At 43.3% G+C, this 71,721-nt stretch overlaps 2 protein-coding genes, 1 non-coding gene and 3 pseudogenes across 3 annotated transcripts; 3 read left to right on the forward strand and 3 right to left on the reverse strand.

Moving 5' to 3' along the window:
• The first annotated feature begins 8,487 nt into the window (after positions 1-8,487).
• On the forward strand, positions 8,488-9,420 carry OR2Z1 (olfactory receptor family 2 subfamily Z member 1). Its single transcript, XM_005890736.2, has one exon. It carries the CDS (start codon positions 8,488-8,490, stop codon positions 9,418-9,420), a length of 933 nt encoding a protein of 310 aa, XP_005890798.2.
• An 11,577-nt stretch (positions 9,421-20,997) lies between these two features.
• Positions 20,998-22,056, forward strand: LOC102278963 (heterogeneous nuclear ribonucleoproteins A2/B1 pseudogene; annotated as a pseudogene).
• Positions 22,057-35,424: 13,368 nt separating this feature from the next.
• Positions 35,425-37,765, reverse strand: LOC138988591 (RNA-binding protein with serine-rich domain 1-like; annotated as a pseudogene).
• A 2,805-nt stretch (positions 37,766-40,570) lies between these two features.
• On the reverse strand, positions 40,571-40,642 carry TRNAC-GCA (transfer RNA cysteine (anticodon GCA)). Its single transcript has one exon. It is a non-coding gene; the product is annotated as a tRNA-Cys (tRNA).
• A 3,921-nt stretch (positions 40,643-44,563) lies between these two features.
• On the forward strand, positions 44,564-45,589 carry LOC138988631 (heterogeneous nuclear ribonucleoproteins A2/B1 pseudogene; annotated as a pseudogene).
• Positions 45,590-64,222: 18,633 nt separating this feature from the next.
• On the reverse strand, positions 64,223-69,963 carry LOC138988632 (adhesion G protein-coupled receptor E4-like). Its single transcript, XM_070374834.1, has 4 exons — positions 69,878-69,963; positions 68,421-68,601; positions 66,549-66,644; positions 64,223-65,042 (listed from the first exon to the last, which is right to left on the reverse strand). The coding sequence occupies exons 2-4, from the start codon at positions 68,598-68,600 to the stop codon at positions 64,995-64,997; spliced, it is 324 nt and encodes a 107-aa protein (XP_070230935.1). The 5' UTR covers position 68,601; positions 69,878-69,963; the 3' UTR covers positions 64,223-64,994.
• Between the last annotated feature and the right edge of the window lie 1,758 nt (positions 69,964-71,721).

A 71,721-nucleotide genomic window follows, 5' to 3' on the forward strand; every position in this document is an offset into this window, starting at 1 on the left:
AACTCTTCCAGTTGGTGGTAGCTTATTAGTTCCGTGTTCCTTACCAGGACCTCCTGTCGTAAAACAACTCATGCAAATGGTTACTATGGTGCCTGGCCGAGGGCGATTTCAGTCAGTGTGCATCCCCTAACAGTAACTCACTCTGTCTTGGCCACTCCTGTGAATTCTTGTGGTGAGCATCCGTGATCCGGGTGGCCTGGCTCTCTGATCTCTGTCCTTACCCTAAGCTCTGGCCATGGGCACACAATAAACTCTCAACACTAGAACCATCTATGTCTAAACCATTGTATCTCCTGAGTCTTAAAGGCCCCTCAAGAATGGAGTTTAGAGGAAGGAATTTCCTGACCCAGGAAAACTGTCTCCTGACTGTTCCCCTACCATCATTGTCTCATTATTTAATGCAGAGGAAATATCCTGGACTTCAGAATTTCTTTTTTCCTTTTGAGCATGGGGCCCATTGGCAGTAATGCATTGCCACACCCCTTCCTCCTAATTAGATGCTCAAAGAAGGGCTTGGATATCTGTCACATGCAAAGATCCACATCAGTGATGCCCATCCTGCCTTTGGTTGAGATGAGTGAATGTTTTTCCATTATCCTCCAGGGACAATCCAAATAGCCAGGCTTCTTGGCTTCTGCTGCAACTCATTCTCCCTCTGGCAGAAAGACCCAGAGGGACTGATGATGCAACAGTGCTCTCTGGAGCCTCAGCTCCTAGATGATGACATCTAAGTCTGCAGAGACAGAGGAAACCCTGGTGAAACCCATGGCATGGGAATCCAGGGAGGTTTTATCAGGGACAATCCTGGAAGAAAGGTGTTGACATGCAAATGGGGTGTTGAGAAAGGTTCTTCAGTCTACACACAGACCTTGGTAAGTGGGGCAGAGGACTTGGAACTCAGCCAGCCTTCTGGGGGTCTTGGGGATGCAGGCTTGATTTAGGAGTTAGGCATTAGTGGTGGGATGGAGCCAAAGAACTGACGAAATTTTCCATGGATATACTGGCTTGAGTCAATACAGGTACTTGAATGGAAAGATGGGTTCTTGTCTATTTCTTTGATATTCGCTAACTGGCAGGCAGCTATCTTATTATATTGAATACTTATTAATTCCCTGTCTGTCTTTGTTGTTATGAACCCAAGAAGGTCAGTCCTCCAGACAGCAGAAAGTCATCTCTATTGATGTGCAGTCCATGTTGAATGTCAACCCATGCTGACCTTCTAGAAAAGCTCTTGGAAGCTGCCAAGCACTGGTACCTGACCATGGTCTCAGAGCCAATGCCAGAATGACTTGTATGGCATGGGTTGGGGGCACCTTTAGCTCACTTTCTGAGGACTGGCCATCCACAAGGGTGCTTCCTCTGAGGAATTCTGAGTTCTGAGCTCCTGGGCAGAAGAGTGGAGCCTTTTCTCTAAGAAAGAGGCAACATGCAGAGTCGAGAGTGCTCAGAATTTGGACTCCTTAAGACAGATTCCAAATCCTAGCCTGCTTTCTTAACAGCTGTGTGACATTAGTTAAGTCACTCACCGTTTCTCAACTCATTTGTCAGTAACATTAGTTCTAACACAATAGTGTTTCCCTCACAGAATGTGTTCATTCACCTACTGTTTATTGAACAGGATCTGCTGTGGATCGTTGAGCAGGGGTAATTGAATGTGAGGATTAAATCAACAATGTCAGTGACAGGGTTCTGATTATTAAGAGGATGAAGAGTCCAGATCTTACCTGGTCATGGTGGAGAGATGTGAGAATTTTAAGGGCAACCAGAAAGTGAATAACGCCAGCCCCTTTCCCCAGGTCACTCAGCATCAGCAGAGGGCCCCCCAGATCAAAATTTTGGTATCATGCAGGAAAATGGGGAAAGGAAGAGTAATATACAGTTTGGAAACTTGCCAAAGGAGATCCTCTTGGACCCAAATGAGAAGCAATGTTGTGAGTCACAGTAGGATAATCCAGCTCAGATTTGAGTGAATCCTGGCTAGCTGTGCCCAGCTCTTGGAGGAGGTTGGAAATGTTTTTTTTTCCAAGAGATTTTGTAGGAGAACGAGTTTATCAAAAGCTTAGGACACAAGGGAATCACAATCAGAGTCTCTAGCCACCAAAGAACTTCAGGCTAGAGATTCCAAAAACCCAGAGGTTTAGAACCCATCTCTTTAAAGATGCATCAACAGTGGGACCACCTGGGAATCCTGGAAGGAAACGTAAGTTTGTAGGCACACAGGACTGAGTGTGTGTGAGTGTGTATAACAAATTCGAAATGTATAACTACAGTGCTTGGGAGGAGTGTGTAGAATGCAAAGGGAAAAATGGGAACTTTGGAATTGGATCCCTATGCTATGCTATGCTATGCTACGCTGTCACTTCAGTCATGTCCGACTCTGTGCGACCCCATAGACAGCAGCCCACCAGGCTCCCCCGTCCCTGGGATTCTCCAGGCAAGAACACTGGAGTGGGTTGCCATTTCCTTCTCCAATGCATGAAAGTGAAAAAAAAAAAGTGAAGTCGCTCAGTCATGTCCGACTCTTAGCGACCCCATGGACTGCAGCCTACCAGGCTCTTCCGTCCATGAGATTTTCCAGGCAAGAGTACTGGAGTGGGGTGCCATCGCCTTCTCCGAATCGGATCCCTATTTTGTTCAAATCTTGATTCTGTTACTTGTTGCTGGACAAGTCACCAGACTTCTCTGAATATCTGCTTCTCATCCAAAAAATACAGAAAAACAGCAAGACCTATAGTCAGTGTTTCTTTTTTTATTGTTATAAAATATATATTGTTGTTGTTCAGTTGCTCAATTGTGTCGGATTCTTTGAGGCCCTATGGACTGCAGCACACCAGGCTTCCTTCCCTGTCTTTCACAATCTTCTGGAGTTAGCTCCAATTCATACCCATTGAGTCTGTGATGCTATCTAACCATCTCATCCTCTGTTGTCCCCTCCTCCTGATGCCTTTAATCTTTCCCAGCATCAGGATTTTTCCAATACATAATTTTAATACATAAAAATTACCATTTAGACTACTGTCAGTTTAGTTCAGTTCAGTCGCTCAGTCGTGTCTGACTCTTTGCGACCCCCATGAATCGCAGCACGCCAGGCCTCCCTGTCCATCACCAACTCCTGGAGTTCATTCAGTCTCACATCCATTGAGTCAGTGATGCCATCCAGCCATCTCATCTTCTGTCGTCACCTTCTCCTGCCCCCAATCCCTCCCAGCATCAGAGTCTTTTCCAATGAGTCAACTCTTCGCATGAGGTGGCCAAAGTACTAGAGTTTCAACTTTAGCATCATTCCTTCCAAAGAAATCCCAGGGCTGATGTCCTTCAGAATGGACTGATTGGATCTCCTTGTAGTCCAAGGGACTCTCAAGAGTCTTCTCCAACACCACAGTTCAAAAGCATCAATTCTTCGGCACTCAGCTTTCTTCACAGTCCAACTCCCACATCCATACATGACCACTGGAAAAACCATAGCCTTGACTATACGGACATTTGTTGGCAAAGTAATGTCTCTGCTTTTCAATATGCTATCTAGGTTGGTCATAACTTTTCTTCCAAGGAGTAAGCGTCTTTTAATTTCATGGCTGCAATCACCATCTGCAGTGATTTTGGAGCTCAAAAAAATAAAGTCTGACACTGTTTCCACTGTTTCCCCATCTATTTCCCATGAAGTGATGGGACCAGATGCCATGATCTTCGTTTTCTGAATGTTGAGCTTTAAGCCAACTTTTTCACTCTCCACTTTCACTTTCATCAAGAGGCTTTTTAGTTCCTTTTCACTTTCTGCCATAAGGGTGGTGTCATCTGCATACCTGAGGTTATTGATATTTCTCCTGGCAATCTTGATTCCAGCTTGTGCTTCCTCCAGCCCAGCGTTTCTCATGATGTACTCTGCATAGAATTTAAATAAGCAGGGTGACAATATACAGCCTTGATGTACTCCTTTTCCTCTTTGGAACCAGTCTGTTGTTCCATGTCCAGTTCTAACTGTTGCTTCCTGGTCTGCATACAGGTTTCTCAAGAGGCAGGTCAGGTGGTGGTGAGGAGATACCCCTCACCTTAATCTGATTTCAGTGTTGACCATCTGGTGATGTCCATGTGTAGATTCTTCTCTTGTGTTGTTGGAAGAGGGTGTTTGCTATGACCAGTGTGTTCTCTTGGCAAAACTCTATTAGTCTTTGCTCTGCTTCATTCTGTATTCCAAGGCCAAATTTGCCTGTTACTCCAGGTGTTTCTTGACTTCCTACTTTTGCATTCCAGTCCCCTATAATGAAAAAGACATCTTTTTTGGGTGTTAGTTCTATAAGATCTTTTAGGTCTTCATAGAACCATTCAACTTCAGCTTCTTCAGCATTACTGGTTGGGTCATAGACTTGGATTACTGTGATATTGAATGGTTTGCCTTGGAAATGAACAGAGATCATTCTGTCGTTTTTGAGATCACATCCAAGTACTGCATTTCAGACTCTTTTGTTAACTATGATGGCTACTCTATTTCTTCTAAGTGATTCCTGCTCAAATTAGTAGATATAATGGCCATCTGAGTTAAATTCACCCATTCCAGTCCATCTTAGTTAGCTGATTCCTAGAATGTCAATGTTCACTCTTGCCATCTACTGTTTGACCATTTTCAATTTACCTTGATTCATGGACCTAACATTCCAGGTTCCTATGCAATATTGCTCTTTACAGCATCAAATCTTGCTTCTATCACCAGTCCCATCCACAATTGGGTGTTGTTTTTGCTTTGGCTCCATCCCTTCATTCTTTCTGGAGTTATTTCTCCACGGATCTCTAGTAACATATTGGTCACATACCAACCTGGGGAGTTCATCTTTCAGTGTCCTATCTTTTTGCCTTTTCATACTGTTCATGAGGTTCTCAAGGCAAGAATACTGAAGTGGTTTGCCATTCCCTTTTCCAGTGGACCACATTCTGTCAGACCTCTCAGCCATGACCTGACCATCTTGGGTGGCCCCACATGGCATGGCATAGTTTCATCGAGTTAGACAAGGCTGTGGTCCATGTGATCAGATTGGCTAGTTGTCTGTGATTGTGGTTTCAGTCTGTCTGCCCTCGGATGCCCTCTCAGTGCCTACCATCTTACCTGGGTTTCTCTTACCTTGGACATGGGGTATCTCTTCATGGCTGCTCCAGAAAAGCGCAAGAAAATTAGAGATACCAAGGGAACATTTCATGCAAAGATGGGCTCAATAAAGGACATAAATGTATGGACCTAACAGAAGTAGAAGATATTAAGAAGAGGTGGCAAGAATACACAGAAGAACTGTACAAAAAAGATCTTAATGACCCAGATAATCAACATGGTGTGATCACTCACCTAGAGCCAGACATCCTGGAATGTGAAGTCAAGTGGGCCTTACGAGGCATCACTATGAACAAAGCTAGTGGAGGTGATGGAATTCCTGTTGAGCTATTTCAAATCCTAAAAGATAATGCAATGAAAGTGCCGCATTCAATATGCCAGCAAACTTGGAAAACTCAGCAGTGGCCACAGGACTGGAAAAGATCAGTTTTCATTCCAATCCCAAAGAAAGGCAATGGCAAAGAATGCTCAAACTACTGCACAATTGCACTCATCTCACATGCTTGTAAAGTAATGCTCAAAATTCTCCAAGCCAGGCTTCAGCAATACGTGAACTGTGAACTTCAAGACGTTCAATCTGGTTTTAGAAAAGGCAGAGGAACCAGAGATCAAATTGCCAATATCTGCTGGGTCAATTGAAAAAGCAAGAGAGTTCCAGAAAAACATCTATTTCTGCTTTATTTACTATGCCAAAGCCTTTGACTGTGTGGATCACAATAAACTGTGGAAAATTCTGAAAGAGATGGGAATACCAGACCACCTGACCTGCTTCTTGAGAAACCTATATGCAGGTCAGGAAGCTACAGTTAGGACTGGATATGGAACAACAGACTGGTTCCAAAGAGGAAAAGGAGTACATCAAGGCTGTATATTGTCAGCCTGCTTATTTAACTTCTATGCAGAGTACATCATGAGGAACGCTGGGCTGGAGGAAGCACAAGCTGGAATCAAGATTGCCGGGAGAAATATCACTAACCTCAGATATGCAGATGGCACCACCCTTATGGCAGAAAATGAAGAACTAAAGAGCCTCTTGATGAAAGTGAAAGAGGAGAGTGGAAAAGTTGGCTTAAAGCTCAACATTCAGAAAACTAAGATCATGGCATCCAGTCCCATTACTTTTGGCAAATATATGGGGAAACAGTGGAAACAGTGTCAGACTTTATTTTTCTGGGCTCCAAAATCACTGCAGATAGTGATTGCAGCCATGAAATTAAAAGGTGCTTACTCCTTGGAAGGAAGGTTATGACCAACCTAGACAGCATATTGAAAAGCAGAGACATTTTTTGTTGACAAAGGTCCGTCTAGTCAAGGCTATGGTTTTTCCAGTGGCCATGTATGGATGTGAGATTTGGACTATGAAGAAAGCTGAGTGCCGAAGAATTGATGCTTTTGAACTGTGGTGTTGGAGAAGACTCTTGAGAGTCCCTTGGACTGCAAGGAGATCCAACCAGTCCATCCTAAAGGAGATCAGTCCTGGGTGTTCATTGGAAGGACTGATGCTGAAGCTGAAGCTCCAATACTTTGGCCACCTAATGTGAAGGGCTGACTAATTTGAAAAGACCCTGATGCTGGGAAAGATTGAGGGCAGGAGAAGGGAACGACAGAGGATTAGATGGTTGGATGGCATCACCGACTCAATGGACATGGGTTTGGGGGGATTCCAGGAGTCAGTGATGGACAGGGAGGCCTGGCATGCTGCGGTTCATGGGATCTCAAAGAGTTGGACATGACTGAGTGACTGGACTGAACTGAACTGAAGCCATGTCTGACTCTTTGTGATCCCATGGACTGCAGCACTCCAGGCTCCCCTGTCCTTCACTGTCTCCCAGAGTTTGATCAGATTCACGTCCATTGAGTTGGTAATGCTATCTAACCATCTCATCTCATCCTCTGCCACCCTCTTCTCCTTTTGCCTTTGATCTTTCCCAGCATCAGACTCTTTTCCAATGAGTCGACTCTTCAAATCAGCTGGCCAAAGTATTGGCATATTGAAGTGTTAATTGTGAAATAGCCAGATACCCACTATACAGTCAGTGCTCAGTTGGTGTCAGCTCCTCTCAAGATGAGCATAGTGAGTGAACAGAGCAAGACTAGGTTCATTTTGACTCTTAAATAGCCCTTGACATTTTACCAGCTGGGACTGGTAAAATTGGTGACTAAGGTAATTGATTGGTTCCACATTGGCAGAAAATTGTTAAGGATTGTTAAGGATTAGTTTTTAAGTTTTTCTTTATGAAGCCGTGGAAATAGTGAGATATTCCCAGGATTTATTTAATATAGTTTTAGACTGGACTGCCAGGGAAGTCCCCAGACCATCAATTTGATCCCAGTGCTTGCTCATCAGATTTCTCTTTAATCCAGATTCTCATCCAGGCTACTGGACCAGATCTTTCTCTGTTTTCTTGCTTGGTTTGTTGATTCAACTCCATCTATTTACCAGTCCTTTTGGAATATTACTTCTGCTTTGGCCCCAGCACCACTCGGATGAGGGGTATTGAGACATTCTACTGGGGTTGTGTTCTTTGACTTGGGCCATGAAATTGGGACTGCAAGAGTCAGTGGGAACACAACTTTGTAAAGCAACTATGTGTGTGTGTGTGTGAGTCACTTAGTCATGTCTAACTCTTTTTGATCCCACGGACTGTAGCCCACCAGGCTCCTCAGTCCATGAATGCTCCAGGCTAGAATACTGGAGAGGGTTGCCATTCCTTCTCTAGGGAATCTTCCCAACCCAGGAGTTGAACCCAAGTCTTCTACATGTCTCCTTCGAGGCAGGCAGATTGTTTTACTGCTGAAAGCAACTATACTCCAATAAAAATTAATGTTTAAAAAAAGTGAAAGTGAAGTCCCTCAGTTGTGTCCGATTCTTCACGACCCCATGGACTTGCAGCCTACCAGGCTCCTCCATCCATGGGATTTTCCAGGCAAGAGTGCAGGAGTGGATTACCATTTCCTTCTCCAGGGGGTCTTCCTGACAGAGGAATCGAAACCGGGTCTCCTGCATTGCAGGCAGACGCTTTACCATCTGAGCCACCAGGGAAGCCCATTTAAAAAAGGGGAAAAACTAAATTGCTATTATTAAAAAAAAAAAGAGTAAGTAGGTAGCTCTTGATCAACGTGTGGCCAAGTATCTCATTCAGAGGTTCCAGTTATGGTTTTCCCATCCTATGCCTGTGACAGACATTACTAATCAATCATGCCTTTTTCTACCTATTAATCTTAGCTGTGACCTCATAGTTCTCAAGATGGCACTCCAGGCAGCCTTTACCAATCAATAGCCATTGGCACGTGGGATGAGACGTACATACCAGCCCCAACTTGGGCTTCTTGCCATGGATCTCCAGTTCTTCTTGCAGCAAAAGTATGTTGTGTAAAATACGACAGATATGAATCAGTCAGTGGCTTCTGACTTCATTCTGGTGGGGCTCTTCAGCCGCTCAGGGTCACCTCAGCTACTGTTCTTCCTGGTGGCTGTCATGTTTATCATGGGGCTTCTGGGCAACACCACTCTGCTCTTCCTGATCTGCGTGGACTCCCGGCTCCACACACCGATGTATTTTCTGCTCAGTCAGCTCTCCCTGTTTGATGTTGGCTTCCCCCTGGTCACCATCCCCAAGATGGCCTCAGACTTTCTGCAAGGAGAAGGTTCCATCTCCTTTGGGGGTTGTGCAGCTCAGATATTCTTCCTCACGCTGATGGGTGTGGCTGAGGGCATCCTGTTGGCCCTCATGTCCTATGACCGTTATGTGGCTGTGTGCCACCCGCTGCAGTATTCTCTGCTCATGAGGCGCCAGATGTGCCTGCTCATGGTGATCTCCTCCTGGCTGGCGGGTGTGCTCAATGCCTGCATCCAGACCTCCATCACTCTGCACTTCCCCTACTGTGCCTCGCACACCGTGGACCACTTCTTTTGTGAGGTTCCTGCGCTGCTGAAGCTCTCCTGTGCGGACACCTCCACCTATGAACTGGCGCTGTCCACCTCGGGAGTGCTGATCCTGGTGCTTCCCCTTTCCCTCATTGCCACTTCCTATGGCCACGTGTTGGGGGCTGTTCTACGTATGCGCTCAGAGGAGGCCCACCACAAGGCCTTCACCACCTGCTCTTCACACATCACAGCAGTGGGACTCTTCTATGGAGCAGCTGTGTTCATGTACATGGTCCCGGGTGCCTACCACAGCCCACACCAGGACAACATGGTCTCCCTGTTCTACAGCCTTATCACCCCCACACTCAACCCCCTCATATACAGCCTGAGGAACCGGGAAGTGTGGATGGCTTTGGTCAAAGTTCTCCGCAGACCTGGGCTCAGGGCAAAGTGATAATCACAGAGGGAGCTGCGGGTGTGATCTTAGTGGTCCTCCATTCCACCCATCTCACCCAAGTACCAATTTATGGTGCAGCTGCTAAGGCCTTAGATCCAAGGCTAAGTGTCTGCCCAGCTTCTTCCCATCCCTTGAGGAGTTGGGTTCATGTTTTCTCGCATGGACTTGTGGAAAGCAATAGTAGCAGTCCTGTATTAAAAAGAAATATACTTTTAGTGTATTCTTGCCCTATTTTTAGCACTATTTACATGAATAGAAGGGGGACTTCCATTCATGGCTCAGACGGTAAAGAAATTGCCTGCAATGCAGGAGACTCAGGTTCCATCCCTGGGTCGGGAAGACACCCTGGAGAAGAGAATGGTTACACACTCCAGTATTCTTACCTGCAGACTTCCATGAGAAGCCTGGCAGGCTACAGTTCATGGGGTCACAAAGAGTCTGACATGACTGAGTGACTAACACACATGCATGAATGGAAGACCCTACTTTGTAAACTTGAAATTTCCTTGTTATTGAATTGATAATTATACTAGTAATAATTAACGTTTTTGACCAATTGATCTACTGAGTAAATGTTATTTTGTCCTCATGACAGCTTTTGAGATGTAGTGACTATGATGTGTTATGTGTAAGAAAAAAGACTCAAAAAGGGAAAATAAATCATCAGTGGTCAAACTTCCAGGAAGTGGCACAGCTGGGGCTTGAGCCCATGATGTTCTGATGCCAAACTATTGTGCTATTTGACTGCTAAGCAGTGATCTGTTACCTGCCATAGGTGTGTGTGTATATGTATAAAGATGGAAAAACCATGCATATCTCCTTAAAAAATGAAATATGGAGTGTTTCATTTGGAACCCTAAAAAGAAACTCCATCTTTGCTCTTAAGCCCAGCCTTGAAAACAGTTGTAAACAAGAGCAACTGAAACAAAAAAAGCCAAAGTGTAAATATTGAACATAAATCATTAGTCTGCTTCATGTTCATTAGACATCCAAACTTTATTTTGCCCTTGGTTAGATAACTAAAATAAGTGCTTGATTTTTAAAAAATAGATTTAAAACTATATATTTCCTAAAGAAATAATATTTGCTTTTCTCTTTATTTCTTCCTGCTTTCCTTGATATTCTTTTGTTCTTTTAAAAAGATTCTTCATTTTTAAAATTAAGTTAAATACTTTGCATGAGTTAAAAAATGTTTTCGGTGAAATATTTCTTCTCAATGATCTGCCTCTTGAGAAACCTATATGCAGGTCAGGAAGCAACAGTTAAAACTGGACATGGAACAACAGACTGGTTCCAAATAGGAAAAGGAGTACGTCAAGGCTGTATATTGTCACCCTGCTTATTTAACTTCTATGCAGAGTACATCATGAGAAACGCTGGGCTGGAAGAAGCACAAGCTGGAATCCAGATTGCCGGGAGAAATATCACTAACCTCAGATATGCAGATGACACCACTCTTATGGCAGAAAGTGAAGAGGAACTAAAAAGTCTCTTGATGAAAGTGAAAGAGGAGAGTGGAAAAGTTGGCTTAAAGCTCAACATTCAGAAAATGAAGATCATGGCATCTGGTCCCATCACTTCATAGGAAATAGATGGGGAAACAGTGGAAACAGTGTCAGACTTTATTTTTTGGGCTCCAAAATCACTGTAGATGGTGATTGCAGCCATGAAATTAAAAGTTGCTTACTCCTTGGGAGGAAAGTTATGACCAACCTAGATAGCATATTGAAAAGCAGAGACATTACTTTGCCAACAAATGTCCGTATAGTCAAGGCTATGGTTTTTCCAGTGGTCATGTATGGATGTGAGAGCTGGACTGTGAAGAAAGTTGAGCACTGAAGAATTGATGCTTTTGAACTGTGGTGTTGGAGAAGACTCTTGAGAGTCCCTTGGACTGCAAGGAGATCCAACCAGTCCATTCTAAAGGAGATCAGTCCTGGGTGTTCATTGGAAGGACTGATGCTGAAGCTGAAACTCCAATACTTTGGCCACCTCGTGCGAAGAGTTGACTCATTGGAAAAGACCCTGATGCTGGGAGGGATTGGGGGCAGGAGGAGAAGGGGACAACAGAGGATGAGATGGCTGGATGGCACTACCAACTCAATGGACATGGGTTTGAGTGGACTCCGGGAGTTTGTGATGGACAGGGAGGCCTGGTGTGCTGCGGTTCATGGGGTCGCAAAGAGTTGGACACGACTGAGTGACTGAACTGCACTGAATGTATTATGTATTTTCCAGTGATTTCAATATAATAATTCTATGTATTTGGGGGGCCATTTTTTTCAGAGTGTTTAAGAAGCATTAAAAGACTTGTTGGTGAAAACTGGTTTCTTGTTTTAATATACTTTATTTATTTGTTTGATGTGGACCATCTTTAAAGTCTTTATTGAATTTGTTACAAGACTACTTCTGTTTTATGTTTTGCTTTTTTAGGCCATGAGGAATGTGGGATCTTAGCTTCCCAACCAGGGATCGAATCTGAGCCCCTGCATTGGAAAGCAAAGTCTTAACCACTGGACTGCCAGGGAAGTCCATTAATGTATTTTTTAAAATTACTTTCAATTACAGGATAATTGCTTTACAATATTGTACTGGTTTCTGCCCTACATCTACATGAATCAATCATAGGTATAAACATGTCCTTTCCCTCTGGAAGATCCCTCCCATCTCCTACCCCATCCCACCCCTCTAGGTAGTCACAGAGCACTGGGTTGAACTCCCTACAGCACACAGAAAATTCCCACTGGCCATCTGTTTTACGTATGGTAATGCACATGTTTCCATGCTCCTCTCTCAATTTTCCCCATCCTCTCCTTCTCCCACTGTGTTCACAAGCCTGTTCTCCATGTCTGCGTCTCCATTGCTGCCCTGCAAATGGATTCATCAATACCATCTTTCTAGATTCCCTATATATGCATACTGTTAAAATTGAACTATAGATCATGTATAATAGTATGTTAGTTTTAGGTGTACAATATGGTGATCCAACAATCAAATACACTGCAAAATGATCGCAGTGAGAAGTTCAGTAAGTTCTCTCACTCTCCAAAATTATTAGTGTTAATGACTGTATCTCTTGTGCTGTATATTATATCCCCATGACCTATTTATTTGATAAATAGGAGTTTGTATTTCTTAATCCCCTTCACCTAGTTTGCCCAACCCCCAACCCCCCTCCCTCTGGCAACCGCCAGTTTGCTCTGTATCTGTTTTGTTTGTTTTTAGATTCCACGTATCAGTCAGATTATATGGTATTTGTCTTTCTCTGTCTGACTTATTTCACTTAGCATAATACTGTCCTGATTCATCTGTATTGTTGCAAATGGCAAGATTTAATTTTTTTGTTGCTGAGTAATATTCCATTTTATGTACATACCACATCCTCTTTATCCATTCATCTATTTAAAAATATTTTTAGATTTTTAATTGAAGTATAATTGCTTTAAAATGTTGTGTTGGTTTCTGCCATACAACAGCCATAAGCATACATATATCCCCTCCCTCTTGAGCCTCCATCCCATCCCTCCTCCATTTGTCCATTGATAAGACATTTAGAATGTAAGTTCAAAACACTAAGTAATTCCTGAGCCCAATTGTCTTGTAGACTTTAACATAAAATGAAGAAAGATTATGGTAAATAAATATTGAGATTTACCATGAAAAGGGAAGACCATGATAGATACTGCAAAGACATGCGGGTGAAAGTCAAGTCTGTCTTTCTCAAGGACCACCACACTCTCCTTTTCTTTGGCACCAATGTAGCCTGTCTCATTGTGTTTTCAGGGCTCTTTCTTGGTTCCTCTCTCTTCCTCCCTGGCAATCCTATTGGCCCTCAAGGCCAGAGTCAGTCTCTCCTCTTACTTCTTACCATATGCATCTGACTCTTGCTATCTTCAGAGGTTACTTGTTTCTTGCAGACAGGCTGTGAGAGATCCCAGCTGGTTCCTGGACTCCTCTATAGCTGATATGGACACCACCGGGGCTGTCAGGGCTGGTGTGCACACACCGACCCATCCTTAGGTTGGTCCAGACTTTCACCTGAACTACTTGGTGGAATTGTTGTTAAGGCATTTGTAAAATCCAAAGGACTTTCACCTTCGTGGCTGCAAGTAGGAGTCCTCGCGTTCTCTTGTTCTCCAAGGTCTCCTCCCTTTGGCTGTCACCTGAACTCACTGTCAGCCTGGAAAGGTATTCTAGTCACTGATCTCTGGAATATGCAGCTGATCAGTCTTCTTTTCCTTTTTTTAAAAAAAATAATTTTATTTACTTACTTTTGGCTGTACTGGGTCTTTATTGCTGCTCAGGCTTTTCTCCAGTTGCGAAGAGCCAGGGCTACTCTCTAGTTTCAGTGCCTGGGTTTCTCACTGTGTTGGTTTCTCTTGTGGAGCACAGGATCTAGAGCACAGGCTCAGTAGCTGTGGTGCATGGGCTTAGTTGCTCTGAGGTATGTGAGATCTTCCTGGACCAGGGATTGAACCTACTTATGCATTGGCAGATGGATTTGTCACCCCTGGACCACCAGGGAAGCTCTGGTCAGTCTTCCCGAGTGTCTAGGGCTTCAGCCAGTTTTCTGCTTGGCCTGTGTCATGGTCTCGTTTCTTCCTCTGTGAAGTTGGTGTGGAGCCCTATACCACAGTCACAGGTGTGGAACTTTGTACCAAGGTCACAGGACAAGAATCTCTGGAATTAACCAAGCTCCATAGCAAATGTTGTCATGAACATCCTGATCTAAACCAGCTAGTTCTCTGACCTTCAGATTGCAGGTTTCCCAGATAGTGCTAGAGGTAAAGAATCTGCCTGCCAATGCAGGAGACATAAGAGACTCGGATTCCATCCCCGAGTCAAGAATATCCTCTGGAGAAGGAAATGACAACCCACTCCAGTATTCTTACCCAGAGAATCCCATGGACAGAGGAGCCTGGGGGGCCACAGTCCGTGAGATCACGGAGTCTGACACTACTGAGCTTTTGAGCACACCATTACCCACCTGCAGCATCCTAAAGCGAAAACGTTAGTCACTCAGTCATGTCTCTTTGTGACCCTCTGGACTGTAGCCCACCAGGCTCCTCTGTTCATGGGATTCTCCAGGCAAGAATACTGGAGTGGGTTGCCATGCCCTTCTCCAGGGATCTTCCCAACTCAGGGATGGAACCCACGTTTCCTGTGTCTCCTGCACTGGCAAGTGGATTCTTTACCAGCTGAGACATAATACAGCATACACTTAGGTAAAGATATCACATTTTGAATGATATACTGCAATAAACTAGGAATTACAGCTTAGATTTCAAATCTTTTTTCCACATAATCCAATTTCGAGATTCTAATCACAATGATCTGTTTAAAATGCAAAACTGATCATTTACTTGAACTTTTCGGTCCTTTTCATTTTTGTCTTTGGCAGATATTTATCCTGTTGTCCTGCCCTAATAACACTGCCTTCTTTATTCCCCAATGTGTCTCAATTTGGAGAAAAAAAATTTGGTCACCTTTTTTGCAAAGCACCTACTATGTGCAAAGTGCTGGTATAGAACTTGTGGTCCAGAATTAAACAGTGCTGCTCCTATTTCCTTAGTGAAAGGAAATGGTAAGTAGAGCAAAGAGTTCATAACATCATATAGAAATAAATGCTGTGATCAACAGTAAGACAGAGAGAGACGGAGGGAGGGAGATAGTTTAAGTATGAGCATTTATTCACATTTAAGTGTTTTTTCATGTGTTCATGTACATAAACTCTTGGTGGGGAGTGGATTGTCTCCTTCCGGGGTTTGAGGGAGGCTCCTATGCATTGTAAATTCCTTCCAGGTGCACTTTTTTTGGACTTTATCTTGTTTTTTAAATTGATTTGGCTGTACTGGGTCTTAGTTGTGGCACAGGGGTTCTTGGTTGCAGCAAGTGGGATCTAGTTCCCTGACCAGAGATAGAACCCAGGCCCCCTGCATTGGGAACATGGACTCTTAGCCACCGGACTACCAATAGGATATAAAGTATATTGAAGAGGAGACTTATTTAGAAATTCACTCACCTAGTTATGAAAGTGAGAAACCTTGCAGTCTGGTTTCTGAGTCTGATACTGAGCAGGGGTCTATGGGACTCCAGGGCACAAAGCCTTTCCATGTCCCCCATTTCTTCGACTACAGGAAATAGCCTTCATTTAGCCCCCATGACCTTCCCTGAGCCCCAGTGGGCAGATTCAAGCAGTTGTTAATTAGGGAAGGGTGGGAATGCAAGACCAGGGAGAAATGGTCAAGAGCGACCTTAGAGCAAGGTCTTGTGTTGTTGTTCAGTCACTAAGTCGTGTCCAACTCTTTGCCAGCCCATGGGCTGTAGCACGCCAGTCTCCTCTGTCCTCCACTATCTCCCAGAGTTTGCTCCAACTCATACCCACTGAGTCAGTGATGCTATTTAACCATCTCATCCTCTGCTGCCCCCTTCTTTTACCTTCAATCTTTCCCAGCATCAGGGTCTTTTCCAGTGAGTCAGTTCTTTGCATAAGGTAGCCAAAGTATTGGAGCTTCAGCTTCAGCATCAGTCCTTCCACTGAATATTCATGGTTAATTTCTTTGAGGATTGACTGGTTTGATTTTCTTGCCGTCCAAGGGACTCTCAAGAGTCTTCTCGAGCACCACAGACTCCTACTTACCTCACCACTAACCCAGCAGAATGCAAGCCTGTCACTCACTGCCTTGATCCTTATCACCTACCCCTGACCAAGAGCCCAGACTATAAGACCGCTCCCTATTCCCCATTGAGGGGGTGCAGTTCTTGAGGCGCTAGCCTACTCTGGTCCCTCTTTGCCTGGCAAAGGAATAAAGCCACTCTTTTTTTCTCCTTCATAACTGTCTTCATCTTTCCACTTGGCATCAGTGCACAGAAAGGCAAGATTTTGGCAGCATTACCTGCAAGCTGGAGAAGCAGAAAGCCAGTAGTAAAATTCAGTTCAAGTCTGAAGGCCTGAGCTCTGAGTCCAAGGGAAGGAAAAGGTGGACATCCCAGTTCAAGAAAAGAGAATGGATTCACCCTTCCTTCGCTTTTTTGATCCATTTGGCCCTCAGCAGAGTGGATGACACCCCGCCTCCACCTGCCCACTATCCTCCGCCACACTGGGGAGGGTGGGGTCTCTTAACTTAGTCTATGGAATCAAATGCTAATCTCTTCTAGAAATATCTTCAGGAACACACTCAGAATTAATACACAACCTGCTAACTGGGCATTCCCTAGCCCAGTCATGTTTCTCCCTATAATTAAACATCACATGTTGTATTATCCACTCAACACCAATAGAACAAGGTGACCTAGGTGATTTTTTTAAATTAATTTTATTTTATTTTTAAACTTTACAAATTGTATTAGTTTTGCCAAATATCAAAATGACCTAGGTGATTTTATGTTTTAATTTATTTTTATTTTTTAAACTCTTCTGGGCTTCCCTGGTGGCTCAGATGGGTAAAGAATCTGCCTGCAATATAGGAGACCTGAGTTTGATCCCGGAGTTGGTAAGATCTCCTGGAGAAGAAAATGGCAATCTACTCTAGCTTTCTTCTTGGGAAATCCTAATGGACAGAGGAATCTGGCAGGCTACAGTCCATGGGGTCGCAAAGGAGTTGGACACAACTTAGCAACGAAACCACAAAATACATTCTTGTGGAAGGACTGATACATGGCTGCAGCTTAATGTTCACTCATGATTACTTTCTGCACATTGTTGGGGGTATAACTGATTATATAATTTTAAATTAAAAAAATGTTATAGGTGTATAATTGCTTTACAGTTTTGAATTAGTTTCTGCTGTACAACAACATGAATCAACCTTAAGCATACATATATCCTTTGCTTCTTGAGCCTCCCTCCTGCTCCTCCCATCCCAGCTTGCTAGGTCATCATAGAGCACCGGGCTGAGCTCCCTGTGCTATACAGCAACTTCCCACTAGCTATCTATTTCACACATGGTAGTGTACATAGGTCTGTAATTTTAAATATTTTAAAACACACGTTAAAGAAAGTAAACAGAGAGGAAATTGGTTTCTATACTATTTCTATTTACCAAAGAAATTGAAATTATTTCAAAATGTAGTCCACATCAGAATGAAGAAAAAGTTAAATCACAGTCAGTGAAATAAAGATAGTTAAGAGACTATTTAAAGGGCTTCCTAGGTGGCTCTAGTGGGAAAGAACCTGCCTTTCAGGAAATGTAAGAGAGGTGGGTTTGATCCCTGGGTGGGGTAAATCCCCCGGAGGAGGGCATGGCAGTCCACTCCAGTGTTCTTGCCTGGAGAATCCCATGGACAGAGGAGCCTGGTGGGCTGCAGTCCACAGGGTCCCAAAAAGTCAGACATGACTGAAGCGACTTAGCAAATGCACAAAACACTGATTTCTTTGGAATGGCTATTGGCATAGACTTTATAGATTTTTAATAAAGATTTGGACTTTTACTGATAAACATTTAAACAGCCTCTACTTTATTGTGTTAAAACATAAGCTTATGGATATTTCAGTCCCTTGGACTGCAAGGAGATCCAGCCAGTCCATTCCAAGGGAGATCAGCCCTGGGTGTTCTTTGGAAGGAATGATGCTAAAGCTGAAACTCCAGTACTTTGGCCACCTCAGCAAAGAGCTGACTCATAGGAAAAGACTCTGATGCTGGGAGGGATTGGGGGCAGGAGGAAAAGGGGATGACAGAGGATGAGATGGCTGGATGGCATCACCGACTCGATGGACATGAGTCTGAGTGAACTCCAGGAGATTGTGATGGACAGGGAGGCCTGGCGTGCTGCGATTCATGGGGTTGCAAAGAATCAGACACTGAGCCATCAGATCAGACTGAGCTACTGATCTGACCTGATCTGATGGATATTTCTGTGTATAAAAATAATTTTTTTTTGTAGAATGTATCCTGACTGAGAGTAAATGTTAAAAATGTTGGTAGAAACTGCCAACAGCACTCCCAGACACAAATGTATTACATTTTTTTCATTTACAAGAGTATCTGACAGTGTCAATAGCCTCAAATTCTCAACTTTGTGGATAAAGTTTCATAAATCTCTTCAAAGCTTTTGATGAGAGGGAGGGGTGTGTCCTCTGGATTGGGTTGTCCCCTGATTGGGTTGTCCCCTGATTGGGTTGTCCACTCTCTTCCCCTATAAAAGGAGAATCAGAAGCAGAAGTTCCTGTACTTTCCACCAAGTCACAGGCTTTCTGCATCTCCAGAGTGGTCAGAGGACAGCACTTGGAAGACAGGGAATCCTGCATAGACCAGAGTTCCAAGCAGGCCTCTTCTGGTGAGTGTGGAATCTCTCTTGATTGCAAGAGAGTGTTCACGTATATACTTGTTTTTTTTGCAAAGTCTTTTTAAGTTGGCAGACAATAGCTCTTAAAGAGGTTACCTTGTTGAAAGTTATTTCCTTGGTGTTAGTGTTAGGAATACTGAAAATTTCGTATATTTTTGAGTCTGAAGATTTTTTAGGATAGTAGCCCAGATTTTTTTCTTGGCATGTGGGATCTTAGTTCCTAGACCAGGGATCAAACCCCATGCAGTGGAAGCTTAGAGTCTTAACCACTGGACCACCAGGGAAATCCCAGGTTGTACGTATATATTTTTTTTAAAAACAAAATCACTATGAAGTAGAAGTATTTGGCTGTGTTCTTTAAATAGTTCTCTCTGAGAAGTTGTTTTACACACTATGTGTTTAGTTTTCCTTCCTTTCTTTAAAAAAATTCAGTTCTTTGCTTCAAGAACTATTTGAACCTATTGCTTCAAATAGGTCATCAGTTTGGCCTTCCACAATTTCTTCATCAACAATTGTCATTAATTTTTTCTCCCTTCTTACCTCTCTTCCTCCATATCTCCTTCTTTCTCTGTCTCTCTGTTGGCTTTATTGATGCTCACAATACTTAATTATACCTGAAACTATAGTAGATATGGGCTTCTCAGGTAGCTCAGCTGGTAAAGAATCCACCTGTAATGCAGGAGACCACCGTTAGACTCCTGGGTCAGGAGGTTCCCCTGGCGAAGGGATAGGCTACCCACTCCAGTATTCTTGTGCTACCCTGGTGGCTCAGACTGTAAAGAGCCTTCATGCAATGTGGGAGATCTGGGTTCAATCGCTGGGTTGGGAAGACACCCTGGAGGAGAGTATGGCAACCCATTCCAGTATTCTTGCCTGGAGAATCCCCACAATAGTAGATATTCTTTAGTCTATAACCCTTTTTACTCATTAGGATTCAAATAAACTGGGGCAGTGACTTTAATTTAAACTCAAGGGTTTTAGTACAATGTGGCATATAATTGTTGTTCGGTGGCTAAATCATGTCTAACTCTTTGCCATCCCATGGACTGCAGCATGCCAGGCTCCCCTGTCCTTCACTATCTTCCAGAGTTTGTTCTAATTCGTGTCCACTGAGTTGGTGATGCCATCCAACCATCTCATGCTCTGTCATCCCCTTCCTCTCCTGCCTTCAATCTTTCCAAGCATCAGGGTCTTTTCAATTTTTCTTTAGATCAGGTGGCCAAAGGATTGGAGCTTCAGTTTCAGCATTAGTCCTCCCAATAGATGCTCTGTAAATGGGATGATCAAATAATTTTCCCTCCAAACTTGGGACTTCTAGATCAATGTTCAGGGATAGTGTTAATAATTATGGCAGGACAACAGAAATAAAATAAAAATTTTAGTTTCTCCCTTTAAAAATATTTTCTGAAGACAGAGATGATGGATTTAAATGAAAGGGTGTGCTGATTAGGTTTACATGTTAACCAGATTATTGTGATTAGAGGTTAAATGGATTACATAGAGAAAGGATTAGAAGCCCTAGTGCCAATTAGACAGTCTACCACAAAAGAGATTTTTATCACTGTATAACTGAAGTTGAGTGAATTTATTAGAAAAGTTTAGAAAGTACTTTTTTGAGTTTGAACAGTCTTTTTCAAAAAATATATCTGAGCCCAGTCTAAGGGCAAAGTGAATAAGTGAGTCTGTCAGTGTAAACTGCTAAAGTCCACATTACTCTTCCCTTCATTGGGCATCCAACTTAGTGAGAAAATCAAGATAAAGAGATGATGTGCCTGCGTGCTAAGTTTGTGAACCCATGGACTGCAGCCTGCCAGGTTCCTCTGCCCATGGGATTCTCCAGGCAAGAAAACTGGAATGGATTGCCATGCCCTTCTCCAGGGGATCTTCCCGACCCAGGGATCGATTACATCTAACCTGCATTGGCAGGCAGGTTCTTTACTAGCACCACCTGGGAAGTCTGGATAGTATACATACAATTCAAAATTGGAAACATTAATAGGGAAAGTGCAATATTAATCTTAATGACTGGATCAGGAAAGGTCACTGTGTTAAATGGTGTTTTGCAGGAACATTGAAAGGTGCTCAAGACTGATTCGAAGGCTCCAGAGGCAGCGGCTCTGGAGGTCTGAGCCACATCACCGACTCCCTGTGGAGGTTCCTAGACCTGCCGTTCCTGGAGCAGTAGAGGGCCTCACCCCGCAGTAGAGACCTGCTGGGTCTCTGTTCATCCCGCGAGATCTCGCGTTAACCTCGGCTACTGGAAATATGGCTGCAGCGAGTGAACGGGCAATGGAGAAAACTGTGAAATCTGTTCCTGTGAAGAGGGAAAAGAAAGAAGACGAACAAATCCGTAAACTCTTCATTGGTGGCTTGAGCTCTGAAACCACAGAAGAAAGTCTGAAGAATTACTACCAGCAGTGGGGAGAACTCACAGACTGTGTGGTCATAAGGGGCCTTGCCAGTCAAAAATCAAGAGGGTTTGGTTTTGTTACTTTCTCCTCCGTGGCTGAGGTGGATGCAGCCATGGCAGCCAGACCTCATTCCATTGATGGGAGAGTGGTTGACCCCAAACGTGCTGTTGCGAGAGAGAAATCTGAAAAACAGGGGTCGCTTGTCAATGTGAAGAAGCTGTTCGTTGGTGGAATTAAGGAAGATACCGAGGAGCATCATCTTAGAGAGTACTTTGAGAAATACGGAAAAATCGATGCCATTGAGATCATTACAGATAGGCAGTCAGGCAAGAAAAGAGGCTTTGGATTTGTGACTTTTGATGACTATGATCCCGTGGATAAGATAATGCTGCAGAAATACCATGCCATCAACGGTCATCGTGCAGAAGTTGGGAAGGCTTTGTCGAGACAGGAAATGAAGGAAATTCAAGGTCCTAGAAGTAGAAAAGGAGGCCCTTTTGGTTTTAGTGTTTCTTCTAATGGGGGTGGAAATTTTGGACGAGGGCCAGGAACTAAATTTAGAGGAGAAGCTGATGGGTATGGAAATGGTCCCGGATCTAGGGATGGCTGTCATGGGTATGGAGGAGGACCTGGAGGTGGGAATTTTGGAGGTTACCCTTGTTATGGAGGTGGGAATTTTGGAGGTTACCCTGGTTATGGAGGAGGAGGTGGAGAATATGCTGGTCGACGTCCTGGGTATGGCAACCAGTGGGAATTCTCTGGAGGTGGTTATGGCAATAATTTTGGAAATTACGACCAGCAACCTTCTAATTATGGTCCAATGAGGAATGGAATCTTTGGTGTTGGCAGGAACATAGTGGCCCCATACGGTGGAGGAAATTATGGCCCAGGCGGCAATGGAGGAAGTGGGGGTTATGGAGGCGGAAGTGGATATTGAGCTTCTTCCTGTTTGCCCTGGGCTTCACTGTCTGAATAGCAGAGGATGAGAGCCCAGACATAACAGAACAGTTTCAGGTTCTTGAAATAAGGACATTAAGAAAACTCTTATCTCAGCCATGAATAAATATTTAGTGATGTGTCAGAAGACCTCAGAGCAGATTCAAAGAGTCATTTTTGTGAATGGACTGGATTATTTAAGAACATTACCTTCCTGTGGAGGAAAAATTGTGAAAAAAACTGACTTTGAGACAGTTTCCTAGCTTCTTAACTGTTTATTTCTAGTGAGTGTAGAAGTATTCCTTCTTTGATAATGTTAAATGTGTAAGTTTCAGGTGACATGTGAAACCTTTAAAATGTTTTTTTCTCAAAGTTTTGAAACTATTAGCCAGAATCAGCACAATAGACAGAATGTTGTTCCTTTTATTGGAAAAATAAAAATATATTAAACTTGAAAAAAATAAAAATAAAACTGTCTGTAGAGTTAAGAAGCAGTTGTACTTTTATGATTTAATAAAATAATTCTAAAAGAAAAGCAGTTGTAATTTGTCCTTTTTCATTTATAACTTTTTCACTTTAAAATTTTTATCTTTAAGTAATTTTTTTCTACTTTATGAGGTATTATTGATATATACTATTTAATTTACTGTTTATTTTTAGCAGCTTCCCAGGTGGCATCAGTTCAGTTCAGTCAAGTAGTCATGTCCGACTCTTTGCGACCCCATGAATTGCAGCACACCAGGCCTCCTTGTCCATCACCAACTCCTGGAGTTCACTCAAACTCACGTCCATCGAGTCAGTGATGCCATCCAGCCATCTCATCCTCTGTGATCCCCTTCTCCTCCTGCCCTCAATCCCTCCCAGCATCAGAGTCTTTTCCAATGAGTCAACTCTTCGCATGAGGTGGCCAAAGTACTGGAGTTTCAGCTTCAGCATCAGTCCTTCCAAAGAACACCCAGGACTGATCTCCTTTAGAATGGACTGGTTGGAACTCCTTGCAGTCCAAGGGACTCTCAAGAGTCTTCTCCAACACCACAGTTCAAAAGCATCAGTTCTTTGACACTCAGGCTTCTTCACAGTCCAACTCTCACATCCATACATGACCACTGGAAAAACCATGGCCTTGACTAGATGGACCTTTTTTGGCAAAGTAATGTCTCTGCTTTTGAATATGCTATCTAGATTGGTCATAACTTTCCTTCCAAGGAGTAGGTGTCTTTTAATTTCATGGCTGCAATCACCATCTGCAGTGATTTTGGAGCCCCCAAAAATAAAGTCTGACACTGTTTCCCCATGTACTTCCCATGAAGTGATGGGACCAGATGCCATGATCTTCGTTTTCTGGATGTTGAGCTTTAAGTCAACTTTTTCACTCTCCACTTTCACTTTCATCAAGAGGCTTTTGAGTTCCTCTTCACTTTCTGCCATAAGGGTCGTGTCATCTGCATACCTGAGGTTATTGATGTTTCTCCTGGCAATCTTGACTCCAGCTTGTGCTTCTTCCAGCCCAGCGTTTCTCATGATGTACTCTGCATACAAGTTAAATAAACAGAGTGACAATATACAGCCTTGACGTACTTCTTTTCCTCTTTGGAACCAGTCTGTTTTTCCATGTCCAGTTCTAACTCTTGCTTCCTGACCTGCATAGAGGTTTCTCAAGAGGCAGATCAGGTGGTCTGGTATTCCCATCTCTTTCAGAAATTTCCACACTTGTGATCCACACAGTCAAAGGCTTTGGCATAGTCAATAAAGCAGAAATAGATGTTTTTCTGGAACTCTCTTGCTTTTTCCATGATCCAGAAGATGTTGGCAATTTGATCTCTGGTTCCTCTGCCTTTTCTAAAACCAGCTTGAACATCTGGAAGTTCATGGTTCACGTATTGCTGAAGCCTGGCTTGGAGAATTTTGGGCATTACTTTACTAGCATGTGAGATGAGTGCAATTGTGTGGTAGTGTGAGCATTCTTTGGCATTGCCTTTCTTTGGGACTGGAATGAAAACTGACTGGCATAGTGGTAAAGAATCCACCTGCCAATGCAGTAGACGTGGATTCAATTCCTGGGTGGGAAAGATCCTCTGCAGAGGGAAATGGCAACACACTCCAGGATTATCAACTGGGAAATCCTATGGACAGAAGAGCCTGGGGGCTTTAGTCCATGGGGTCCCAAGAGTTGGACATGACTTAATGACTAAACCACCAGACCACTATCACTCATTTATTTAGGTGGCACTGGGTCTTCATTGCAGTGCGTGGATGCCTCTCTTGTTGTAAAGCACCGACTCTAAGGTGCATGGGTTCTCTACTTGAGGCACACAGGCTCAGTAGTTGCAACAGGTAGGCTTCGTTGTCCTGCGGTATATGGGACAAAAATCAAGTGCTAACTATAGTCATCATGTACATTACATCCCTTGTTGTTCATTCACTGAGTCATGTCTGACTAGTTGCAACCCTATAAACTGCAGCATGCCAGGTTTCTCTATCACCATCTCCCTGAGTTTCCTCAAATAACACGCCCATTGAGTCAGTGATGCCATCCAACTGTCTCATTCTCTGTTTCCCCCTTCTCCTCTTGCCCTCAATTTCCCCAGCATCATGGTGTTTTCCAATGAGCCAGCTCTTCCCATCAGGTGGCCAAAGTGTTGGAGCTTCAGGTTCAGCATCAGTCCTTCCAATGAATATTCAGGGTTGATTTCCTTTAGGATTGACTGGTTTGATCTCCTTGCAGTCCAAGGGACTCTCAAGAGTATTCTCCAGCAACACAGTTTGAAAGCATCAATTATTTGGTGCTCAGCCTTCTTTATGGTCCAACTCTCACATCCATACATGACTACTGGAAAAAGCATAACTTTGACCAGATGGACCTTTGTTGGCAAAGTCATGTCTCTGCTTTTAAAAACAGTCAAGGCTTGACATTGCTATTCTTCCAAGGAGTAAGTGTCTTTTAATTTTGTGGCTGCAGTTACCATCAGAAGTGATTTCGGAGCCCCCCAAAATAAAGTCTCTCACTGTTTCCATTGTTTCCCTATCTATTTGCCATGAAGTGATGGGACTGGATGCCATGATCTTTGTTTTTTGAGTGTTGAGTGTTAAGCCAGCTTTTTCCCTCTCCTCTTTCACGTTCTTCAAGAGGCTCTTTAGTTCCTCTTCACTTTCTGACATTAAAGTGGTATCATCTGCATATCTGAGGTTGTTGATATTTCTCCTGGCAATCTTGATTCTAGCTTGTGCTTCAGCCAGCCAGGCATTTCTCATTATGTACTCTGCATTGAAGTTAAATAAGCAGGGTGACAATATACAGCCTTGATGGACTCCTTTCTCAATTTTGAACCAGACCATTGTTCTGTGTCTGGTTCTAACTGTTGCTTCTTTTCCTGCATACAGGTTTCTCAGGAGGAAGGTAAGGTGTTCTGTTATTCCCATTTCTTTAAGAATATTACAGTTTGTCATGATCTACACAAAACTTTTAGCATATTCAATGAAGCAGAAGCAGATTTTTTGGGGAATTCTCTTGCTTTTTTCTATGACCCAGGGTATGTTTGCAATCTGATCTCTGGTTCCTCTGCCTTTTCTAAATCCAATTTGACATCTGAAAGTTCTTGGTTCACATACTGCTGAAGGCTAGCTTGAAGGATTTTGAGCAAAATCTATTGGCATGTGAAATGAGTGTAATTATACAGTAATTTGAACATCTTTTGGCATTGCTTTTCTTTGGGATTGGAATGAAAACTGATGTTTTCCAGTCCTGTGGCCACTGCTGAGTTTTCCAAATTTGCTGGCATAATGAGTGGAGCACTTTAACAGCATCATATTTTAGGATTTGAAATAGCTCAGCTAGAATTCCATCACCTCCATTAGCTTTGTTCATAGCAATGCTTTCTAATCCTTTGTTTAATGCAATGCTCCATAGTCCAGGATGTCTGGCTCTAGGTGAGTGATCACACCATCGTGGTTAACTGGGTCATGAAGATCTTTTTTGTATAGTTGTTCTGTGTATTCTTGCCACATTTTCTTAATCTCTTCTGCTTCTGTTAGGTCCTTGCTGTTTTTGTCCTTTTTTGTGCCTATCTTTGTATGAAACGTTCCCTTGGTATCTCCAATTTTCTTAGAGATCTCTAGTCTTTCCCATTCTATTGTTTTCATCTATTTCTTTGCATTGGTCATTTAAGAAGGCTTTCTTACCACTCCTTGCTATTCTTTGGGACTCTGCATTCGGTTGAGTTTATCTTTCCCTTTCTCCTTTGCCTTTTGCTTTTCTTCTTTTCTCAGCTATTTGTAAGGCCTCTTCAGACAACCACTTTGCCTTGCTGCATTTCTTTTTCTTGGGGATGGTTTTGGTCACCACCTCCTGTACAATGTTAGGAACCTCCATCCATAGGTTTTTAGGCACTCTGTCTATCAGATCTAATCCCTTAAATCTATTTGTCACTTCCATTGTATAATCATAAGGGATTTTATTTTGGTCATAACTGAGTGACCTAGTAGTTTCCCCTACTTTCTTCAATTTGAGCCTGAATTTTGCAGTAAGGAGCTGATGATCTGAGCCATGGTCAGCTTCAGGTCTTGTTTTTGCTGACTGTATAGAGCCTCTTCATCTTTGGCTGCAAAAAATATAATCAATCTAATTCCGGCACTGACCATCTGGTGATGTCAATGTTTAGCATCATCTCTTGTGTTGTTGGAAGAGGGTGTTTGCTATGACCAGTGCATTCTCTTGGCAAAACTGTTAACATTTTCCCTGCTTCGTTTTATACTCCTCTAAGGCCAAACTTGCCTGTTACTCCAGTTATCTCTTGACTTCCTACTTTTACATTTCACTCCCCTATGGTGAAGAGGACATCTGTTTCGGTTTTTGTTCTAGGAGGTCTTGTAGGTCTTCATAGAATAGTTCAAATTCAGCTTCTTCAGCATTAGAGGTTGGGGCATAGACTTGGATTACTGTGATATTGAATGGTTTGTCTTGAAAACGAACAAAGATCATTCTGTTATTTTTGAGATTGCATCCAAGAACTGCATTTTGGACTCTTTTGTTGACTATGAGGGCTACTCCATTTCTTCTAAAGGATTTTTGCCCTTTAGTAATAGATAGGTCATCTATATTAAATTTGCCCATTCCCGACCATTTTAGTTCACTGATTCCTGAAATGTTGATATTCACTCTTGCCATCTCCTGTTTCAGTTCTGTTCAGTTCAGTTGCTTAGTCGTGTCTGACTCTTTGACACCCCATGAATTGCAGCAAGCCAGGCCTCCCTGTCGATCACCAACTCCCTGAGTTCACCCAAACTCATGTCCATCGAGTCAGTGATGCCATCAAGCCATCTCATCCTCTGTCGTCCCCTTCTCCTCCTGCCCCCAATCCTACCTAGCATCACAGTCTTTTCTAATGAGTCAACTCTTCTCATGAGGTGGCCAAAGTATGGAGTTTCAGCTTTAGCATCATTCCTTCCAAAGAACACCAAAGACTGATCTCCTTTAGAATGGACTGGTTGGATCTCCTTGCAGTCCAAGGGACTCTCAAGAGTCTTCTCCAACACCACAGTTCAAAAGCATCAGTTCTTTGGCGATCAGCTTTCTTCACAGTCCAACTCTCACATCCATACATGACCACTGGAAAAACCATAACCTTGACTATACGGACCTTTGTTGGCAAAGTAATGTCTCTGCTTTTGAATATGCTATCTAGGTTGGTCATAACTTTCCTTCCAAGGAATAAGCGTCTTTTAATTTCATGGCTGCAATCACCATCTGCAGTGATTTTGGACCCCCAAATAAAGTCTAACACTGTTTCCACTGTTTCCCCATCTATTTCCCATGAATGATGTGGGACCAGATGCCATGATCTTCGTTTTCTGAATGTTGAACTTTAAGTCAACTTTTTCACTCTCCTCTTTGCCGGGAGCCGGCATATTGCATATTGAGTGCATATTGCATATTGAGTACAGCACTTTCCACAGCATCATCTTTCAGGATCTGGAATAGCTCAACTGGAATTCTATCACTGCCGGGAGCCAGCGTGAGGAGCTCCACCCATGATAAAGGTCATGAGGAAGGAGGCTCGGCATACCCAAAGGCGGGATCGAGCCTCAGGAGTCCCCCTGGAAATTCTCAAGCATTTACACCCAAAACCAGAGTCTGCCTACTTTCTGCTTTGTGCTGTCACCTACACCTCTGACTTTACGGGGGGCTGTCCCCCACTACCTCTCTGAAAAAAGAGTTAGCTTACAGCTCCAGTTAATAATTCCTGGGTGTGACAGTGTTTCAACCTACAAACTCCTTTGGAAATCCCCTAGCCTGCCTGAATAGGTTTTTCCGGCCACATGTGATTGTTCAGAGCCTCCCAACTGTGAGAGGCAGGAGATGTTCTAAACTGTCTAAACACAGATTCTTTTGAGTAGTTAAAAGATTGATTAGAAATTGTATTGGTGAAGGGATTTTCACTTGTTGGGCCAATGTTTGCTGCTAAGTTTCCATATCCCTTACCTGCTGTGTCCCTGGCAGTGTATTGATTAATATAATTGGTGTAAGTAGTAGCTTTAATGTTTGTAACCTGGGACCCTTGAGTTAATTCTTTTTCTTGTTATAGCCCACCACACCTTTGCTCTGTAGGAATGCAACTTTATCTAATGCTTTTGGAGGGTGGCTCCTGACCAATCACCTTTAGAGAAAAATAAGTTTTCTGAAGAAAGGGTCTTAAAATGTTAACAGGCCTCCGGGCCAGAAGATGATGTAAATCACCTAAGATTTTGCACATGATAAGTTTGCAGGAAGAAAGCCTGGCTTGCTGCCTGACTCTACCCCTTCACCCATTATCCTCTATGCATAACTTAAGGTATAAAAACTACTTTGGAAAATAAAGTGCGGGCCTTGTTCAACGAAACTTGGTCTCACCATGTCGTTCTTTCTCTTACCTTCTGGCTGAATTATTCAGCCTCTTTTCTACACTGAATTTCCTCACTGAGCTATCTTATTTCAGCCTCTTTTCTCCACTGAATTTCCTCACTGAGCTATCCTCATTCTATTACTCTTTATATCCTTAACGTTTAATTAAGCAGTTGTTTCCTGATCTTCGCCTACGCCGTCTCTCCTTCGAATACCCTGGATCAGCCGGGGCTGGTCCCCGGCACCTCTTTCACTTTCTTCAAGAGGCTTTTTAGTTCCTCTTCACCTTCTGCCATAAAGGTGGTGTCATCTGCATATCTGAAGTTATTGATATTTCTCCCGGCAATCTTGATTCCAGCTTGTGTTTCTTCCAGTCCAGTGTTTCTCATGATGTACTCTGCATATAAGTTAAATAAGCAGGGTGACAATATATATCTCCTGTTTGACTACATCCAATTTACCTTGTTTCATGGTCCTAACATTCCAGGTTCCTATGCAGTATTGTTCTTTACAGCATCAGACTTCCCTTTCACCAACAGATACAATCACACCTGGGTGTCATTTTCACTTTGGCTCAGCCTCTTCATCCTTTCTGTAGCTATTTCTCCACTCTACCCCAGTAGAATATTGGGCCCCTACCGACCTGGGGGTTCACCTTTCAGTGTCATCTCTTTTTGCCTTTTCAAACTGTTCATGGGGTTCTCAAGGCAAGAATGCTGAAGTGGTCTGCCATTCCCTTCTACAGTGTACCACGTTTTTAGCACGGATGTGCCCTTCAGCTGCTCAGCATAGCTGGATGAAATGCTTTGTGCTTGGGCTTTCCCACTGCTGGTCCTCAGTGAGCATTTAAACCTTCACTGGCATCAGGAGTCAGTCAAGATGTGGCCAGAGTTTGAGGCAAAGGCCCTGTTGGAGTGGCTGAAAAGGGGGTCTGGGGAAGTCTGGAACTGATGTTGGAGGATGCCCAGGAGTGGAGGGCACCCCCCACCTCTGCTGCCGCTGGCTACCCTGGAGTCGATCCACTGCCTGGGAGCTGCTGTCCGCCAGTGGAGCTGATAAGCCACCCAGGAGCTGACTATATCCTGGCTTTCCCACTGCTGCTGGTTGCCCTAGTACTTTATTTATCTTCTTAACCAAAAGCTTGTAGCTTTTGGCAACCTTCATTCTATTTCTCTGCCCACAAATTCCCCACCTCTGGTGGTATCTTTTCCTTTGAGATTAAAAAGGAAACTTTAAGTTCATCATATAAATGAGATGCTATAGTATTTGTCTTTCTCTGACTTATTTCACTTAGCATAGTGCCCTCAAGAGATTATCCATGTTGTTGGAAATGGCACAATTTCCTTATTTTTTTTTAATGGTTGAACAGTCTATCATTATATGTGTATATATATGTGTATGTATATATGTATATGAGCATGTGTATAGATACATGTATATATGCATAAAATGTAAAATCACATTTTATTTATTCATTCATCTTTTGATAGATATTTAGGGTCATTTCCATGTCTTGGCTATTGTAAGTAATGCTGCAATGAACATGGACTATTCAGGATCATGACTTTTGTTTTGTTCAGATATATACCCAGAAGTGGAGTTGAAATAGAGCAAGTCCCCCCTGTAGTCTTTCCCATCCCCCTACCCCATGTCCTCAACCTGCCTATTATCTGTGAAAAAAAAAAAAAAACTTAGCTAGAAGAATAAGTTTAATCATAGAAGTGAGAAAATGCAGAAGCAAAGAAAAGCAGTCAAATAGGACAAAACAGTAATAGTTTAGTCATTAAGCATAGTCAAGGAACTTTAGCTCCTTCTCAAGGGCTATAGATAATATTTTGAGCCATATCCTGAGCTGTCTTGTAGATACTGAAACTCCCACCAAATGGAACAGGTTAACTTCATGATGACCAGACTGGAGCCATGACAGAAGCTCCCACAGTTGTGAGCATTGGCCTTAAGGAAATGGGAAAAATACAACCCTGGAACTTAAAATCACCTGTGTTTAAAACAATCACGATGATGTTGGTCAGACCACTGGTAACCAATTTCAAGATTACTGTTAGAGCTGACTGCTGTTTCTACATGTAGCCCCATTCTTCTGCCTATACACTCTATTGCCCCATGATTGTCAAGGGGGGAGTTGCGCTTTGGACAGGAGTCTGCCCTCCCCCATGGCCCCAGTCACTGGCATTCAAAATATAGCAAATTTTCCTTTCCATCAACCTTGCCTCTTTATTGGCTTTTGAGCAGTGAGGATCTGGACCCCACTTTCAGTTATAGTTTGATGAATTCTGACTCCAATTATATCTTAATATGATCCATTTTAAGATATAATTGGAGTCAGAATTCATCAAACTGCAAGGAGATCCAACCAGTCCATTCTGAAGGAGATCAGCCCTAGGATTTCTTTGGCAGGAATGATGCTAAAGCTGAAACTCCAGTACTTTGGCCACCTCATGTGAAGAGTTGACTCATTGGAAAAGACTCTGATGCTGGGAGGGATTGGGGGCAAGAAGAGAAGGGGACGACAGAGGATGAGATGGCTGGATGGCATCACTGACTCGATGGACGTGAGTCTCAGTGAACTCTGGGAGTTGGTGATGGACAGGGAGGCCTGGCGTGCTGCGATTCATGGGGTCGCAAAGAGTCGGACACGACTGAGCGACTGATCTGAATCTGATCTGAATATGATCCAAATTACAATGTTCTCCTATCTATTTGACTTTTATCATATCAGAAGGAATAAATTCTCATCACAAAACTGCTTTTTTATTAAAAAAAATTAAATCTGTGGAAGAAGGCATTTAAATTATAACTGATATTAAGGAATTAAGTAACTAAGAAGGTTTTGATTCCAAGATAAGACTGATTTAGTAAGCTTCAAGACAGTTCAAGAGCAAATAGTCAAACAAAAGCACAGAGTGAAAAATAGACAAGACAGAGCTAAAAGATAAGTGGGAAGTGATGAAGAGTGGACTAGAGAGAAGGTGGGGAGGAATTGATATCACGAGTGAAAATACATGCAAGCATGTTCCAAATGGATGAAATACATCAACCCACAGATGTAAGTAACTCAACGTCCTTTGAGCAAAAAATAAAACAAAACAAAAACAAAAACACAGGGGAAAGAATGAGATACACTATGGTCTCAATGCCAAAGTTAATGTAAAAAGATTTTAGACATTTTAGAGAATACAGAGGCTAATTGGTGATGCCTAGACATAAATAAAGACTAAGATAGATAGCAATACAGAACCTTTTTATTTTAGAAAATATTTTAATTTCTCTTTTTTTTTTTTGGCTGTACTGGGTCTTCACATGGGCTTACCTCCAGGGGCAGCATGTGGGCTTCTCTTGCTGCCCTCCATGGGCTTCTGGTTGCAGTGCAATGGGCTTCTCTTGTTACAGATCATGAGCTCTAGAGTGCAAGAGCAGTAGCTGCAGCCCAGAGGCTTAGCTGACCTGTGGTATATGGGATCTTAGTTCCCTGACCAGGGATCTAACCTGTGTTGGAGGGTGGATTCCTTTTCTTATATAATTTTATTTATTTATTTCTGGTTATGCTGGGTCTTCATTGCTGTGTGGGTTTTTCTCTAGATGCAGCGAATGGGGGCTACTCTGTAGTTGCGGTGCTTGGGCTTCTCACTGCAGTAGCTTCTCGTTTTGGAGCATAGGCTCAAGAGCACAGGCTCAATAGATGTGGTGCACCAGCTTAGTTGCTCTGAGGCATGTAGGATCTTCCTAGATCATGGATCAAACCCATATCTCCTGCACTGGCAGGAGGATTCTTTACCATTGAGCCACCAGGGAAGTCCCTGGAAAATGGATTCTTAACCAGTGGACCACCAGGAAAGTCCCGAGAACCTTTTTAAAGTGCTAAAATAAACCTCATGTCAAGACAAAATTCTATACCTAGCATCAAAATGGTCCAAAATAAAGATGCCTGAAAAACTTAAAGTGAAGCATTTCATTGTTAGTAGCCTTGAATTGGACAAAGTACTAGACAGTGTTATTAAGTCCAAAGGACAATAATTCCAAATTAAACACTAGGGATGCAGGAAAGAATAGAGTCAATAAAAGAGAATTTAAAATAAATATCAATGAATTTTGGCTTATAAACAGTTCAAGAAATATGTCATGGAGATTAAAATATATGTAGAATTAAAATGCATGACAGCAGTAATAGAAAAGCCAGGAAAGTTAAAATGAAATTGAAAGTATTCTAAGATTTTAGCTTTGAGAAAAGTCATAAAAATGATTATCTGTATTTGTTGTTTAGTCACTAAATTTTGTCCAACTCTTTTGTGACCTTAGGGACTGTAGCCCACCAGGTTCCTCTGTTCATGGGATTTCCCAGGCAAGAATACTGGAGAGGGTTGCCATTTCTTTCTCCAGGGGATCTTCCCCATCCAGGAACCAAACCTGCTTGACAGGCGGATTCTTTACCACTGAGCCGGCAGGGAAGCTCAATTATCTGTATCAGGCTACATTAAATGAAGGAATCATAATTTAATCATAATTCATAATACTCATTAATTCATAATTTAGTGCAACCACAAATATTTGTATATGAAAATAACAAGTTTATACAGAGAACAATGTGATAATGAAAGAGTTAGGTTATAGTCAGTGAAGTAAAGAGAGTTTAGTGCAAAGGGTAGGGAAAGTCAGATGGTTGAAGTAATTTCATATTTATTAGTAATTTTCCCAGGTGGCGCTAGTGGTAAAGAACCAGCCTGCCAATGCAGGAGACGTAAGAGACTCAGGTTTGATTTGGGTCGGGAAGATCCCCTGGAGGAGGACATGGCAACCCACTCCAGTATTCTTGACTGGAGAATCCCATGGACAGAGGAACCTGTCAGGCTATAGTCCATGGGGTCGCAAAGAGTCAGACATGACTGAACCGACTGAGCATGCGTGCATGCAGGTGAAACACAAATGAACAAAACTACTTTCTCTGGCATGGCTGTGGGATGCAGACATTCCAGATTTGTTAATACAATTTGGGCGTTAATTACTGGTAAACATGTGAATGGTCTCTATCGTATTGTGTTAATACATGAGTTTACGGATATTTTTAAAAAATAAAGCTTTTAACACTTAAACTTTAAACATATATAGTACTGTACCTTAATGAGACAATGGATGTCAAAGCTATTGCGGTAATCATTTCATGATATAGATGTCATATCATTATACTATTATATTCCCTTTAAACATCCATACTGTGTGCGTGTGTGCTAAGTTGCTTCAGACTCATTGCGGCCCTATGGACTATAGCCCATCAGTCTCCTCTGTCCATGGGATTCTCCAGGCAAGAATACTGGAGTGGGTTGCCCTGCCCTCCTCCAGGGGATCTTCCTGACTTAAGATTGAACCAACATCTCCTGCAACTCCTGCATTGCAGGCAGATTCTTTACCGCTGAGCCATGGGTGAAGCCGAAACATATATAGTACTGTATGTCAATGGTGTGTCAATGATATCTCATGAAATCAGAAAAAAATTTTTATGAAAAAAATTAAAAGTACAAAAAAGTATAAATCAAAGAGGACAAACAACTGTATTTTTCTTTTTTTTAAATTTTATTTTATTTTTAAACTTTACATAATTGTATTAGTTTTGCCAAATATCAAAATGAATTTTGATGTATTTTTCTTCAGAATTATTTTATTGAATCATAAATGTACACCTGCTTTATAACTACACTCTAAAATTTAAGGAACAGTGTTATGCCTCATTACAACATACTCCTGGCTAACAGCTTTTCAATATCTGAGAAAAATCTTGCAAAAGTTTTCACATGATCAAAATAAGGATGCTTCTACACTCTGACAAAGACCACTAGAAAAAAATAATTAAGCTAAGAAACCATCTCAACGGCATTTTCTATATAGTTTTTCCTCTGCAGGGAGGTAATGTTCTTAAATAATCCACTCCATTCACCAATGGCTCTCTGCAGCTGCTCTGGTGTCTTCTGCCACATCACTGCATGTTTACTCATGGCTGAGACAATTCACCCGAGGCTGTCCTGTTACCTCTGGGCTCTCATCCTCTGCTATTTAGACAGTGAGTGAAAGTTGCTCAGTCATGTCTGATTCTTTTCGACCCCATGGACTATACAGTCCATGGAATTCTCCAGGCCAGAATACTGGAATGGGTAGCCTTTCCCTTCTCCAGGGGATCTCCCCAACGCAGGGGTTGAACCCAGGTCTCCCGAATTGCAGGCGGATTCTTTACCAGCTGAGCCACAAGGGAAGCCCATGGCAAATAGGAAGCTCAATATCAGCTTTGCCCTCTCAACCCCCACTTCCTCCACTGCCTTCTGGACCAGAGTTTCAGTCTTTAAGTTTTCCCCACTGCTGGCAGTAGTTCCTCAGACTTTCTTCTGTGGTTTCAGACTCAGTTGCTTCAGTTCAATTCCCCATAGCTGAAGGAGATGAGAGATCTCAGCAAAGAATGCAGGTCTGAACTGTCCTGGCTCTGGTGAGAACCTAAGGTGCTCCAGGAAAGTACCTCCAGGAGCATCTCCACGAAGACTCAGCAATGCTGCTATGGCCTCTCAGCTCCTGTCTCCCTTGAAGTAATCCTGAGCGATTGTCTATCTTCCTGCAAAACATATCCGTTGAAGAGAGTGACCTTTCCAGAATCAGTCATCAAAATTAATATTCTATTTTCTCTATTAATTTTCAAATTGTGAATTATATATGTGTTATCATCTCTTCCTTTTATGTTGATTTTCTCACCTAGTTGAATACCCAATGAAGGGAAGAGTAATGTGGACTTTAATGGTTCACACTGACATTCTTCATACTTATTTATTCACTTTGCTTTTAGAAGGGGATCAGATATATTTTGTTGGAAGAAAGTATTCAATCTCCAAAAACACTTTCTAAAGTTTTCTCTGAAAGTCACTCAACCTCAGTTATACCATGATACCACCTTTTTGGTGGGAGACTGCAGTCAACGGTCACTATGATTTTAACATTCTTTCTCTCTTAATCCATTTAAGACTCTAACCATAATAATCTACTTAAAATGTAAACCTAATCAGTGCACCCTTTCTTTTACAGCCCATCACTTCTGTCTTCAGAGGATGTTTTTAGAGAGAGAAAATAAAAATATTTTAATCCTCTTATCCTGCCATAAGTATTAACACAATCCCTTTCAACACCCAGTATTTCCCAGTTTGGAAAGAAAATCATGCGATCCTTATGTTTACAGAGTTTACACCTATTACATGCCAAGTTGTGGACTAAGACCCATGATTCAAAATGTCACTGAACAAAGTCGTTGCCCCAATTTATTTGAATCTTTGTGACAGAAAAGATTTTTTTTTTACTCTATTCCTAGGTTTATTTAACTCTACACAACAAAGATCCACCACAACATCATCTAAAATGCCACGAAGTTACAAAACCCAAAAGAGAAAATAAATAGTACTGACTGTACAATAAAAGCCAAAAAAGCAATGTACACATTGCCAGGGTAGCCTGCAGGGCCATGAACAGCAACACAACTGCCCCCGGTAGGGGTGGTTCTGTGATGACCTGGCAGATCTGGCTCGCAACTTGCCAATTTCAGAGAAAGGGAGTGGAGTGTGTGCGTGCGTGTGTGTGCGTGTGTGTGTGTGTATACACGTGAAAAGAACTATTTGGGGCAGATAACATGGGGCATTTGTCCCTAGAGGTCAGAAGAGGACCCTAGCAGGGGAGCAGGGCTAGGATAACAGGAATGGCATCACGACAGGACCAGGCCACCAGATCAGCCCAGCTCATTTGGGACATGGGAAAACGTGTTCCCAGGCCGGGGATGTCCCTCCACCTGGAGCCCCCTGGCTCATCCCTGCTGCTTTGCTAGCTACATGACTCCCAGGAACTATAGAAACTTGGAAGTTTTCCAGCCAGAACACTAGAGGGCACCTTTCCAAGCACAACCGCAAACCAGCAACACCCCTGCAGCCAGAGCTCTGCTGCTCGAGGACACGTGTCAACTGCTGCCCTCACCTTCGGCAGGAGACGGAGCTGGAGCCGCTCCAGTGGCGGCGGCGGCGGCGGGGGGATCGGGGTCGCTGGCGCTTGGGGGACCTGCCCCAAGGGGAACGCGACCTGCTCCTCCTCAGCCTGTGCCACGTGGAGGGGGCGGTGGCAGCATTCTCCGGGGAGGGCTCAGTCGTCTGGGGGTGGCTGGGGCCAGGGGGCCAGCATGGCTGTGGCCGTGATCTGCTGGGCGTCGATTGCTCTCCCTCCATGTGCTTGAGCGCCTTCGCAGCCTCTTCCGGATTCTTGAACTCCACGTAGGCGTGGCCTTGAGACGGATGCGCGCGCATCCTTTCTCTGGGCAGGTCGATCGCTCTAGCTCTCCCGAAGGTGGAGAATATCTCCCGAAGGTGGAGAATATCTCCCAGATGTGCTCCCTGGTCACCTTCCGGGTGAGCCTTGCTACGTGCACTTTGGTGGGCTTAGGGGCGGGGCTGCGCCGTCTCCTTTCCTTCTAGTCTTGTCCGGGTGGTTTGGGTTTGGAACCGGACCGCCGCCTGTGATCTCGGGGACGCCAAGGCCTCGGAGAGCCGGGGGAGCTGCTGGAGCTGGAGCTGCGGGACCCACTGGAGCATCCCGAGCGGCCAGATGCTGAGAGCGAGCTGGAGCCGCGGCTGGAGCCCGCGCGGGACCGAGCCCCGGAGCTGCTGCTACCGCCCGAGGCCCTGAGCCGCTTCCGAGCTTTATCCCTGACGCGGTCCTTCTCGCCGGACTGCTGGGTGGCGCCTGTATCTTTACAGCGATCCACGGACTGCTCGCCAGAGCGCTCTTTGAGTGGGATGGGAGACGGAGTCATCTCGCCTCCGCGCTTCTCAGCTTCAGGAGAGAAAGGGGTTAATAGATTAAAGGCTGTTTCCTACAGTGTTAGGTACGATAGAGTGCTGTGATCATCAATAAGGCCATCACAGAGACAGAAAAAGAGGGAGATATAGAGGAAGAGAAGTAAGAAAGAAAAAAATATTAATGACAATTATTGATGATAAAGAGATTGGAGAAGGGCAAACTGATGACACATATGGATCAGGGAGCTGAATTTTTAAAAACATTCTATTGTTTGCTAAATGTTCCCAGAAATACAAGAGCCAGTGATGTACTAGATTATTTTAGCCCAACATCAAAGCAGGTTCCAAGTTGTTTTCAGTTCAGTTCAGTCGCTCAGTCGTGTCCGACTCTTTGCGACCCCGTGAATCGCAGCACGCCAGGTCTCCCTGTCCATCACCAACTCCCGGAGTTCACTGAGACTCACGTCCATCGAGTCAGTGATGCCATCCAGCCATCTCATCCTCTGTCGTCCCCTTCTCCTCTTGCCCCCAATCCCTCCCAGCATCAGAGTCTTTTCCAATGAGTCAACTCTTCGCATAAAGTGGCCAAAGTACTGAAGTTTCAGCTTTAGCATCATTCCTTCCAAAGAAATCCCAGGGCTGATCTCCTTCAGAATGGACTGGTTGGATCTCCTTGCAGTCCAAGGGACTCTCAAGAGTCTTCTCCAACACCACAGTTCAAAAGCATCAATTCTTCGGCGCTCAGCTTTCTTCAAAGTCCAGCTGTCACATCCATACATCCAGTTTTTTAAATGTTTTATACAACATTAAATGTACAAAGAGGGCTTCCCTGGTGGCTCAGATGCTGAAGAATCTGTTGGCTATGCAGTAGATGTTGGGTGCATGCTAAGTTGCTTCAGTCGTGTCCGACTCTTTGTGACCCTATGGACTGTAACCCTCCAGGCTCCTCTGTCCATGGGATTCTCCAGGAGAGAATACTGGAGTGGTTTGCCATTCTCCCTCTTCAGGGGATCTTCCAGACCCAGGGATTGAACCGGAGTCTCTTCTGTCTCCTGCATTGGCAAACAGGTTCTTTCCCAGTACCGCCACCTGGGAAGCAGTAGACATTAAAGAAAGCTTTATAGAAACATTAAAATACACAAAAGGACTGGATTAAGTTGGAAGAGAAGTGAGGTAAAGTTCGACGTCGCCTCAGAGGATATCTCAGGTAGAGAAATCAAAAAGTGAGAAAAAAGAAAAGACACTGTAAAATAACTTAAGTCACCTTGACCCTGGTGTGAGTGATATAGGCAAGTCACAGACAAAACCCTTACCACAAGTCCTAGCACCTCACCACTGTGTCACCCCCAGGGCCCATGGACGTTCAGTCTGTACTGTCTTCGTTACAGCTCAGGGCCACCACAGGGGAAACTAAACCACGAGAAGCAGACCCCGTGCTGCTGTATCAGGCAGATGGCTGGAACATTCTGTCTTCTTCCAGCTTAAAAATGGGATAGTCTGGGCTTTGTAGTGTCATTTAGTTCAGAACTGCCTTTCATGGGAGCACTGCCTCCTCAGCCCACATTATAAGCACTATTAATAGGAAGAGAAAGAAATCTGAAACCCAGTATGGCAGAGTCTGGGGTAGTGTCTATGCATTTCTGCCAAGGGGTCAACCCAGGCCTCTATCTGTAATAAGGACCCTCCTATCAAGTCTCAGAAAGCTTCTCCACCTCACCAGGCTTGACCAGTGGTTTTCAGAATGAGAAAATGAATCCTTGGACCATAAGCAGCAGCAGCGCCTGGGGAATTACTACTAGAAATGCAGAGTCTCAGGCCTTGCTCCCAGATGTGATGAAGCAGAGACTCTGGGATGGAGCAGCAGAGAGCTGAATTAAAAAAGAAGGAAGGAAGAAAGAAAATACCAGAAAAATAAACGACCCAATCAAAAAAATGGGCCAAAGAACTAAACAGACATTTCTCCAAAGAAGACATACAGATGGCTAGCAAACACATGAAAAGATGGTCAACATCACTCATTATCAGAGAAATGCAAATCAAAACCACAATGAGGTACCATGTCTCGCTGGTCAGAATGGCTGCCATCAAAAAGTCTACAAACAATAAATGCTGGAGAGGGTGTGGAGAAAAGGGAACTCTCTTACACTGTTGGTGGGAATGCAAACTAGTACAGCCACTGTGGAGAACAGTGTGGAGACTTCTTAAAAAAACTGGAACTAGAACTGCCATACGACCCAGAAATCCCACTGCTGGGCATACACACTGAGGAAACCAGAGTCAAAAGAGACACATGTACCCCAACATTCATTGCAGCACTGTTTACAATAGCTCAGATGTTGAAGCAACCTAGATATCCATTGGCAGACAAATGGATAAGGAAGTTGTGGTACATACACACAGTGGAATATTACTCAGCTATTAAAAAGAATGCATTTGAGTCAGTTCTAACAAGTGGATGAAACTGGAGCCTATTATACAGAGTGAAGTAAGTCAGAAAGAAAAACACCAATACAGGATATCAACGCATATATATGAAATTTAGAAAGATGGTAACGACAACGCTATGTGCATGACAGCAAAAGAGACAAAGATATAAGGAACAGAGTTCTGGATTCTGAGGGAGAAGGTGAGGGTGGGATGATTTGAGAGAATAACATTGAAAAGTGTATTGGAAAGAAAAGTGAAAGTGAAAGTGAAGTCGCTCAGTCGTGTCCGACTCTTTTCGACCCCATGGACTGTAGCCTACCAGGCTCCTCCCTCCATGGGATTCTCCAGGCAAGAGTACTGGAGTGGGTTGCTGTTTCCTTCTCCAGGAGATCTTCCCAAACCAGGGATCGAACCCAGGTCTCCTGCATTGCAGGCAGACGCTTTACCATCTGAGCCACCAGGGAAGACTCGAAAAGTGTATTACCATATGTGAAATAGATCACCAGTCCAAGTTCAATGCATGAAACAGGGCACTCAAAGCCAGTGCACTGGGACGACCCAGAGGGATGGAATGTGGAGGGAGGTGGAGGGGGGCGGGTTTGGGGCGGAGGGGACAGCATGGCTGATTCATGTCAATGTATGGCAAAACCCACAATATCGTAAAGTAATTAGCTCCAATTAAAGTAAACTGAAAAAAAAAAAAAAAGCCAAGAAACTTGTGGGGAAAACATTTTTCAGAGAGAAATATTTAAACAGAGCCTGGGCAAATACTACTTCTACTTCATAGTGATTTTGTTTAAAAAAATATGCCTTCTTACCCCAAGAAAACTTCATATGTACAGATATAAGAACCCTTGAATCTTTGTTAATACTAACACCACAGAAAAAAACTTTCAATAAGGTACCTTTTTGTCTTAAGGGCAACTGTTTGCTAAATTAAAGAGATTTTACATAGGACAAGGGTAGATAAATGGACACTCTCTTGCCATCAATATGGATTCCAAGCTCATCAGAAGAGGCCAGCTTGGAAATAGGTCTATGCAGTTTCCCCCAGTTCCAAGAGCTTTCCTCTGACTATGCCTGAGTTGCAGACAGCTTGTGACTCCCTGGAAAGTCTACTGACTTCTGCCTCTGCCTCTCCTTTTATAAGGGGAGAGAGTGGACAACACAATCTAGAGGACACGCTTTCTCTCAATCCAAGGCATTGGAGAGATTCTGAAATCTATATCCATAAACACAAGATTCTGAGGCCATTAACATCATCAGATACTGTTGTAGATGAAAAAAAATACATTTGTGCCTGGGTAGGTATTTGCATCGTCTACCGATATTGTAATGTTTTCTTTCCCTCGGTTGGGATACATTCTACAAAAATAAGAATGGAAGTTGCTTTCTGCACTTCATAATAGCTTTAGAAGGACCAGGGCTCCAGGTCTTCTTTACAACTCACAAGCTCCCTTAGCAACAGAGTAGACCTTCCTTTCCCTGAAAGAACACTGTGCCTGAAATTTCCTTACTATACCTTGTAACAAACACCAATCTACCTAATTCACCAGAGCAGGTGCAGAGAGTCATTTTGTGAATCCATCAACTTATTTAAGGACATTACCTTACTGTGGGGGCTTCCCAGGTGACTCCAATGAATGAGGTGACTCATTCATCTACCAATACAGAGACTCGAGTTTGAGCCTTGGTTTAGGGAGATCCCCTGGTGTAGGAGATGGCAACTCACTCCAGTATTTTGCCTGGGAAATCCCATGGACACAGGAGCCTGGTGGGCTGTGGTCCACTGTTGTTGTTTAGTTGCTCAGCTGTGTGACCCCATGGACTGCAGCACGCCAGGCTTCTCTGTCCATCACCAACTCCCAACCTGCTCTAACTCATGTCCATCGAGTCGGTGATGCCATCCAACCATCTCATCCTCTGTCGCCCCTTCTCCTGCCCTCAATCTTTCCCAGCATCAGGGTCTTTTCTAAGGATTCAGCTCTTCACATCAGATGGCCAAAGTACTGGAGCTTCAGCTTCAGCATCAGTCCTTCCAATGAATAGTCAGGATTGATCTCCTTCAGGATTGACTAATTTGATTTCTTTGCAGTTCAAGGGACTCTCAAGAATCTTCTCCAACACCACAGTTCAAAAGCATTAATTCTTCAGCATGCAGCCTTTTTTATGGTCTAGCTCTTACATCCACACATGACTATTGGGAAAAAACCATTGCTTTGACTATATGGACCTTTGTCTGCAAAGTAATGTCTCTGATTTTTAATATGCTGTCTAGGTTTGTCATAGCTTTTTTTCCCCAAGGTGCAGGTGTCTTTTAATTTCATGGCTACAGTCACCATCTGTAGTGATTCTGGAGCCCAAGAAAATAAACTCTGTCACTGGTCCATAGGGTTGCAAAGAGTTGGACATGACTGAGCAACTGAACACACACACACACACACACACACACACACACACACACCTTACTGCGAAGGAAATATGGTATAAAAATGCCTTTTTAAAGGTTATTCACATAAAATATTGGCTACCAACTGAGTAAAAGAAAAACATTACATGTTCATAGAGATTGCAAATACCAGCCCTCCAAACGTATTGAGTTTTTTCATCTACAGTAGTATCTGACGGTGTCAGTAACCTCAAATTCTTGTGTTTGTGGGTACAGATTTAGGAATCTCTCCAATACCTTGGATTTGAGAGAGACCATGTCCTCTGGATTGGGTTGTCTAGTGATTGGGTTGTCTACTGATTTGGTTATCCACTCTCTTCCTCTATAAAAGGAGAGTCAGAGGCAGAAGTCAGTGGACTTTTCAGGGAGCCACAGCCTGACTGCATCTCAAGAGTGGTCAGAGGACAACTCCTGGAACTGGAGGAACCTGCATTGACCAGATTTCCAAGTTGGCCTCTTCTGGTGAGTGATGGCAAGAGAGTATCTGTCTGTCTACTTCTGTCTTTTGTAAAATCTTTCTGTGTGAGGTAGATGTAGTGTTTGCCTAGGCTCTGTTTAAATAGTTCTCTCTGAAAAAATGTTTTACCCACAAAGTATTTGATCTTTTTCTCTTCAAAACTTCACTTCTCTGCTTCACATGCCATCAGTTTGACCTTTCCCAATCTCTTCATCATTAATACTTGTCATTAATATTTTTTCTTTCTTATTTCTCTTCCCCCATATCTCCATCTTTCTCTGTTACTGTGTTGTCCTTATTATCACAGCACTTTACTGTACCTAACACTGTAGTAAACATTCTTTCTCTCATCAAGATTCAAATAAACTGGGGCAATGATTTTGTTAAGTGAAATTCTGAATCGTGGATTTTAGTCCACAACTTGGCATATAATAGATGTTCTGTAAGTGGGAGGATCAAGTGCTTTTTTCCTCCAAACTGTGGCATCTTAGATGTTGCTGCTGCTGCTAAGTCGCTTCAGTCGTGTCCGACTCCGTGCGACCCCATAGACGGCAGCCCACCAGGCTCCCCCGTCCCTGGGATTCTCCAGGCAAGAACACTGGAGTGGGTTGCCATTTCCTTCTCCAATGCATGAAAGTGAAAAGTGAAAGTGAAGTCGCTCAGTCATGTCTGACTCTTAGCGACCCCATGGACTGCAGCCCACCAGGCTCCTCCGCCCATGGGATTTTCCAGGCAAGAGTACTGGAGTGGGGTGCCATTGCCTTCTCCGATTAGATGTTGAGAGGGGTAATATTAATAATTATGGCGGGACTACAGAAATGAAATGATATTTGTATTTTCTCCTTTAAATATATCTTCTGAGGAAAGAAGTGTTAGGTGTAAAAGAAAGGATACCCTGATTAGGTTTACATTTTAAGTAGATTATGGTGATCAGATTCTTACATGGATTAACAGAGAAAGGAGTTGAAATCCTACTGAAAGTTGATTGATAACAATAAAGGTGATATCATTGTATAACTGAAGTTGATTTTTTGAGAAAACTTCAGAGAGTGTTTTTGGGAGTTTGAATAGTTTCTTTCAAAAAAATATATTCGAGCTCCTTCTAAAAGCAAAGTGACTAAGTGAGCATGCCATTGTAAACCACTGAGTATCAAATTTAATGAGAAAATCAACACAAAATGAAGAGCTGATAAAACATGCATTTCACAATTGGAAACTAATAGAGAAAATGCATTGTTAATTTGATGACTGGGTCTGGAAAGGTCACTCTTGGAAATGGTGTTTTGCAGGAAGGCGGAAACGTGCCTAGAGGCCATAGCAGCATCGCTGGGTCCCTGTGGAGGTGCTCCTAGAGGCATTTTCCTGGGGTACCTGAGGTTCCCACTGCAGAGCCAGGACATGTCTGGTCTGCATTCATCCCTGAGACCTCTCTCATCTCCCTCAGCTATGGGAAATCAGGCTGAAGCAACCGAGTCTGTGATGGAGAAAACCTGGAAATCTGTTCCTATGAGAAGGCAACAGAAAGAGGCCGAACAAATCCGTAAACTTTTCATTGGCGGCTTGAGCTTTCAAACCACAGAAGAAAGTCTGAGGAAGTACTACCAGCAGTGGGGAGAACTCACAGACTGTGTGGTCCTGAGGGACTTTGCCAGTCAACGATCAAGAGGATGTGGTTTTGTCACCTTTTCATCCGTGACCGAGGTGGATGCTGCCATGGCGGCCAGACCCCATTCCATTGACGGCAGAGTGCTTGAACCCAGACGTGCCGTCCCAAGAGAGGCATCTGGACAGCGGGGGGCTCACTGGACCCTGAAGAAGCTGTTCGTTGGTGGAATTAAGGAAGATACCGAGGAGCATCATCTTAGAGAGTACTTTGAGAAATATGGAAAAATCGATGCCATTGAGATCATTACTGATAGGCAGTCAGGCAGGAAAAGAGGCTTTGGATTTGTGACTTTTGATGACTATGATCCTGTGGATAAGATAGTGTTGCAGAAATACCATGCCATCAATGGTCATCATGCAGAAGTCAGGAAGGCTTTGTCAATATGGGAAATGCAGCAAGTCCAAGGTTCTAGAAGTAGAAAAAGAGACCCTTTTGATTTTAGTGTTTCTTCTAGTCGGGGTGGAAATTTTGGACGAGGGCCAGGAACTAAATTTAGAGGAGAAGCTGATGGATATGGAAATGGCCCCAGGTCTAGGGATAGCTGTCAAGGGTATGGAGGAGGACCTGGAGGTGGGAATTTTGGAGGTTACCCTGGTTATGGAGGAGGAGGTGGAGAATATGCTGGTCGAGGTCCTGGGTATGGCAACCAGTGGGAATTCTCTGGAGGTGGTTATGGCAATAATTTTGGAAATTACGACCAGCAACCTTCTAACTATGGTCCAATGAGAAATGGAAACTTCGGCGTTGGCAGGAACAAGGCGGCCCCATATGGTGGAGGCAATTATGGCCCAGGAGGCAGTGGCGGAAGTGGGGGTTATGGAGGCAGAAGTGGATATTGAGCTTCTTCCTGTTTGCCCTGGGCTTAACTGTCTAAATAGCAGAGGATGAGAGCCCAGATAAACAGTTTCAGGTTTTTGAATTAAGGACATTAAGGAAACTCTTATCTCAGTCATGAATAAATAGTGATGTGGCAGAAGACAACAGAACAGGTCCAGAGAGCCATTCTGTTGGTGGGTTGGAAGGCTGTATAAAAAGACACTTGTGAACTTTATGCAAGTGAATTTGAAAACTTTGATGAAATATATATATATATATATATATATATTTTAGTAAAAGACAAGTTACTTGTCCTCTTCCTGGAGGGTCAAAGAAAATAATTCTATATTATATAATGAAATTATATTTAGACTTAGAAGGCTTTCTACCAAGAAGAAAATGCCTTGGAGACAGTTTCTCAACTTCTTCCTGTTTCTTTGTTGTCGTGGTCTTTGTGAGATTGTAGAAGCATTCCTTCTTTGATAACATTAAATTTGCAAGTTTCAGGTGACATGTGAAAACTTTTTAAAGATTTTACTCAAGTTTTGAAAAGCTATTAGCTAGGAGTATGTTGTAATAAGAAATAATGTTATTCATTAAATTTTAGAGTATAGAGGTATGAAGCAGTTGTAGATTTTTTATTTAATAAAATAATTCTAAAAGAAAAACAATTGTAGTTTGTCTGCTTTCATTTATAGCTTTTTGTACTTTAAATTTTTATTTTTGTAATATTTTTTTCTACTTTCAAGAGATATGGATGTACAGTACTATATATTTTGAAAGTGTGTAGCATAATGATATGACATCTATATCATGCAGTGATTACCACAATAATATTTAACATCCATCATCTCAAATAGTATTAAAAAGATAAAGAAAAAAAGATTTTTGTGTGTGCAATGAGAATTCTTAAGATTACTCTCTAAACATCTTTCCTAGATATCAACAGCAGTGCTAACTGTACTGACCACAAGTCCATGCTCTGTAAGCACAGTGAGACCACATAATACCAAAATGTGGGAGTTTGTAGCAGGGAAAGATTGATTGCAGAGGCAAGCAAGGAGATGGGTGGCTCATGCCTTAAAACCCTCCAAACTCTGTGAAAGCTTTCAGCAAAGCCCTTTTCCAGGAAAGGTGACAGAGGGGCATGGTAAGTTGTTGCAAACTTCTTGTTGTCAGATCTTAACATCAGGGTCACATTCAGGTAATGATTTTCTTGTAAAGTGCAAGTGTTAGTCACTCAGTCATGTCTGACTCTTTTCGACCCCATGGACTGTAGCCTACCAGGCTCCTCTATCCATGGAATTCTCCAGGTAAGAATACTGGAGTGGGTAGCCATTCCGTTCTCCAGGGGTTCTTGTAAATCTCCATCAAACAAATGTTATTCTCTGTTCTGACAAGAAAGGATAAGGTCCCAAGTTACAGCTTTCACCCTCTGAGGTCATGTCCTGCCTAAGAGGTGGGGATCCCTGCAGGGGCCTGTTACCCTGCCCAAGAACCTTTGTCCAGTACCCAGTCTGGATCCTCCAACCAGTACCCAGGCCAGGATGAAGAGGAAGATCTCTGCTAGCAGCTTCCTCAGGGCCAAGTCCCCAGACTGCTGCCCAGCCATTATACTGAAGGAGCCAGTCACCCAGGACCCAGCTGGCCCTCAGATTCCTTGGTAGGGCAATGTTCCCTGGCCTGCAACCCATGCAGACTGCTTTTGCAGTAGGTCACAGAGGCCATGGGGATGGGGAGAGGTCCCCCTCCAGCTCAAGACTGAGTGCAGCCCGCTGAGTGCAGCCCTTAGCCTGGAGCTGCTCAGATCAGATCAAATCAGTCATTCAGTCGTGTCCGACTCTTTGTGACCCCATGAATCGCAGCACGCCAGGCCTCCCTGTCTCTCACCAACTCCCGGAGTTCACTCAGACTCACGTGCATTGAGTCCGTGATGCCATCCAGCCATCTCATCCCCTGTAGTCCCCTTCTCCTCCTGCCCATAATCCCTCCCAGCATCAGAGTCTTTTCCAATGAGTCAACTCTTCGCATGAGGTGGCCAAAGTGCCATTACTTGCCCCACCCTGTTACTAAGCAACGGTTAAGGTGGGGCCATTAGTGGTTCTGCTCAGTCATTGGTTGGCGCCACAGTGGGCCCTTCCCCCAAGCAAACGGATGTCAATGGGTGACTCTTACTTGGCTCATTCAACCAAGGGTTGGTGGAGTGGTGTTCATGAGGTGGAGAGTTTGGTAACAGGCAGAGCTTGGCCTTCTCCCAGGGGCACTCCAGCTTACCCAGCCTATGGCCAGCTGGTGAGCTGGGAGCGGGGCAGGGGGTGGTGGTGCCCAGGGATCAGGCTGGGGACTGTGTCCTGCAGAGCTCTAGAGCCCTCAGCAGAGCCTCACACTGACCTTGGCCCAGGCCTTGAGGTAGTAGTGAACCTCTCCCCCATCCTTGTCTCTGTGACCCGCACCATTTGGGTGGCCTGAGGAGCCTGAGGATTAGGAGTTACCCCACGTCCGAGGTCAGGGGCAGCGGCCGAGAGTGCCAGGCTGCGACCGTGCAGGAACGGCCGAGAAGAGCTACCCAAGTCCGAGGTCAGGGGCGGCAGCTGAGAGGAACTACCCCGTCCGAGGCCAGGGGCGGCGGCCAGGAGGACCAACCCCAGGTCCAAGGAGCGGGAGCTGCGCAGGCGCAGGAGGGCCTACAGGAGCTATCCCACGTTGAAGGTCAGGAAGGGAGGTGGTGAGGAGATGCCCCTCTTCCAAGGTAAGGAGCAGTGGCTGCGCTTTGCTGGAGCAGCCCAGAAGAGATACCCTATGCCCAAGGTAAGAGAAACCCAAGTAAGACGGTAGGTGTTGCTAGAGGGCATCAGAGGGCAGACACACTGAAACCATACTCACAGGAAACTAGTCAATCTAATCACACTAGGACCAGAGCCAGCCTTGTCTAACTCAATGAAACTAAGCCATACCCGTGGGGCAACCCAAGACAGGTGGGTCATGGTGGAGAGATCTGACAGAATGTGGTCCACTGGAGAAGGGAATGGCAAACCACTTCAATATTCTTGCCTTGAGAACCCCATGAACAGTATGAAAAGGCAAAATGATAGGATACTGAAAGAGGAACTCCCCAGGTCAGTAGGTGCCCAATATGCTACTGGAGATCAGTGGAGAAATAACTCCAGAAAGAATGAAGGGATGGAGCCAAAGCAAAAACAATATCCAGCTGTGGATGTGACTGGTGATAGAAGCAAGGTCCAATGCTATAAAGAGCAATATTGCATAGGAACCTGGAATGTCAGGTCCATGAATCAAGGCAAATTGGAAGTGGTCAAACAGGAGATGGCAAGAGTGAACATCGACATTTTAGGAATCAGTGAACTAAAATGGACTGGATGGGTGAATTTAACTCAGATGACCATTATCTCTACTACTGCGGGCAGGAATCACTTAGAAGAAATGGAGTGGCCATCATGGTCAACAAAAGAGTCCGAAATGCAGTACTTGGATGCCATCTCAAAAATGACAGAATGATCTCTGTTCATTTCCAAGGCAAACCATTCAATATCACAGTAATCCAAGTCTATGCCCCAACCAGTAATGCTGAAGAAGCTGAAGTTGAACGGTTCTATGAAGACCTACAAGACCTTTTAGAACTAACACCCAAAAAAGATGTCCTTTTCATTATAGGGGACTGGAATGCAAAAGTAGGAAGTCAAGAAACACCTGGAGTAACAGGCAAATTCGGCCTTGGAATACGGAATGAAACAGGGCAAAGACTAATAGAGTTTTGCCAAGAAAATGCACTGGTCATAACAAACACCCTTTTCCAATAACACAAGAGAAGACTCTACACATGGACATCACCAGATGGTCAACACCGAAATCAGATTGATTATATTCTTTGCAGCCAAAGATGGAGAAGCTCTATACAGTCAACAAAAATAAGACCAGGAGCTGACTGTGGCTCAGATCATGAACTCCTTATTACCAAATTCAGACTTAAATTGAAGAAAGTAGGGAAAACCACTAGACCATTCAGGTATGAACTAAATCAAATCCCTTATGATTATACAGTGGAAGTGAGAAATAGATTTAAGGGACTAGATCTGATAGATAGAGTGCCTGATGAACTATGGACTGAGGTTCATGACACTGTACAGGAGACAGGGATCAAGACCATCCCCATGGAAAAGAAATGCAAAAAAGAAAAATGGCTGTCTGGGGGAGGCCTTGCAAATAGCTGTGAAAAGAAAAGAAGTGAAAAGCAAAGGAGAAAAGGAAAGATATAAGCATCTGAATGCAGAGTTCCAAAGAATAGCAAGAAGAGATATGAAAGCTTTCCTCAGCAATCATGCAAAGAAATAGAGGAAAACAACAGAATGGAAAAGACTAGAGATCTCTTCAAGAAAATTAGAGATACCAAGGGAATATTTCATGCAAAGATGGGCTCAATAAAGGACAGAAATGGTATGGACCTATCAGAAGCAGAAGATATTAAGAAGAGGTGGCAAGAATACACAGAAGAACTGTACAAAAAAGATCAAGTCCAAGATAATCACGATGGTGTGATCACTCACCTAGAGCCAGACATCCTGGAATGTGAAGTCAAGTGGGCCTTAGAAAGCATCACTACGAACAAAGCAAGTGGAGGTGATGGAATTCCAGTTGAGCTATTTCAAATCCTGAAAGATGATGCTGTGAAAGTGCTGCACTCAATATGCCAGCAAATTTGGAAAACTCAGCAGTGGCCACAGGACTGGAAAAGGTTTTCCAGTTTTCATTCCAATCCCAAAGAAAGGCAATGCCAAAGAATGCTCAAACTACTGCACAATTGCACTCATCTCACATGCTAGTAAAGTAATGCTCAAAATTCTCCAAGCCAGGCTTCACCAATATGTGAACAGTGAACTTTAAGATGTTCAAGCTGGTTTTAGAAAAGGCAGAGGAACCAGAGATCAAATTGCCAACATCCGCTGGATCATGGAAAAAGCAAGAGAATTCCAGAAAAACATCTATTTCTGCTTTATTGACTATGCCAAAGCCTTTGACTGTGTGAATCACAATAAACTGTGGAAAATTCTTCAAGAGATGGGAATACCAGACCACCTGATCTGCCTCTTGAGAAATTTGTATGCAGGTCAGGAAGCAAGAGTTAGAACTGGACATGGAACAACAGACTGGTTCCAAAGAGGAAAAGGAGTACGTCAAGGCTGTATATTGTCACCCTGCTTATTTAACTTCTATGCAGAGTACATCATGAGAAACGCTGGCTGGAAGAAACACAAGTGGAATCCAGATTGCTGGGAGAAATATCACTAACCTCAGATATGCAGATGACACCACCCTTATGGCAGAAAGTGAAGAGGAACTAAAAAGCCTCTTGATGAAAGTGAAAGAGGAGAGTGAAAAAGTTGGCTTGAAGCTCAACATTCAGAAAAGGAAGATCATGGCATCTGGTCCCATCACTTAATGGGAAATAGATGGGGAAACAGTGGAAACAGTATCAGACTTTATTTGGGGGGCTCCAAAATCACTGCAGATGGTGACTGCAGCCATGAAATTAAAAGACGCTTACTCCTTGGAAGGAAACTTATGACCAACCTAGATAGCATATTCAAAGGCAGAAACATTACATTGCCAACAAAGGTCCGTCTAGTCAAGGCTATGGTTTTTCCTGTGGTCATGTATGGATGTGAGAGTTGGACTGTGAAGAAGGCTGAGCACCGAAGAATTGATGCTTTTGAACTGTGGTGTTGGAGAAGACTCTTGAGAGTCCCTTGGACTGCAAGGAGATCCAACCAGTCCATTCAAGGAGATCAACCCTCGGATTTCTTTGGAAGGAATGATGTTAAAGCTGAAACTCCAGTACTTTGGCCACCTCATGCGAAGAGTTGACTCAATAGAAAAGACTCTGATGCTGGGAGGGATTGGGGGCAAGAGGAGAAGGGGACGACAGAGGATGAGATGGCTGGATGGCACCACTGACTCGATGGACATGAGTCTGAGTGAACTCCAGGAGTTGGTGATGGACATGGAGACCTGGTGTGCTGCGATTCATGGTGTCACAAAGAGTCGGACATGACTGAGCGACTGAACTGAACTGAAATATACAGATATTTCTTACAAGGTACAGGAAAGACATTTTGGGCACTGTGTTCTTCCAGAAACAGGAAGTAGTAGGAGGAGATACAACAAAGAATGCTCTGAAAAGTTCTTAGTTATGAGATACCTTTTACTAGGATAGAGGAGAGGCTGGAAAAATAGAGGCTGTGCATATTTAATAATGGAAGAAATGGTTAGATTCAATAGCTTTTGCTATTAGTCTGAGGCAGAAAACCTACGGGTTGCCATTAGTCTGAGAGAAAACCTATGTGTGAGTCTTGATGACAGTGCAGTTCTACACAAACATTCTGAAAAAGAGAGCAGAACCCACTGATAAATAGAGGTAAAGCAATTTTGGTTGCTTTTTGATATCTGAATGAACATTTGATATAATAGTAAATTTGATGTAAAGCACTCAGATATTATAAATTATATATAATATTTAAACATTTTGTTGTTCAAAATTCTAAAAATGTGATAGAGACTCATGAGATAAAACCCAAGAATGTTTATTTCCCTTGGAACTCAACTTATTCTTTAAACTTTTCAAAGAGTTTTTATCAGTTCTTATAAGAACAATGTAGTACTTTGGGGCAAAGATGCAGCCTAGGAGCCCAGCACTGGAGGCCAAGATGGAGACGATCTCCATGGCCACCATGACCTTGCCCTTGGTGCTGTGGCAGATAGGGAGGAAGGTGACCCAGACACTGAGGAGCACCAGCCTGCTGAAGGTCAGGAACTTGGCTTCACTGAAGGTGTCAGGCAGGTTCCTGGCCAGGAAAGCCAAGGACAAGGTCCCCAGGGCTAAGGAGCCCAGGTAGCCCAGGACACAGTAGAAGGCAGTGACCGAGCCCTTGTTACACAGGATGAGGAGCTCCTTGGGCTCAGAGTGAGTGTCCATCTCAAGGAAAGGGGGAGAGGCTCCCAGCCAGACTCCACAGATGATCACCTGGATCATGGAGTACATGGGAAAGACATAGCAGGTCCTGTTAAGAGCAATCGCCTCATGGTTCTTCCTGGTTTCCTGGCCTTGAATGCCAAGATCACAGGGACGATTTTGGCCAAAACAGTGACCACAGCCACAGTGAACACAGCTCCAAATGTGGTCTGTTGGAGGATGCAGGTGGCTGTGTGGGGACGACTGATAAAGAGTAAGGAGCAGAGGAAGCACAGGAGGAGGGAGATGAACAAGTCGGTGACATCCCCAGAGAATCATCAAATTCAGGAAGGTCAAGTCCTTGGGGAGGGAGGCAGTGATTTCTCTCACTGTTTGGATACTCTTAGGCTGGGTGCTGGATACAGACCATTAGGCTGCTCTGCATCTGGGGAAAAAGCAAAGACTTGGTGTTTCAGTTTCAGAAATTCTTCATTTTTGGCCTGTTTTTAACACGATCACCTTTGTTGTCACTGTGTAGACAGACTGCCTGTGATGTAATACTCAGATACAAGATTAAGATTCTGTATTCATAACACAGGAAGAAGGCATTCAGCTACAGGTAAGACAAGACACAGTCAGCCTGGAACCTGAATCTTCAGCATATGGTGGGTCTAGGCTGGCTCAGTGATGTCACCAAGGATGTGGATTCTTAATCTTGTGAATTTATTTCCCCAGGTATCCATTCTCTCTTCTTAGAGCCAAAAACTGCTCCTGGACTCTCTCTCTCTCTCTCTCTGTCCTTTCAGACACAAGCTTGGTACCCACAAACACATGTATGTTTTGTTATGGGTTCTCAAGTCCCATGTCCTTTATTTCTCTCTTGTTTTAAACACTACTTTGATGTTGCAAATCCTTCAGTAAGTTCCTGAGCAAGAGAAGTCTATTTTAAAGTTAGCTTATTCATCAGTTCAGTTCAGTTCAGTCACTCAGTCGTGTCCGACTCTTTGCAACCCCATGAATTGCAGCACGCCAGGTCTCCCTGTCCATCACCAACTCCCGGAGGTCACTCAGACTCACGTCCATCGAGTCAGTGATGCCATCCATCCATCTCATCCTCTGTCGTCCCCTTCTCCTCCTGCCCCCAATCCCTCCCAGCCTCAGAGTCTTTTCCAATGAGTCAACTCTTCGCATGAGGTGGCCAAAGTACTGGAGTTTCAGCTTTAGCATCATTCCTTCCAAAGAAAACCCAGGGCTGATCTCCTTCAGAATGGACTGGTTGGATCTCCTTATAGGCCAAGGATCTCTCAAGAGTCTTCTCCAACACCACAGTTCAAAAGCATCAATTCTTCGGCGCTCAGCCTTCTTCACAGTCCAACTCTCACATCCATACATGACCACTGGAAAAACCATAGCCTTGACTAGACAGACCTTTGTCGACAAAGTAATGTCTCTGCTTTTGAATATGCTATCTAGGTTGGTCATAACTTTCCTTCCAAGGAGTAAGCGTCTTTTAATTTCATGGCTGCAGTCACCATCTGCAGTGATTTTGGAGCCCCCCAAATAAAGTCTGATACTGTTTCCACTGTTTCCCCATCTATTTCCCATTAAGTGATGGGACCAGATGCCATGATCTTCGTTTTCTGAATGTTGAGCTTTAAGTCAACTTTTTCACTCTCCTCTTTCACTTTCATCAAGAGGCTTTTGAGTTCCTCTTCACTTTCTGCCATAAGGGTGGTGTCATCTGCATATCTGAGGTTAGTGATATTTCTCCTGGCCATCTTGATTCCAGCTTGTGCTTCTTCCAGCCAGCGTTTCTCATGATGTACTCTGCATAGAAGTTAAATAAGCAGGGTGACAATATACAGCCTTGACGTACTCCTTTTCCTCTTTGGAACCAGTCTGTTGTTCCATGTCCAGTTCTAACTCTTGCTTCCTGACCTGCATACAGGTTTCTCAAGAGGCAGGTCAGGTGGTCTGGTATTCCCATCTCTTTCAGGATTTTCCACAGTTGATTGTGATCCACACAAAGGCTTTGGCATAGTCAATAAAGCAGAAATAGATGTTTTTCTGGAATTCTCTTGCTTTTTCCATGATCCAGCGGATGTTGGCAATTTGTTCTCTGGTTCTTCTGCCTTTTCTAAAACCAGTTTGAACATCAGGAAGTTCACGGTTCATATATTGCTGAAGCCTGGCTTGGAGAAATTTGAGCATTACTTTACTGGCGTGTGAGATGAGTGCAATTGTGCGGTAGTTTGAGAATTCTTTGGCATTGCCTTTCTTTGGGATTGGAATGAAAACTGACCTTTTCCAGTCCTGTGGCCACTGCTGAGTTTTCCAAATTTGCTGGCATATTGAGTGCAGCACTTTCACAGCATCATCTTTCAGGATTGAAAGAGCTCAACTGGAATTCCATCACCTCCACTAGCTTTGTTCGTAGTGATGCTTTCTAAGGCCCACCTGACTTCACATTCTACCTATTTATCTGCCAGATGATGGAAACCTAATGAATCCTACTGTTAAGATGATTGGAATTGTGCAGTATTGATGGAGAATTCAAGTCATTCAATATTGTTTATATTTTAGCAAAGAAAAGCACTATAACCCTTCTACACTTTATATTTTATGTTTTGTGGCAATACAGAAGTCTTCAAGTTTCTATCTCATGTAACAGCTACTTTTAAGGTCTCTAGGTTGTGACTTAGATTAGAATGTTGTGTCTTTTTCTTTTTTACATGTTTCTCTCCAGGGTGGAGAAGATCCCCTGGGGGAGGCAATCCACCCATTATTCTTGCTTGAAGAATCCCATGGACAGAGAAGGCTGGCAGGCTAATAGTCCATGGGGTCGCAAATAATCGGACACGACTGAAGTGGCTTAGCATGCATGCACTCAGCCTGATGTTCTGTGCTCTGTTTGTTTATAATTCTGGTGCCAAGCACTCAGCATTAAATGTTTTAATGTGTCACAATGAAAAAGAACTTTGTTCTTTATCCCGCATTTCCCTTCTGTTGTCATATCTTTTTTTTTCTACCATGTTTCATCAAAAATGTTCTCAAAATATTTTTCTAATGACACAGTTTTTTTGTTATCTTTCTTTACAAGGGCTTCCCAGATACTGCTAGTGGTAAAGAACCTGCCTGCCAATGTGGGAGACATAAGAGACTCAGGTTTGATTCCTGGGCCAGGAAGATCCCCTGGAGAAGGGAATGGCAACCCACTCCAGTATTCTTGCCTTGGGAAATCCCATGCACAGGGAAGCCTGGTGCACTGCAGTCCATGGGGTCACAAAGAGTTGGACATGACTGAGCTTGCACGCACATCTTTTTTTACAAACTTAAAAAAAATTGGAGTATAATTGCTTTACAATGTTGTATTAGTTTCTTCTGTACAATGAAGTGAATCAGGTATATATATATATACATGTATCTCCTCCCTCTTGAGCGTCCTTCCCACCCCTTTACGTCATCACAGAGCACCAAGCTGAGTTCCCTGTGTTATACAGCAGCTTCCTCTGCTGTGCTTAATCGCTCAGTGTTGTCCAACCCTTTGCAACCCCATGCTCTGTAGCCTGCCAGGCTCCTCTGTCCATGGGGATTCTCCAGGCAAGAATACTGGAATGGGTTGTCATGCACTCCTCCAGGGGATCTTCCCAACCCAGGGATCGAACCCAGGTCTGCTGCATTGCAGGCTTATTCTTTACCAGCTGAGCCACCAGGAAAGCCCAAGAATACTGGAATGGGTAGCCTATTCCTTCTCCAGGGGATCTTTCCAACCCAGGAATCGAACCAGGGTCTACCGCATTGCAGGCGGATTCTTTACCAGCTGAGTTACCAGGGAAGCCACAGCAGCTTCTTACTAGCTATCTATTTTACACACGATAGTGTATATATGTATTTTCTACTATCCCAACTTCTCACTCTCCGCTTCATTCTTCCCCACTGTGTTCATACATCCATTCTCTGTATCCGCGTCTCTTCTCCTGCTCTGCAAATCAGATAACACTGAGCGACTAAGCATGGCAAATCAGTGACATTTTTCTAGATCCCACATATATTCATTAATATATGATATTTGTTTTTTTCTTTCTGACATATTTGTTTTTCTCTTTCTTCACTCAGTATGACAGACTCTAGGTCCATTTCAGTTTAGTTCAGTTCAGTCACCCAGTCGTGTCTGACTCTTTGCGACCCCATGGACTGCAGCATGCCGGGCCTCCCTGTCCATCACCAACTCCCGGAGTTTACTCAAACTCCTGTCCATTGAGTTGGTGATTTTATCTAAGCATCTCATCTTCTGTTGTTCCCATCTACTTTGCTACAAATGACCCAGTTTTGTTCCCTTTTATGTCTCAGTAATATTCCACTGTGCCACATTGTCTTTATCCACTCATCTGTCAATGGACATTTAGCCTGCTTCCATGTCCTGGCTATTGAAATAGTGATGCAGTGAGCACTGGGGTACATGTGTCTTTTTGAATTATGATTTTCTCAGGGTATACACCCAGGAGTGGGATTGTTAGGTCATGTGGTGGTTCTATGCTTAGATTTTTAAAGGAGCTGGTATAATGGTCTCTATGAGTTAAATTTCATCAAATGCTTTTTCTGCATCTATTGAGGTGATCATGTGATTTTTATCATTTGTTTTGATAATGTGGTGGATCATATTGAATGATTTGTGAATGGTTTGCATCTTCAGAATAAGTCCCAGTTTATAATGGTGTATGATCTTTTTAGTGTATTGTTGAATGTGATTTAAAAATCTTTTCAATCCCAATGGTGTGAGATAAGATATCTTCTTTGGATTATCCACTGATTGAATTACTCACTCTCTCCATAAAAGGGGGATCAGAAGCATGTTTTCCAGCAAATCACAGACTGCCTGCATCTGAGTAGTGAGTAGGTCAGAGGACAATTTCCAAAGATGGGAGAAGCCACACCAATGAGTGTTCCAAGCCAGCCTCTTCTGGTGAGTGAGAAGTCCATATTGATGTCAAAAGTGGCAATTTTTATCTTTCTTTTCCTTTTGTAAAATCACTTTAAGTCAGCAAATGGTAATTGTTAACACAATAAGATATTTTTTTGAACATTATTTCCTAGGGGTTAATGTTTGCTAAGACATATTTAAGATTTTGTATATTTTTGTATATAAGGTTTTCTTAGAATAATAGACAAAATGTGTTTTCCTTTTTGATCAAATTTACTAGGAAGTGAAAATGCCTTTTGACTTTAGAGTGTTTAAACTGTTCTCTGCTCTGGAAAATTCTTTACGCATAATGCATTTGGTCTTTTCTTCTTTTTAAAATTAAATTCTTTGCTCAAATATGTCCTTAGTTCTCTAATCTCATCATTCATCACTACAGTTAATTTCTTTCTCTGTCTATTCCTTCTGACCTCTTTTCCTCCATCTCATCTGCTTTTTCTCTCTGTCTCTTGAGTTGGTCTTATTGTTTATCACAGCACCAAATTATACCCAACACTGCATTAAATGCTCATTGCTCTATTAATTTTTTCCTCTTACCAAGATTAAAATAAACTAGAGAAGTGAAATTGTTTGAAATTCTGAGTCAGGAGTTTGAATACACAGCTTGGTATATAATAAGTGCTCTATAAATCGGAGGATCTAATAATTTCCCTAGGCTTCCCAGGTGGCTCAGGAGTTAAGATTCTGCCTTTCAAGCAGAAGACATGGGTTCAAGCCCTGGGCCAGGAAAATCTTCTGGCATAATAAATGGCAACCTACTCCAGTATTCTTGCCTGGAAAACTGCATGGACAGAGGAGCGGGTCAGGTTACAGTCTATGGGGTCACAAAGAGTCAGACATGACTTAGTGACTAAATAGCAGAAGCAGCAGTAATCTCCCCACCAAACTGGGACATTTTGACTCACAAAAGGAGTAGAATTAATAATTATGGCATGACAAAAAGAATGAAATGAGACTTGTTTTTCCTTAAAAAATCTGAGGACAGAAATGAGAGATTTGTGAGGAACTGTGCACTTATTAGGTTTACAGTTTAAAAAGATTATTGTGAGTAGAGTCTTAAAATGGACTACAGGCACAAAGAGCTTAAAATCTTAGTGACAATTTATCGCAGTTTACTACAAAAGAGATTATGTCATTTTATGCTTTGTAGTTGGGTAAATTTGTTTGAAAAATTTAGAAAGCTTTTTCTCAGTTGAGTTTGCAGAATTTCTTTCAAAAAGATATCTGAGCACCTTCAAAGAGCAAAGCAATAAGTAATAAACATTAAAGTTCCCATTATTCATCTCATTATTGAGTATCCAACTTAGTAAGAAAATCTACATACACACAAAATAATAGTGCATAAGATTTAAAAATGGAAAAATTCACTCTCTGGAAATGGTATTATGATGAAAATTGAAAGATACTCAAGAATTATTTCAAAAGCTGAAACTTTTAGGTGGATTCAGAAAGGAAAAGTGAAAGTGTTAGTCAGTCACTCAGTCATATCCAACTCCTTGTGAACACTTGGACTGTAGCTGCCAGGCTCCTCTGTCCATGAACTTCTCCAGGCATGTATACTGAAGTGGGTAGCTGTTCCCTTCTCTGGGGGATTCTCCCCGCCCAGGGATTGAATCTGGGTCTCCCACATTGCAGGCAGATTCTTTACCTACTGAGCCACACCAATGAGTGTTCCAAGCCAGCCTCTTCTGGTGAGTGAGGAATCCATATTGATGTCAAGAGCAATCCTTTGTATCTTTTTTTTCCTTTTGTAAAATCACTTTAAGTTATCCAGGGAAGCCCTCAAAAAGGAAAATGGAGGGTTAACTGATAGAAGCATGGAGTGGCAGGGAGTTCAGAATGACACTCAGTGGCATAGGGTATTAATATCAAAAAGTAAGTTTAGGGGACACTGAGATACGGGCGATGTATTTGGAAAAGTAATTGGTTCAACTTGGGACCTGCCCAGTGAGAGTTGAGTCACAAATATCACTGATGTGGTGGGTGGGCAGACGGATATTTGGGTCTTGAGGCTGAAGCCAGATGGGTGAATCTGTGAGCATTTCTAGTTCATGAATGGTATCTGAAGCCAGGGAAATGGATGGGATTGCCTGGAAGAAGGTGAAGATGCAGAACAGATGTGAGAACAGAACCAACTTCTAAGAAGCATTGATCATTAAGTGAGATAGGGGAGAGAGGATTAGGAGGAGGGGAGGAAGAGAGTCAGGGAGTAAAAATGGTTATTTACAGTGGGAAAAGGGAGCTTGGTGATGAGAGTATGGTTCAGGGGAATACTTGAGTGAAGAAGGGAGTTGGGGTAGAAGTGAAGGTGTAATGTCTTGGGAGTCAAAGAACCCTGTGATCTCTTCATCTGAATGTTGGTGGATTTGGGGTTATCAGCATGTGTGTGGTTGACAGTGACAGAGATTGGAAGGTGAAAACATCCTCTAAGAGGATGGTGGAGGGGCAAGTCTGGAATTGGTACTGGGTGATGATCTGGAGCTTTCTGTCCTTGAGTTCCATCTGGCTGATGCCCCAGGATTCAGTTCTCTGTGTTTGGTGCCTGCAGTAGCAGGATTGGTGTAGTTAAGAAGCCAGAAATCACATTGTGGGTCTCTTCCTGGATCCACTTGGGTTTAGATTCAGAAGTCAGAGTTATAACAACCTTGTGAGTGCCTGTTATACACAATGTAATTTGCAGTTCACTTCAGCAGGGAGAGAGGAGGAGGGTGGTTACCCAAATGCTATGAGAATATTCTCCATGACTGGCAGTCATTTCATTACCCCCTCCCCTTATCTAATCATCTTCTCTTTTTATTCAAAGTAAAATTTCATTTTGCTTTTAAAGGAGAAGCTCAAAAGTAATATGATGCCTCAGACATTGGAGAAGAAAAGACAATACTATTTAGACAAGTCAGAGCAGAGCCACTGTGATGAAACTGCACTTCCTATAAGGCTGACCAGCTGCATTTTCCAGAGACCAGTCACAAGGATAACCCCACATCCTGGCAATGTGGTCAGACATCGTCAATGCGAGGGGACCTTGGAAAAGCCCCCAGCAAGCCTGCGCATTCAGGAGACTGCAGGGTCTTCAGGCCTACAGCCCAGTAGGAGAACCTTTCAGGACCATGGACAGCGCAAATGTTTGCAGGATCTTTGCCCAACTTAGTGTGGGTGAATCCCTGGGCCATGTTGGCATCTGGTTTCTGCACACCAACCCTGAGCCCATCCTTGCCCAGTCTTCAGATGGGGCAGAGCTGGACCCAGGATTGGAGCTCTTCCTCCCACACACCCTCTGCAGACAACCAGTAACAGATAGAGATATTCATCAGCAGTCTCGGAAAGTGAAGAGAGCAAGGAAGAGATTGGCTATGGCCTGGAGGGCAGACAGGCTTGCCAGGGAGGCAGAGAAAGCCAGGAGACTTGAGAGCTAGATTAAAAAATAGGAGAAAATCGTCCTGGAGACGCTGAATGATGTGTGGCCCTTGGGAGGTAGTTTATGGGGGGGAGGGGGGAGGGACAGCCCTCCATGATACTTGCATCCTTGAATGTCAGCCCTGTTTCTTGATCTGGATTGAGATGCTTTGTTATATTAACACTGCACTCTGTTAAACCCTTTTGTTTGACAAATGTGAGGTGAGGAAATGTTTCTGTGGGTAAGAGGTTGGGTTTCACGTGACAAGAAAAAAGATTTTTGCTTGTCCTTGTGCACCTCAATTTCTATTTACTGTGATTTTTAAAATTGACTTTTATATTAAATTCTACAGAGGTTATCTAGCCTGAAGGATTATTTAGTGTTTTATATGTTTTCTTACATTGTTTACACTCAAGGAAGAAATGTCTACCTAAAGAGATTTTATATATATATATATATAAATTTCACTGAAGTATAGTTGATCCACAATGTTGTGCTAATTTCTGATGTATGGCAAAGTGATTCACTTATACATATATATTAATATTCTTTTTCACTATGGTTTATTACAGGTTATCAAATACAATTCCCTGTGCTATACAGTAAGACCTTGTTTATCCATCCTATATGTACTAGTTTGCATCTGTGCTGTGCTGTGCTTAGTCACGCAGTCCTGTTTGACTCTTTGTGATCCCATGCGCTGTAGCCTGCCGGCCTTCTGTCTATGGGAATTCCCCAGGCAAGAATACTGGAGTGGGTTGCCATGCCCTCCTGCAGGGGATCTTCCCAAACCGGGGATCTAACCTAGGTCTCCCACATTGCAGGCAGATTCTTTACCGTGTGAGCCACCAGGGATGCCCAAGCTCCCAATCCATCCCTCCCCCTCTCTGTCCCCCTTGGCAACCACAGATCTCTTTTCTATGTTTGTGGCTGTGTTTCTGTTTCCCAAATAAATTCATCTGTGTAATTTTTTCACTTCCACATATAAGTGATATCATTGGTATTTGTGTTTTTAAAGAAATTATATTTTTAATGTCAATTAGCTCTGTAGAAATCTTATTTTATTTAGCTTGCTTTTACACCTCATTCTAATGTAAGCTACATCCTTGTTTCATTTTGTGCTAAATGTTAGATCAAATGTTAAGACATTTTAATGTAAATTTAATTAGCACTTATGCTAATTAGCACTTATGTTTGCCTAAAAATTTGTGGCTATTTTTAAAAATTAGATTTAACGTTAGATTATTAAGAAGGAACATATTCTCTAAAAATATTTGATGTGGAAAATGACTTGCCAGCAAACTTATTGTTTTGCCCTGAAATAGGTCTGGAGTCATTGCAATTTTTCCACCTCACAGTGTGGGATACATCATAATTTTGTAATTGTTTAACAAACAATTATTCATTAAATGATTCATTTTACTTAGAAACAACTTATTCAATAAAACAAGCACTAGAAGAAATTGAGACTCCATTCTTTTTTTTAAAATTTATTTTATTTTTGCCTGTGCTGGGTCTTCATTACTGGGTGTGGGCTTCCTCTAGTTGTGAACAGGAGCTACTTTCTGGTTGTGGTTCAAGGGCTTCTCATTGCAGTGCCTTCTCTTGTTGGGGGGAACAAACTTGAGGGTGTACAGGCTTCAGTAGTGGCAGCACTTGGTCTTAGTAGATGTGGGTTGTGGGTTTGGGCTCTCGAGGACTGGCTCAGTTGTGGTACACCAGCTCAGATGCCCCACAGCATTGTGGGATCTTTCCAGACCAGGAATTGAACTGGTGTCCCATGCATTGCAAGGCAGATTCTTAATCACTGCACCACCAGGGAAGCCCTAGACTTCATTCTTGAAGAGCAGATGCACAGACTTTCTTGCTCTCTCATCCAGCACAGAGGCAGCAAGCTGAAAACAACCTGGTGCTCTGGAAAGCTGGCCTGGATGGCCCCAGGGCATATTCCATCCTCCTCTGGGCTCCCGCATCAAGACCTCCTTCTCTGGTGATGCTTCCTGCTAATGCAGCAGCTGCCTTTACAGCAATCATGTGGACACTTGGAGGGGATGAAGCTACCTTAGGTACAAGTCCTGCCTCTGGCCAGGGCAGAAACTGCCATTATGGGCATGTGTGTGAGTTCGTGTGCTTGGAAAGGAGAACAACCAGCTTATGTGGTATTGGTCCAACCCCTATGGCTCTGACCCAGATGCCCTCTAGGGGAAAAGTGGTATCAGCTCAGATTTGCAGCCCCAAGCTCTTGAGTTCCAGCCATGCCCCAACCAAAGCAGGGATGGCCATTACACCTGGGAGGAGCCCAACCTCCTTAGGTTTCCTGTTCCAGCCCTTGGTGCCCTGACTCAGAAACTGTTTGTTCATTGTTGTTGTTCAGTCACTCAGTTGGGTCTGACTCTCTGTGACTCTCTGCGACTGCATTACTCCAGGACCCAATCCTGGGCCCAACTCTGCCCCATCTGAAGACTGGGCAAGGATGGGCTCAGGGCTGGTGTGCAGAGACCGGGCACCAGCACGGCCCACGAATTCACCCACACTGAGCTGGGCAAAGATCCTGCAAACATTTGCACTGTCCATGGTCCTGAAAGGTTCTCCTACTGGGCTGTAGGCCTGAAGACCCTGCAGTCGCCTGAAGACCCTGCAGTCTCCTGAATGCACAGACTTGCTGGGGGCTTCTCCAAGGTCCCCTCACATTGACGGTGTCTGACCACATTGCCAGGATGTGAGGTTATCTTTGTGACTGGTCTCTGGAAAATGCAGCTGGTCAACCTTATAGGAAGTGTGGTTTCATCATAGTGGCCCTGTTCTGACTTCTCTAAATAGTATTTTCTTTTCTTCTCCAATGTCTGAGGCATCATATTACTTTTGAGCTTCTCCTTTGAAAGCAAAATGAAATTTTACTTTGAATAAAAAGAGAAGATGATTAGATAAGGGGAGGGGGTAATGAAATGACTGCCAGTCATGGAGAATGTTCTCATAGCATTTGGATAACCACCCTCCTCTCTCTCTGCAGAAATGAGTCTCAAATTACATTGTTCATCACAGACATTCAGAGGGTTGTTACAACTCTGATTTCTGAATCTAAACCCAAGTGAATCCAGGGAGAGACCCATAGTGTGATTTCTGGCTTCCCAACTGATGCCGGTGCCATTAGTACAGGCATCACACACTAAGAACTGAATCCTGGCATGTCAATCAGATACGACTCAAAGACAGGAAGCTCCAGGTATTTACCTGAGAGAAGTGAGAACACGTGGCCACACATACACACACACAAATATTATATGAAAATGATCATAGCATCTTTATTTATAGTGGAAAAATGGAAATGACTCAAATACACATGAACAGGGGTATGGATAAACATATTGTGATATACAATAGTGTGAAATGCTACTCAGCAATAAAAGGAACAGACTGACAACATATGCATGAAATGGATGAATTCCAAAATAATCATCAAGATGAGTGAAACATGGCAGACACCAAGAGGTCATATTGTATGATTCCATGTATATGGACTTAAAGAATTGACAGAATTAATCTGTTGCTATAGAAATCAGAATAATTGTTTCTGGAGTGGAAGACTGGGGATAAATGATTGAAAGGATTATGTGGGAACTTTCAGGAGTAATGCAAATACTGCATCTCTTGACTTGACTTATGTAGTTAATAGATATATATGCAGGAGGAAGAGGGTTCAATTTCTGGGTTGGGAATATTCCTGGGGAAGGAAATAGCAACTGACTCCAGTATTCTTGACTGGGAAATCCCATGGACAGAGGATCTTGTTGGACTAAGTCCACGGGGTCACAAATGAGTTAGAGACAACAGAGTGACTAAACAAAAAGAGCATATACATGTATATATATTTACAAACTTACTAAGTGTAAGATCTACATGCCTCTGTGTAAAATATCTTAATTGAAAACATAGAGCGCTGTAACACTACACAAAATATTCAACCAAAGCATACATTCTGTGAGCGATTCTACTGTATGATGAAGCAGTTCTCCTGGGTGTTTGAGTCACGTGGCTGATTCTTTCTCCAGGGTGGTTGGGAGGATGACATGGAACTGTTTGTCATTTTCAGACTTAAGTATTGCTTCTTCTTTTCCCCCATAAATTGGATGATTTTTCCATCTCCATGTGTGAATTTATGGGAGAAACAGAAAGAGAAATAATGCTGAAATATTCCTGAAAGTAATTATTAACATCATTTGTTGGGAATTTCCTGACAAAAAGATGAGATTCATATTGAAGCATGGATCCCAGGGAAAGTCTGAGTGTTTTTCTTCCAGGCTTAATGTACTTGCCTTTGTTTTTTGCATCTCAGAAAATTGAAGATATGAAAGTAATCATAAGATGATGAAGTCTGGCCCACTTATCTCAGCCATGAGGAGACTGATGTCAATATCACACCCAAGTTAATTTCAAAAGTAGGACTGAAACCAAGGTCATACTGCTACATCTCACCTAAATCCATCCTATTTATCCCTTCATTCATTTTCCTTCATCATTATCAAGTAAAAGGAGAAAAGTATTTTGTAATGTCTACCAGTTTCTTCAAGTACTATTTTGCCTATGCCAACAGTCCTTAAATTAAGTCTTTTGTAAAAAACATCAGTGTTCTACAAAATGTAAAGACATTTTCTACAGTAAAAAAAAAATCCTGGCCAAAGATGTTTGGCAAGTCCCAAGTTCTGTGGCTTCTTTTAAGGTTTACAAAGCACAGGCCTGGTTAAGGCTCAGAGCATACCAGCAGTGAAACATCTGTTTGGCAACTTTGTGGAACTCATGAACTAGTATAACTTAGTTATGATGTAACGTATCAAGAAAAAGTTTCATTCATGTTTCTGTAACTCCAAGGTTTGGACTCAGCTTGCTTCTGTTGTTTAGTTGCTAAGTCATGTCCTACTCTTTTGCAACCCCATGGACTACATAGCCTGCCAGGCTCCTATGTCCATGGGATTTCCCAGGCAAGAATACTGGAGTGGGTTGCCATTTCCTTCTCTAGGGGATCTTCCTGACCCTGGATCAAACCTGTGTCTCCTACATTGATAGATGGGTTCTTTACCACCAAGCCACCAGGGAAGCTCTTGGACTCAGAAACCAATAATTCTAGAAAAGTATAATCATTCACTGTGCAGATCATATGTGGTAAGTATGCTATTACCCCACCCTAGAGATGCTCAGCAGAGAAGGCAATGGCAACCCACTCCAGTACTCTTGCCTGGAAAATCCCATGGACGGAGCCTGGTAGGCTGCAGTCCATGGGGTTGCACAGAGTCGGAGATGACTGAGTGACTTCACTTTCACTTTCCACTTTCATGCACTGGAGAAGGAAATGGCAACCCACTCCAGTGTTCTTGCCTGGAGAATCCCAGGGATGGTGGAGCCTGGTAGGCTGCCATCTATGGGGTTGCACAGAGTCGGACACGACTGAAGCGACTTAGCAGCAGCAGCAGAAGAGATGCACAGAGTCAGATATTGCACAGTAAGCTGAGACAGAGATGCTAACAGGTTTCTGTACCAAGAGTCAATGTGTGGTCTCATCACACTATTGGGTGAGGGGCAGACTCAACTGCCGGCAGAAGAGAATATTTCAAATAAGGAAACAGCATGGACGGGGACAGGAAATCATCTTACCACATGGGTTTGGATGGTAGAGCTGGAAAGGATGTAGCTGTCAGACTCTGTCTTTTTACGCATGCTCCTAAGCCACTTTACATATTCCTCTCTCACCTGAAAAAGATGGTAAATGAAAATCTTGCATTTAGATACATTCTAGATATATGCATGAATGCTACCAAAAATAATGTTTATTTTTCCATTTATATTTGCAGATAACCCATAGAGGCTATATCAAACAGATTGAACTATAAGTGATTGTGTGTTAGTGGCTCAGTCATGTCTGACTCTTTGAGACCTCATGGACTGTAGACTGACAGGCTACACTGTCCATGGGATTCTCCAGGCAAGAATACTGGAGTGGGTAGCCATTCCCTTCTCCAGGGGGTAATCCCAGCCCAGAGACCATACCTAGGTCTCCTGCACTGCAGGCAGATTCTTTAGTGTCTGAGCCACCAGAGAGGCCCCATGAGTGATTACAGAGATATTATTTGTGGATCAGCCTGTTCATATTCATGTTAATGATAACACAGCATTTATATCATCCCTAAGAACATGAGCAGTTTTCTGTAACTACTGAGAATTGCTTCCTCCTCTCAATGTTGTTGTTCAGTTGCTAAGTCTTGTCCTACACTTTGCAACCCCATGACTGCAGCACACCAGGCTTCCCTGTCCTTCAATATCTGCTTGAATTTGCTTAAACTCATGTCCATTGAGTCGATGATGCCATCCAACCATCTCATCCCCTGTTCCCCATTCTCCTCCTGCCCTCCCTCAATCTTTCCCAGTATCAGGGTCTTTTCTAAAGATTCGGCTCTTCCCACAAGGAAGCCAAAGGATTGGAGCTTCAGCTCCAGCATAAGTCCTTCCATTGACTATTCTGGGCTGATTTCCTTTAGGATTGACTGTTTTTATCTCCTTGCTGTCCTTTGGACTCTTAAGAGTTTTCTCCAGCACCACAGTTTGAAAGCATCAATTCTTCAGCGTCAGCCTTCTTTATGGTACCACTCTCACATTCGTACCTGACTACATGTCTCTCTGAGATCCATACAACTCCATTGGAGTGAAACCTAGAGATATCTGCCTATTTATTGAGTCAGAATGCAATGTAAAATCACTGCTTAAAAAGCTTATATGGTCCAATCAATGCTGGCAAGTGGAACTTCACTACCACTGCAGTCTCCTATACTCAGAGCACTGCCCCGCTACATGTCTTTGGGTTCTGGGACTGGCAAGGGTTGCCACATCAGCCTTACTTCCTTTCTTTGGCTGGTTGTCTCCCACCCACATTAAGCCCCTCATTGTCAAGCCTAAGGAAGCCCTATGTGGTAGTTTAATGTCCCCCTAACAGTTTTCCCCACAGTGCAAATCACAGTTGGTTATTCAATGTCTAATTATGTTGTTTCCCGTTTCTGATTTCCTCACTGTTCAGAAAGCTGCCCCTGGATCCCCCAGAGCCAAGCAAGTAATAATTGTTAAAATCCAATTTGAGTATTAAAAAATGGAAACCATTGTCCCCCAAACTTTAGTTTTGTTGCTGTCAGACCCCATATTTGTGATCGGAGAAGATGAATGGGGAAGTAACTATCCACTCCTCATTGCAGATTCATGTATTGGGAAACTGGAAAATGGAGACTTGAACTCCCAAAGGGGAATCAAGATGGCGGAGTCGTAGGATGTGGAACTAACCTCATCCTACAGATACATAAAAAATGCATTTACAAACAGGGGCTTGAACTCCCGGACTCAGTGGAGAATGGTAGGCTTGGGGAAAATGGGAACACACTATCAGACAGAAGGGCATCATGCAGGAGAGAAGGGCTAGCCAGGTAAATGACGTGTGAGGACCCCAGTTGGGAGCTTGGGGGAAGACAGGATGGGTCCTATTACCTGCTGGTTGAGGACGCAGTGGACCAGGAAGATGTAGACTCCCTGCAGGACGTTGGTGATGGTGAAAGCGTAGGCAACGATGGATCTGATGGGTTCCTTTATCAGTTCAGCGAGAAAGAAGCCAAGGCACCAGGAACAGCCCAAGAGGAAGAGCTGAGCAATGGCTTTAAACGTCAGCATCCTGTTAACACCAAGAAGGACAGTCACCAACTCACCACCTTCTCTCTTGAGTAGTATGTTTTCCTGTCTTCAGACCCCATCTGCCTTCCTCTCCAACTGTAGTACTTTAGTCCCTAAGTTGTGTTTGACTCTTTGCGACCCCATGAACTGTAGCCTGCCAGGCTTCTCTGTCCATGGAATTATTCAGAATAAAACAAGAATATTGTAGGTGTCCATAGGTTTCCATTTCCTTCTCCAGGGGATCTTCCCAACCCAGGGATCAAGCCTAAGTCTCCTGCATTGGCAGGCAGATTCTTTACCACTGAGCCACCTGGGACACCTGTTCTAATTACTTGTGAACTTTTCTCAAGCCAGGATGGTTTGGAGTAACTGTGGTTGTGAGTGCAATATTTGGAAGTAATGGCTATCATTTCCATTGTAAAAACTCTAATAGATGAGCATGAGTTTATTCCATGGGTGTTTTCCTCTATTATGAATATTTATAATTGGAATGATATTTTGTGGTGGTGGTGGTTAGCCGCTAAGTCGAGTCCAACTCTTGTGACCCAGTGGACTGTAGTCTGCCAGGCTCCTGTGTCCATGGGATTTCCCAGGCAAGAATACTGAAGTGGGTTGCCATTTCCTCCTCAAGGAAAGGTATTTTACCATTATGTTTTTTTAATGTGGCAAAAACACATAACACAAAATTTACTACAACTACATTTGAACACACAGTTCAAAAGCATTAAACACACTCACATTGTTGCACTGCTAGAACAACACTATCCTTCTACTGAGCTTTTTTTCACCCTGAAGAATTGAAACTCTGTATCCAAAAAACAATAAATACCCATTCCTTCCTACCCTCACCCTTGGGCAACATCAATTCTACTTTCTGGTTCTATGAATCTGCTCATTAATTTCAAGGGTTCAAATATATATGATTTTAAGGGTGATTCTCATTTGACAGTGGTTCCTAACATGGTAGGCAACTCTTTACAGATGACTGTTTAGGGGCTTCCCAGGTGCCTCAGTACATAAACAATCTGCCTGCCAATGCAGGTGACATGGGTTTGATTGTTGCGTCAGAAAGATTCCCTGGAGGAGGAAATAGCAACCCACTCCAGTATTCTTGTCTGGGAAATCCCATGGATAGAGGAGCCTGGTGGGCTACTGTCCATGAGGTTGCAAAGCGTTGGGCACCACTTAGTAACTGAGCATGCATGCATGCTTGAAAAAGCAATCCTTTAGGACTACAACTTATGCAAAGCCCATTAAACTGTCTAAACCCATTTTACCTTGTGTTTTGTATCTTGGACACATCTTTATTGAGGGAAGAAAGTCGGTCTCTCAAAATCCACAGGGTTATTGAATAAAAGATTAAGTTTATTTGAAAGAAAAAAAAAGATACTAACTGTGGACCAACATACAGAGTCTTTTTTTTTTTTTTTATGATGGCCATTCACCCGTGTGAGGTGAACTACTCTTTGTAGTTTTGATCTGCATTTCTCTGATAGTTCATGATGTTGAGCATCTTTTCATGTGTCTCTTGGCCATCTGTGTGTCTTCTTTGGAGAAATGTCTACATAGGTCTTCTGCCCATTTTTTGATTGGGTGTGTTTCTTCTCATATTGAGTTTTCATGAGCTGTTTGTAAATTTTAGAGATTCATTCCTTGTAAGTTGCTTTGTTTGCCATTATTTTCTCCCATTCTGAGGGTTGTCATTTCATCTCTTTATGGTTTTCCCTGACATATGTGTACTGCCGTGTGTGAAGATACCATGTGTAGAGAGCTACAGATAGCTAGTGGGAACCTGCTGTAGAGTGCAGGGAGCTTAGCTGGGTGTTCTGTGATGACCTAGAGGGGTGAGATGGGGGTGAGTGGGAAGAAGGGCCATGAGAGAGGGGATATATGTGATGGCTCAGAAAGTAAAGAATCTGCCTGTAGTGCGGGAAACCAGGGTTCGATCCCTGGGTCAGGAAGATCCCTTGGAGAAGGGAGTGCCAACCCACTCCAGTAATCTTGCCTGGAGAATTCCACGGACAGAAGAGCCTAGTGGGCTATGGCCCATGGAGTCGCAAAGAGTTGGACATGGCTGAGTGACTAACATGCTACATGCTGTAGCTAATGCACTTTGTTGTGCAACATTGCAAGGCAACTATTCCCTAAGAAAGAAATAGTCAAACTAGAAAGCACTGAAGATCATGGGAAAAGGTATGAGATTTTATAGTTAGAATATGTTGCAACTTGGGGACTTCCCTGGCGGTCCAGTGGTTAAGACTCCATGCTTCCAATACAGGGGATGCAGGTTCCATCCCTGGTCAGGAACTAGGATCCCACATGCCTCATAGCACAGCCAAATAGTTAAAAAAAAAAAAGAGAATATATTGAAATTCCTTTGGAGCAGACTGGGGATACTTGTACAATACCACCAAGGAGCTCCTGAAAGGCCACAAAAGAACATGCGTGGGTGGTCAGGTGGCACAAACGCAGTGCAATGTGGTGTCTCCACCAACACCTTTCCTTGCACACACGGGCCATGGACAGGTATTTTCCAGGCTCATTTCAGATAGTCTGGGGCATGTGGCTGAATTCTAGCGGATGAGATGTTGGTCGCAGTGATATATGCCTGAATCCTACAGTCTTCAACTCTTCCCCTCCAGCAACAACCAAGGAGGTCACATGTCAAAATAATAGAATCATAAAAGAAAAGCTGAGGACTTCCCTGGTGCCACAGGGGCTAACGATCTGCCTGCCAATGCAGGAGATACGAGTTCAATCCCTGGTCTGGGAAGATCCCACATGCCTTGGAGCAACTAACTTCATGTGCCAGAACTAGTGAGTCCATGTGCTGCGACTTCTGAAGCCCTCATGCCTAGAGCCTGTGCTCCACGACAAGAGAAGCCACCTCCATGAGAAACGTGAGCGCCCAAGAAAGAGTAGTCCCCACTCACCACGACTAGAGAAAGCCTGCACAAAGCAACGAAGACCCAGCACAGTCATAAAAAAGTAAAGCTGAATCTCACATGGGGAGCCTCTTGATCCACACTGGACTTTGCAAAAATAGCACACAAAAACGTATTTGCTCTGCCAAGCCACTGAGATGTTGGGACTTCTTTGTCACCGTACCACACTGTAGCCT

Source organism: Bos mutus, chromosome 7, assembly GCF_027580195.1.
Source record: "Bos mutus isolate GX-2022 chromosome 7, NWIPB_WYAK_1.1, whole genome shotgun sequence".
NCBI lineage: Eukaryota > Metazoa > Chordata > Mammalia > Artiodactyla > Bovidae > Bos > Bos mutus.

Excerpts from the sequence above, each read along its gene's own strand:
- OR2Z1 (XM_005890736.2), top strand. The coding sequence starts at position 8,488 with ATGAATCAGTCAGTGGCTTCTGACTTCATTCTGGTGGGGCTCTTCAGC.
- LOC138988632 (XM_070374834.1), bottom strand. The coding sequence starts at position 68,600 with ATGCTGACGTTTAAAGCCATTGCTCAGCTCTTCCTCTTGGGCTGTTCC. Across the intron at positions 66,645-68,420 it reads ACTGCGTCCTCAACCAGCAG|GTGAGAGAGGAATATGTAAA; the intron begins GTAATAGGACCC and ends CATCTTTTTCAG. Across the intron at positions 65,043-66,548 it reads CTACCATCCAAACCCATGTG|ATGGAAAAATCATCCAATTT; the intron begins GTAAGATGATTT and ends TCACACATGGAG.